A 72,089-nucleotide genomic window follows, 5' to 3' on the forward strand; every position below is an offset into this window, starting at 1 on the left:
CTTCAGCCTGGGCCCGGTGTAGGGGCTGCTAGCGGGCCGCCTGTCCCCCCCCCCCCCCCTTCGGTTGACGCCCCTCCTTCGGTTGGCGCACCTCCTTCGGCTGACGCACCTCTGTATGAGGACGCCTTGTCGCTGGTACAGACTCGTCGCCAGGTTTGGCTGGCCCAGTCACCACTAACGGAGGCATGTAGGGGAGTCCTCCGTAGCGTACCAGTCAAGCCAGGGGAGCTGTTTAGGTCAGCTGCCCTGGAGGCACTGGAGCGTGTTGCCCAAGCTAGGCAGACCAGGCAGCAGCACTCGGGTCTTCGCAGACCTGTGCCCACTCCCAGCAGGCCCAGGGGCCGCTCTAGCAGCCGCACTCAGCCGCCGGATTACAGGGGTGGTCTGCAGAGGTCTTAGCGGCCCACTCAACCGCCTCCGAATGACTTTCGTGCCCCAGGTCGCCCGCCTTCCAGGTGGCCTCGTGCCCCAGAGCCTTACCGGCGCCCCCCAAGAGGCTCCAGGGGCCGGGGGGCTGGGCCCTGAAATCCCGGGGGCGGTCGTCGGCTGCTTTCCCAGCAGCAGCTCAGTTACTGGGCGGTCTGTACTTCCGGCCCTTGGGTGGTTTTCACCTTAACCCAGGGGTACGGACCGCAGCTCCGGCCCCTAGCCTTCGGCTGGGTCTAATTGACAGTCGTCAGCGATCCGGCAGGGGCCCTAGCTCTGGCCCAAGAGTTGTCCGTCCTTCTGTCCAAGGACGCAATCAAGCCAGTAAGACCATCTGCTTAGCCCAGGGGGTTCTACTCGGCGTACTTTCTCGTGAGCAAGAAAGTCGGCGGATTTCGCCCGATCTTGGACCTCAGAGGAATCAACAGATTCCTGAAGGTGCTGCCATTCTATATGCTGACCACTGCATATGCACAGGTGGAGTGGTTCTCAACCGTGGACTTGAGGGATGCCTACTTCCACGTGGGCCGGGCAAGATGGTGCCTTATATTCAGTTCCTCCGGCCCTTGGGCAGACTGGCAGCTGCCTCGGCCGCTGGGCCCTTAGGCCCGCTGTCGTTGCGCCCCATGCAGATGTGGCTGAACAGCCTTCACTTGGACGCCAATCTCCTGGTGGGCGTGCCCATGGGCGCAATCCCATCCTGCCAGGAGACCATCACCATAGGTGCATGTCTCTCAGGGTGGGGTGCAGTGCGGCAGGGCAGGACCGTTCAGGGTCAGCGGTCTGCCCAGGAGAGTGCGCGCCAGGTCAACGTGCTAGAGCTTCGGGCTGTGCAGCTTGCACTCACGCACTTTCTACCCCAACTGGGGGGCAAGAATGTGCGTGTTCCATGGGGACAGCATGTACGTTGTTGCTTAGACAACAGTCCCTTCTAGATAGTGGACGTTCTCACTCCACTCTGAATTTATGTGGCTGCAATTTCTGCCCGACATGTTCGTGTAACATGTTCGTGTAAATGTAACAACATTTATAATTAAGTAAATGTAACACCCTTTTCACCCCGGTTACACGTTTCATTTGCCCTGTATGATGGGCGCTGTAAGTGATGAAAATGGGGGATGTTGGCTTATCTGGCACCCGCAGCTCACAGCCAAAGTGCGAGTGAGCGTGGGATCGAGGGAGGGTGCAACGGTTCCGGCGCTGTTGTTATTAGTATCTGGTGCTAGCTGCTCTAACGGATATAAGAAGAAGATGTTTCTACAATAATGTGGAGGGAGAGTCCTCTCCAGTCAGACTGAGAGGCTCAGTGAGGTAAAGGACTGTGGAGTGTTTAGATAGTTCACTTTAGTCTAAGTTGTCTCAGTGGGTCTCAAACGTTTTGATCACAATTTATGTAAACACATATTTTCAAGGCACTCCTTTATAATTATTGGGATAAACAGGTTTTAAATCATTCCAATGTATACTATAGGAGAGTAACCAAAAATATCCTTTAAAACTGGAAAGATTAAAAAAAATGCATAAATATATAAATGTTAAGGTAAAATAAGATATGAACAACAAAAATAAAATAAGTTACATTCATTTGTTATTGGCTATGGTAGGTTATTGGTTATGTTCACATACTTATTTGATTACATCCACTTGTCTAAGATGACAACAGAGACTTTCGACCCAAAACCAGCTGTTGACTTGTGGATGTAAGCAGCTAATCACAGACTCAACCAGAGAGAAAGTAGTAGGCCTACATCATCAGCTACCATGTCTGACAGAGAGGAAGACAGTGAGGAGAACAGTCAGGAGGGAGTGATGACAGCTTGTAGGATTACTGGTCGTGCTAATGTTGTCTTGTGTTCTGTGTTCACCTCTGCATGTGTGTTCTGTGTTCACCTCTGCATGTGTGTTCTGTGTTCACCTCTGCATGTGTGTTCTGTGTTCACCTCTGCATGTGTGTTCAGCGCCGTGTGTCTGGCAAATAAAGTCAAGACCCCCTCAAAAGTTACGGTTTATTTCATTTTAAGGATGAGCACCAAGCAACATCTCCAGGTGCTCCTTTGAGAACCAGGGCAAAAAAGTTATGTGCACCCCTGGTTATATATATATATATATATATATATATATATATATATATATATATATATATATATATACCTATATATATATATAGGTATATTTATATAAATATATACAATTTCATATATACACACACATATATATATATATATATATGTGTGTGTATATGTCCGCATCTGTAGCCTGTTATTGTCTCATTATACCGCACTGTCAATTCATTAAAAGTAAATATATAAGTCATCATGAACTATGAGGGGCCGTGTAGGCCAAAATTCAAACTCACCTCACACACACACTACTGAAAACATCTGGCCTTGCACACACACTACTGAAATACTCTCACATTCACTACTGAACACCTCACACACACACTACTGAACACATCTGGCCTTGCACACACATTACTGAAATACTCTCACATTCACTACTAAACACCTCACACACACACTACTGAAAATTAAGCCTCACACACACACTATTGAAATCCTCTCACATTCACTACTGAACACCTCACACACACTACTGAAAATTAAGGCTCACACACACACTACTGAAAACATCTGGCCTTGCACACACACTACTGAAATCCTCTCACATTCACTACTGAACACCTCACACACACACTACTGAAAACATCTGGCCTTGCACACACACTACTGAAATCCTCTCACATTCACTACTGAACACCTCACACACACTACTGAAAATTAAGCCTCACACGTACACACTACTGAAATCCTCTCACATTCACTACTGAACATCTCACACACACAATACTGAAAATTAACCTCACACACACACTCCTGAAAAACATTTTACTGAAAGGTTCTCAGTAGGGAATGTGCATGTGTTTCACCTATGTGTGTGTGAGGGGATTCTTGCTGTAACGGAAGTCATTCTTGCTGTAACGGAAGTCATTCTAATGTAACGGAAGTAATCTGCTAGTGGTCTCTTTGCTAGCCCCGTTAGCTTCATTAGCTCCAGGCTGCTACTCGGACGTGCTTGTTGTGTTGATGCCTGGTGGAGTATTCTTCATTGAAATATCGCACTTATCTTATGGCTCTGCGGTTCAAACAGACCGTCTATGAATGCAGTTTATTCGGTAAGTGAAATTCAAGCACTTTATTTCTTACTTGTCTTTTTATTCAGCTAACAAGCGAGACGAAGCTACATCTGTGCTAACGATGCTATCCGTAGCATACAAGTTAAAACATAATGGAGAAGTGTAAAACATTAAGAAGGATTATACTGTAAAACATAAGGCTTCTCGGTGAGGTTGGTAAAATAAGGTCATGCTTTAGTTAGTTTGCTAGTTAGGTAACTGTATGCATTGTTATTGTTAATTTAAAATAGCTATGCTCGACGATGCAGACAGCTAGCGTCACATTAGTGTTGAAGAGCAGAGTACTGTATGCGATTAACCCATAGATTAACCTCACTATAAGATCTGTGTATCTGAAAAATATGAATTTCACATTTCCAGTTGGTTCCAGAAATAACGTTGACGTAGATATTGCAATATGGTTTGTTGAGCTGGAGTTGATTGTTGAAGCTTACTGGTTAACGTTCATCATATTAAACGAACGAACCCAAACGTTGTTGTTTTAATAATATTATTACCAATACTTACTTAGCATTTTATTATCATTACACTGGAGAAACCGATTTATTGTGGCAGCAGAACGTGAACATGTAACTTAATGCCTGCATTTGAGGACGAAAAATAGCTCAGTCAATGCTTTAGGGACAAGGAAATGATTTGTTTAAATATTAGATATGACGTTATGTGTGCTTCTGTGACAATGAAGCTTATTCATTGCATTACATTTGTTGAAGTTGTTTGTCTTTTACCCTTACGTGTGTGTTACAAATGAATGTGAATATGGCATAGTACAAATATTTAAATTGACTGTCTCATGAAAAAACGATTCTAAAATAAAAAGGACCCCCAAAGTGAGTCAGCAAAACTTTCAATAATAATCTAAGGTATTGAGTTTTGGGATGTTACTTGCATACAAATCTATAAATGCCTTAAGGTTTCTAAAACATACAATATGTGGTAAATGCAACAGTGGACCCAGCAAAGATTCACATTTTTGCATGATTTGTTATTGGTTTGTTGCTGTTACTTAATTTTAATAAATTCAAGTCAAGCTTAGTTACATGTGATGGTAGCTATATGCTCTTACCTGTGTGCCTCCTCCGCAACCAGACTGTATTCAAACTCTTAAGTACCAGTTCTATCTACTTTAAACAATTAAAAAGACAAAATCAACTACATTTATTGATATACCAATCTTTATTTTTGGGGCCTCTTCTTCTTTTAAATTAAACTTTCAGACAGGAGATATTGAAATACAGTAATAGTTTTGTCTATTTAAAAAAGAATGAGCCATTCCTTACAGTTAACTTAATATTTCTTATTGTCTAAAGCGTTTATGACACACATTTCCCCCTCATATTCACAGTGTGGATCAATTGAGACAGCGTGCAGAGACTTTGGGAGAAACCTCAGCATGACGGATGTCCTGTCTGTGGGTTTGGCTGGAGAGGACTGAGGTGGAGAGGTCTTTCTCTGGGAGGAGAAAGGCCTGATGAAGAAACCCCCTAACTGCATCTGTGAGCACATACTGGGCTCAGCTGTCACAAACAAATGATGGTCCTGTTTGACTTTGTGTTCACAATAAAAGTGTAGTTTCTTAGTGAATGTCCTGTATTGGTCTTTAATCTGAAATCAGCTTTTCATTTTCTTCTTGCCCCTCTGAGAAAACGGTGAGGCAGTTGTGTCCTTCAGGTATGTCCTTTCCTAACAGAAATGACAAGAAACATATGACATTATTGCAGAGCAAGTGTGTTATTTATGAAAGGTTTGTTTATTTAGCGGCTGTAGAAATAATGTATTTTTTTAATTTTAATGTGTTTTTTTAATTCATCACTTTGTACTACAAAGATAATCAGATTATGAATGAACAGTCTGTAGTTAATCAACATTAAAATATCTTATTAAATAATATTCAACTGCTCGGTTGTCTCACTGCAAGAACCACTTTTACCACGTCTTTTACAGACAATATGTAGAGACAAATGGTAGCAATTCTCACAATGTAAAATAATAATTGCCTTAAATACATTGAAATGTGAAAGCTGATTATAGTTGTTACTTTATCTATTTAAACCAGAACGTTTCTCGATTCTTTGTACAGTATGAAAGGAGTCTTTGTACCTTTGAGTCCATGCTGAAGTTCACTGATGTTAGGAATAGGTCTGTCTCTCGTGGTCTGCATCCTCTGGTCTGTCTGCATCACCTGGAAACTTTAAACAAACAGATGTATATGTAAAGTAACAATGTGTTGGTCACAGACTTTTTTTTACATGCAAATGTCATGTGATAATCTTTTTGTTATCCTTAAAAAAAAGTGCTGGATATCAAAGCCCACACACACGTAAGGGTAAAAGACAAACAACTTCAACAAATGTAATGCAATGAATAAGCTTCATTGTCACAGAAGCACACATAACGTCATATCTAATATTTAAACAAATCATTTCCTTGTCCCTAAAGCATTGACTGAGCTATTTTTCGTCCTCAAATGCAGGCATTAAGTTACATGTTCACGTTCTGCTGCCACAATAAATCGGTTTCTCCAGTGTAATGATAATAAAATGCTAAGTAAGTATTGGTAATAATATTAATAAAAACAACAACGTTTGGGTTCGTTTAATATGATGAACGTTAACCAGTAAGCTTCAACAATCAACTCCAGCTCAACAAACCATATTGCAATATCTACGTCAACGTTATTTCTGGAACCAACTGGAAATGTGAGATTCATATTTTTCAGATACACATATCTTATAGTGAGGTTAATCTATGGGTTAATCTCATACCGTACTCTGCTCTTCAACACTAATGTGACGCTAGCTGTCTGCATCGTCGAGCATAGCTATTTTAAATTAACAATAACAATGCATACAGTTACCTAACTAGCAAACTAACTAATGTACAAGCATGACCTTATTTTACCAACCTCACCGAGAAGCCTTATGTTTTACAGTATAATCCTTAATGTTTTACACTTCTCCATTATGTTTTAACTTGTATGCTACGGATAGCATCGTTAGCACAGATGTAGCTTCGTCTCGCTTGTTAGCTGAATAAAAAGACAAGTAAGAAATAAAGTGCTTGAATTTCACTTACCGAATAAACTGCATTCATGGACGGTCTGTTTGAACCGCAGAGCCATAAGATAAGTGCGATATTTCAATGAAGAATACTCCACCAGGCATCAACACAACAAGCACGTCCGAGTAGCACCCTGGAGCTAATGAAGCTAACGTGGCTAGCAAAGAGACCACTAGCAGATGACTTCCGTTACATTAGAATGACTTCCGTTACATTAGAATGACTTCCGTTACAGCAAGAATCCCCTCACACACACATAGGTGAAACACATGCACATTCCCTACTGAGAACCTTTCAGTAAAATGTTTTTCAGGAGTGTGTGTGTGAGGTTAATTTTCAGTAGTGTGTGTGTGAGGTGTTCAGTAATGAATGTGAGAGGATTTCAATAGTGTGTGTATGACGTTAATTTTCAGTAGCGTGTGTGTGAGTTGTTCAGTAGTGTGTGTGTGTGAGGATTTCAGTAGTATGTGTGCAAGGCCAGATGTTTTCAGTAGCGTGTGTGTGAGGTGTTCAGTAGTGAATGTGAGAGGGATTTCAGTAGTGTGTGTGCAAGGCCAGATGTTTTCAGTAGTGTGTGTGTGAGGTGTTCAGTAGTGAATGTGAGAGTATTTCAGTAGTGTGTGTGCAAGGCCAGATGTTTTCAGTAGTGTGTGTGTGAGGTGTTCAGTAGTGAATGTGAGAGTATTTCAGTAGTGTGTGTGCAAGGCGAGATGTTTTCAGTAGTGTGTGTGCGAGGTGAGTTTGAATTCTGGCCTACACGGCCCTTCATAATGAACACATCTGTCCATCAGACAGAGGGCTGCTGTGCCGCCTGTCATCATTAATGGACGTCTCTTTAAAATGACCGCTCAGAGGAGAGGAGTTCTCATTTCTCTAACCGCCTGCTGCTTCCCCTCCTCTCTCCTCGGTTACCATCCTCGACTCCTCCGCTCACATCTCCTGTGGGCGGGACTAAGACACGAGGATAGGAGTCCGGGATAGGAGTCGAGGAGGGCAAATGAGTGAAATGAGAAAGGCCCAGAGAGTCAGGAGCCTGCTCCCCATGCGACTCTCAAATGGCAGAACGGAAACCTAACACAGAGGTTTTACTAGGAACACACTTGCCTGACCCTAGAGGCCACTGAGGATATAGCAGTCAAGCAGATAGATGTCAGTCATTAGAATTACAGAACACTTGTGAAGTTAAAAAGGATTAGAACAGAGTGGAACAATCATAGGATGTTAACAAGAAATTATTTTAATAATGAATTTTAAAAAACTAGATTTTAGTTGTGTGATTAATGAAGTCAAAATGAAATTCTCCTAAGCCACACCTTCAGCAGATATTTGAAGACTTACTGTGTGAGAATAAACATTTAACATTACATGCAACTACACATTTGTTTCTATTGTTTTCACTTTTTACAGCACAAGACTGGGGCTCATCACATACTGTATCTTTACACAGTTACCACAGTGGTATTGAACTCCAAAAATGAAAAGGTGAAGTACTTATTGTTATAATTTGTCTTGGTTGAAGCAAAACACACAATTTAAAACTATTTGTATGAAGAGCTGCGATGTGTAGTTCCAAGCCACCTGCTCAAAATAAATAGGGGGCAGTATTTCACCTCTATACTATACATACACTCTCGATTAACAGTCAGCAACATTATCCGTTTTATAAAAGCCTTCTACAGTATCTTAACCTTTGTTTATATTTTAGTTGTGATGGCATATTTATTGTATTCTGAGTATTTGTTTTATATTATTCTCTCTTCTTGAGTTGAGTTGATATTTACTCCGTATGTAATTCTACCAGGAAAAGAGCATGTCATGCCCATAGGTCAAACATGAGAAAATAACTGAATGTGGTGAAAGATTGTAAGCTCAGGGTTCTACGATTTATATTATGAAATGTATGATTTCATCCTGTAATGTCTCATGTTTTCTCTGTTTGACAAAACATTTAAATGAAAGCAAAATAAAATGTAAACTACTGGCTCTGCCATGCTATCACATTAAATGCATGGAGACAAACACAAACCTTTATTTTTTCCGAGGGCAGGGCCAAGGTAAAAATAAAATGTGGCAAGTCTGCTTATTGATCTTTCTGATTATGTATAAGCATATATCTCTCCATTTAAAGGTAAATTATGCATCTGGCATTTCACTGAACTGAAGGAAATGACATCACCCCAAACATGCATGTGTATTATTAACATGAATTGTGATGTACACATATTTACATTCAGCCATAACTCCTCTTCTTTCTTAGGTGATCAACACACACACACACACACACACACACACACACACACACACACACACACACACACACACACACACACACACACACACACACACACAATAGGGACTGTAAATGATGTACAGTAATGTACTGTACCTAGGTATAATTCAGTTTGAAGGCCTGTGTGTGTGTGTGTGTGTGTGAGTGTGTGTGTGTGTGTGTGTGTGTGTGTGTGTGTGTGTGTGTGTGTGTGTGTGTGTGTGTGTGTGTGTGTGTGTGTGGTGTGTGTGTGTGTGTGTGTGTGTGTGTGTGTGTGTGTGTGTGGTGTGTGTGTGTGTGTGTGTGTGTGTGTTCAACAGTTTTTGTTGTTATGGGTCATCAGGGTCTAAAATGTTTTGGCTTGATTAAAAAAAATGGCAAGTGAGAATAACTGATAACCTTTCACTGCTGAGAATAATCATGTATTTAATATTTATCAATATGTTTGGACTGTATTCAGATGTTCAACAAATAATACAAATAAAGACAAATAAATAAAGACAATAAAGCCTTAGAATAGATTTGTTTAATGTTGACATTTGTAAAGAAAAAGCACGAAAAATAGGGAATATTCCTTTTTGTTGGATCTCATTTGAACCGTTGTATGAGCACAGTGAACTGCACGGAAGCTGAGCGAGGGATAAAGTGTGGGAGAGTGATCACAGCACACACACACACACACACACACACACACACACACACACACACACACACACACACACACACACACACACACACACACACACACACACACACACACACACACACACACACACACACACACAGTGACACACTCCCTCTCTCTGTCAAACTCCCAGCTTTCAGCACCCTGGCTCAGACCCCCCCCCCCCCCCCCTCCCTCTCTCCTCCCATCCTCTGTCTCTCGGCCCTCCCACTCTCCCCCTCCCTCCTCCTCCTCCCTCCTCAGAGGAGCAGCTCTGTCTCTCTGCACTTGTCTCCTCAGTCAAGGAGAAACTAATTGGAGGAAAGAATAGAAGAAAGGAGCTGTTGGAAAACTAAACGAAGCAAAAACTCCACTTCTCTGCAGCATGCCACAGAAAGGTAAGCTCGCTCTTTCTTTCTTTTTCTTTCTCTCCCTCCCTCTTTCCCTCACTCCCTCCCTCCCTCTCATCTCACCCTCTCTCTCCATCAGTCCGGAGTTTAAACGTTTATTTAGCAGATAAGGACAAGATGAATTGAAGCAAAGACAACAATGTTTGGAGTAAGAACGAATCAAGAAAGATAGGGGAAAATACAGTTTAGAGATACAAAAAAATCAAGAACTGAACATCTTTTATAGAAGAACAGGAAAAAAGCAGCAAATGTGACACAAAACTGAGTGAAAGAGATAGAGGAAGTAATGAGGAGGAACAACGTTTTCTGATCGCTCCACGGCAGCAGACATGTTCCGTGAAACACCTGTTACAATACAAAATATGCAAATGTTGCATTTATTTGTAATCGGAAATATATAAATGACTAACAAAGTCTAACAGCTTTGCTTATTCACTCACAGTTGTGAATTGCCTGTCAAATCAACCAATGTGTGGGCATGTGCCAGAATATTAAATCACGCAGTTCCTGTGAATTAAAAAAACGTTATGCATTCATGATATCTGAATAAACTGCCCCGCGTGCTCTGTCAAATCGGTTTGTGTGACATATTGACAGCCAGAGTAAACATTATGTTGTTGTTACAATACGACAGAAAGTGTTCTGAATAGACATCAGAGACTGTTTATTTCTGCTCGTTCAGCGTTGAACAGAAATAATTGTAGGTAGACAAACAAAACAAAAAAACACACAACAACAACTCTAGCAGCGCTCGTGCCGCGTGGTGATGCCGCCGCTCATGCAACAGGGAATACACTCTGAGTATGTTCTCTCCTGGATTATGACGCCAAAGTAAAAGCAGAAAATATTACCTGAGATTCCCCCAACTCCACGTTACAGAGCGGAGGAAGCGTGTTTTACAAGGTAGGCATTTCAGCTCTTTCGAGTCTTCCTTTATGGAGAAAAGCAACGTCATGTTCTCCTAAATTCTCAAAGACAACGAGTGTTTTCCCGCTTCATGATTCTCTGAGACCGGAAAAGATTTTGAGCATTTAGAGATTTAAATTGATTCATTTCATTCCATCCACGATATGTAGTTGTGTTTTAACTTTATTTGATACTTGTCTCACTGAGCAGTTTCGTCATTTCATCTGACGTTATGTCACGCCTCTGAGCTCAGTTAGGCTACATGAACTCACTTTAACATATTGCTTCGACACATGTTCGATATTTGCAGTCTGAAACCTAAATAATGTTCACGCAGTTTCTTTAACTATTTTTAAACTAAATCGTTAAACTAACGATATGGTTAGGAGGTTTTAATAAAACATTGAAATAGGTTATATAGCCTACACTAATTTTGTTTGTGAGGAAAAGGCGTCATTGTTTATATTAAAGCCAACCACATTCTTTAATGTAAAGTAATACTTTGTAGCTTGTAAAGACTTTCATATCTTTAATATTTCTGCTAAATACATTTTGTATAATATGTATATCGTCTATTAACATCAGACTCAAGGTAAAGTCATTGAGCCAATCAGTTGTATTTAAAACTATAAAGTTAGAAAGCGAAGGCCTTGCACTTTTTATTTGTTCATCATGGAGGCCCAGAATATAGATTAGTGCTGGAAAGGCCCACGCGATGTTAACGTCTCACTCTCAGCCATCAAAAGATACAAATAACATTTACTTTTCGGCTAATCTTTTGAGTTTCAATTCAAAGGCCCTTCATCATGAAATATCTGGTTATGAATATGAAAAAGCGTATGCTCTGAGTGTAAAACAATACGTGCTGTTTGGAGTGGGGGCTTTTTAAAATCCCTAACTACAAGACGATAAAGTGCGTCTTAATTGATGATCTAATTAAATCCGCTGTTAATTAACGTCTTAATTAAATTGAATCCAATTAACTGCATGATTAATCAGGTCGGAAGTGAATTCACACCGCATGTGAATCTGGAACATTTGTGTGTGTCAGAGAGAGGCTCCATATGTTCTGACGGAGGCGCGAGGACGCCTCTCTCTGCCGCGCGCACCTGAGCCACCATTTATTTTGGAACATCCAACATTGCCAACACTCATTTATGCACGTTATGATACAGAAAGCAGAAGTGTTGCCTATCTATTTATTTTTCTTTAATTTTTCGATTTGTATCTTGTCAGATTGGCTCAACAAAATCAAAAAGTACTTCTCGGCAACATTTATTTTTCCACGCGCACTAAAATGCAATTCAATATTTGTCATGTATTGGCTGCTACATTGTATTATTATGTCACCAACATCTTAAACATATCCTTATCATCTAGAAGGCTTTCTTTCATCCTGGAAAAGTGTTCAACCTCTTGGTTTATATCTTGTGATCGCTTTCAAGAATGTAACCTGATGCCTTAATCTTGCAGGCTGTAAAAAAACAGATTTAAGAGAATAAACAGCATTTACAGATTGACCCATTTAGGTTGAATTCAGCGCGTTCGTGTGAAATCATTAGCTTAAGCACTGTTTTTGCCTCCCTTTTAATTAAACACAAGTGTTCATGAAATGTGTTTTGGTGAGCTCACTGGCAGCGCAAACTCAGCAGACAGGCTCATATATTATCATCATGAACACATGTATTATATTACAGTTAGAATCAGAATAGCTTTTCACTTAAGGGGTTTATATTGGTGTTAAGTGCATATAGAAATATCAAGAGGAAATATAAAATAACTAGAATAGTCAGAAACATACATTTAGAATAGAAAACAAAATGTATGACTAAGAAAACATTTTAAAAACGTCATAGACCTAGACCTACCTTGAAATGCCGGTTAGCGTTAAGGAGGAGAGCACGCGACTTCTTTTGAACGGCTCATAATGTTGGATAAAAAGAACTAAATGTGTGTTATGAAGTTTTAATTAGTTTGCTGTTAATATTGCCGTGTTTTCTGAATGCCCAGTAAAAAGTTGTTACTATGTATAATGTGTACTTTACTTTATAATATTTATACTTTTTTTAAACTACGAAGCAAAAGAGATAGTATTAACGACTGAGAACAGCAAACTAACATTTATAACAGCAAATGCAGCCCTAACTCAAAACTATGCATGTCTTCTTATTGATACAAATGTTAAATTAAATAAAACATAATTATTATAACTATTCTCTTGATGTTAGCCTATAGAGTGCAGTGGGCTCGGTCTCTGCAGTGCAGCAGGCTCTGATACAGCGGCTCAATGAAACTTTTATTTTGTCATCAGTGTGTTCAACAGAACTCCTTTATGTCACTTGTACTGGTCAAATTGGGCTCCCCGCCGCGGTTTTGTGTGGCAGCTTTTTTAACGAGCCGCAACTAACGAGGCAACGACACCAAAATCCCGCAGACACACAAAGCATGCCGGGTATTTACCGAGCAGAGCCGCGGCTCCGTCCCCGGCCCTTTGTCTCCTTTCACAGGCAGAGAGAGAGCCGAGAGAGAGCAGGGACAAGGTGTGTGTGTGTGTGTGTGTGTGTGTGTGTGTGTGTGTGTGTGTGTGTGTGTGTGTGTGTGTGTGTGTGTGTGTGTGTGTGTGTGTGTGTGTGCGTGTGTGTGTGCGCGTGTGTGCGTGCGTGTGTGTGTTCATTATGCAGGTTGTTAATGACAAGAGCTTCAGAGCGCTTTGAAGCCTTTATTGGTCCGTTTTTTTTAAGGCAGGATAAAAAAGGCTTTGGTTTGAGTATTGAGATGAAGAATAATGAATGTCACATGCTTGTACTTTCTTCATGCATTGATGACAACACACGTTTAACTGGTCATTCTGGTAGGCCATTATCCTCACACTGAGAGGCACTTTTTTCTAGGGATAATGGAGTTTCTAATAACTTGTAAGATACATTTAACAAATAACACGTACATGATGTTTTGTTTCTTCTTCTCTTTTTGTGATTTGTTTTGTTATTTGCTTTTCTTTACTCAATCATTTGAACCCTTCCCATTTTGTTATGTCTGCCTTAGTTGTAACCTCCATTTCTTAAAATGCAACTAATACAATAACTTTATTATCCGTTAATATTAAAGTATTTAGACATTGCACAAAGTCAATCTGCATATATGTTATAGTTAAAAATCAGATGATCTATTTTTTAATTTGTGCTTATTGAACTGCTCAGAAAATTCAGAATTAATATAATAAATAACACAGTTTTAAATAACTTTTAATATAAAACATACAGACAAAAATAAATACAAAATGTATTTTTTTCAGTTCTTTTTTTCTTCTTCAGTTTATATCAGGCCATTCTAACTTTTTTTTGTATTGAAAATGTTAATTCTTACAAAGTAAAGGTTTGAACCATCAACAAACATACAGTACACTACGAGAAACACAACAGGTTTCTGTTGATTTGGTCTAAATAAGAAACCCATATTTGGGGACCAGGGTTATAAGGTTTGTATTAATGATTATAATGTAGGCCCTGTTTTACTGCCTATAATTCTTCCTTGGCATTTACAGCAATGAGAGTATTTTTGTAAGCACATTATGAGCTCTAAGGTTTCATTAATAACTTTGAGAGAGATGGAAAAGGAGCATTTTTAACGTCAGTCCGATCGGCTCTGTTCTAAAGGAACATCTCCTGCTGACGTACGTCTTCTCCCGTAAGAAAACAGCCTCTTCTCGTCGTTATCATTTGATTATTAGTAAAAACATTGGATGTTTTCTTAGTTTTGGGCCCAGAGATAACTAGGATAGATGAAGTCACATTTCACTCCTAATTTCTATAGTTCATATTTTCATATACAAGTCATACTTATGTTCCTATAGTGTGCACCAGCTGTCCCCCTAATCCCACACTGTCTTTGAGCTCACTATTTCAGTTCATTGTCAGTATGCAAGGTTCCAGGAGACCCTTTCAAAAACCAGATATGTTCTAACACATTGTTGAAGAGCTTGTGAATATTTACAAGGGCGTCACTTTGCTTTGAAAAGTCTTGGGGACATAATGGCTCAAAATAAAACAGAAACATCTTTTCTAAACAGTCTTTGACATGCAATTAAGAATAGGTTCATCAAAAAGCCAAGGGTTCTACAGATTTCACAACACTGTTATTTGCAGAAGATATGGTCATGCATACATGCCTCAATAGAACAGCATAGTTGATGACATTGGCTCATTTAATAATCAGTGCGAGAGGTTTTTTTTCCTTTTTGAATTGATGCTATTTTTGTATTGTAGAAAGTCCACAAAAAACAGTTCCTTAATTGTGTTGAATCTGAATCTGCCTGATGGACTCCAGTGTAAAACTTTAGCGACATTACAATACGTTAAATGAATCACAATATGACTTGACATTCAGTCATTCTGTTTGAATTTCTATTTCACCTAAACATTTGATAAAGGTTGCAATATCTCCTGAAAAATATTGAAGAAAATATTTGTTCCTCTTTCTCAACAAAGTTGATGAGCTGATGATCTGTTCATTGTCTGTATGGCTCTGCACATGCTAACAGTATCATATGTCTTCTTTCTCTGTACAGATTTCAGAAGTCAAACCAGCTGGGAGACCGGTGTGGCCTCCATGATGCAAAACAGTGGGTTACATCTCCAAAATATGTGTTGTCTCTGTGATACTGTATCCATGGTTATACGTGTGGTTGATCATTGTATCTAACATCATTTTAAAAACAGTTACAATAGCACAATTAAATTCTGGCAGCTGCGTTTCTTTTTTGGTGCTCAAATATCTGTTAAAATATACAATGTTCTATCATGGGTCTTCAAGTTCCTATATCAAATTCATGTTATAATCCGTATTGTATGACTAAAAGGAATCAAACGAAAACAGACTTTGAAATATCTGTTGTAAGATATTAAGTGCAGGTCTTCTATCTATAACTTATTTTGTAGTCATGTGTGACTAAAATGTTTGTTTGATAAGATCTGAGTTGTATATTATTGTAAATGATGAATAGTGAAGTCAAAAAGCTGGCCTGTACAACTCTGTGACAATGACCTCCACCTGATCTCTTCTTTCTTACTGCGGGACAAGAGGTCCATGCTGTCTGCAGTGAAGGTGTGTGGATTTCTTCTTTCTGTGTGTCTGCTTGTTTCTTTGTGCTGCATCTTTCCTCTGCCCGCTGTCAATCCCACAATGCACTGCTTCTACACCTCGCATTAATGGATGCTGCTGCTTGACATAACATTTAGCGGGTTTCTGTTAGGCAGGCTGGGTGCTATTATCACACCGCCTCCACTTTAATCAATTCTAATTCCAAATTGTGAAAATGGAGCAGCTGGAGGTCATTGAGGAGTATCTGAAGGTGAACACCAATATTCATCTGCTAAGATTATTAGTGAGTGAAGCTCAGGTCACATAGTAATTGATCTGAATCAACGTGTGTTCAGTGGTCAGTGAGGTCCATGTTCAGCGTCTCATCTCACTCTCATTGATGTGTGTGTGTGTGTGTGTGTGTGTGTGTGTGTGTGTGTGTGTGTGTGTGTGTGTGTGTGTGTGTGTGTGTGTGTGTGTGTGTGTGTGTGTGTGTGTGTGTGTGTGTGTGCGCTGTAGAACAAATGAGTTTACATCTCAACTACACATGCACTCAGTGAGCAAGGATGTTGCAACTGCATTTGTTTCATTCAGGTGTTGTTGGATGGTTCACGAGTTCAGAAGACATTTTTTCGACTTCTGCGTGTTCATGATTAAAGGAGATGTGTTGTATTTCAGTGTTAACCCTTAGATGCACGAGTGACTGGACCCTACACTCTTCCATAAGTGGGTCAAAAAGGACCCGTATTAGAATAATATGTGTTTTATGCCATTTCTGTCAGAAAAGAAAAATCACTTGTATAATATTTAGTATTATATTTTGGTTCACACTAGAAATATTTTATATTTAAAAAAGTTTTCCCAGAGGATTCCATAGAAAATGCATGCGGGTCATTTTTGACCCACTTATGGAAGCTTGGGGTAGTAATACAAAAACTACAATTTCTTAAAATGTAAATACAAAAATGGAATGGCATGATATCCAAAACACGTTTTTTGAGGAATAGCTGGAATATGAAATGATACAAAAATGTAATTACAAAGATACTTCAAGAAAACCACCTCAACGGGTCAAAAAAGACCCACTTATGCATCTAAGGGTTAAATACAGTTGATACCGTTTTTTTTAATATCTTTCAAGTCAAGAACCCATTTGTGTTATTGTTCGGACATCAAATGAATGCCCTGTCCAGCATGTGTATCCACATTTTTATTTTGGTTCCGCTCCCTCGGCTGACAGACAAACAAATACTGTAAAACCAAACCTTGAACATTCCTTTCTTGGCAAAGGTTATCCATCTTAGAACAATTTCAACACTCAGAGATCACGTGAAGGTTCTTTCCCCAAAAACGTTTGCAACCAAGCAGCCCGGAAGCTGTTCAGTTATCACATGACATAACAATAAAGGCGGAGAGCGTAGACCTCACTAAAGCTGGTCTGACCCAGACACCAGCACAAGCCTGTCTTCTTAATCCCACAACTGCCCGCAGTGTGTGCATTTGATTTTCTCCCGCCATAGCTTTACTGATATTCCTGTTCTGGTGAAACGGCAGATGTCAGAAAGACACCACGTAGCTCTAGAAATCAATGTGTTGTGTTTGTGAAGAGCATGTCACGCTTTTCCTTTTTGTCTATTGATTGACTAAACAGAGTTGTCTACTGAGAAGAGGGCTGAATAACTGGATTAAATTACAATAATACGTGATCTTTGGGAGATTATGTTTCTGCCGAATTTCAGTAGATGCTTGGACAGACTAAGAAAAGAAGATGAATCAATTTGAATACATTACTTGTTACTTGTTAGACGCTTTTATCCAAAGCGACTTACATACTCAATACTGTGGGCAATCCCCACAGGAGCAATTTGGGGTGAAGTGTCTCAGGGACACAACGACATGCTGACTGCAGTGGGATTTGAACCTGTGCTCCCCTGATCTGAACACCAACGCCCCAACCACTGCGCCACACGCCTCCTTTGATCGTTACATTTGGTCAGTAAGAAGAGACGTTTGCTATTTTTATGTTCTTTGAATGGTGTCGAATACAGCCAGCAGTTAGAGCGGGTCTCTGTGTCACAAAGACCAGGAATAGACACTGGTTCTGGGATACCTGGCTATCCATTCATGCTGCCTGACCTTTCCTCATTTCAAGCCTCTATGTATGTGATGCCTGTATATCAAGAGTTCATTCAACCTTTTTTCAGCATCTATGTAACATTAGTTATCCAGTGAGCAAAAACATTGAAATGCAGTTACAGTAAAGCTTGAGTTTGTCGGGCCAAAACTGACAGAGCTAATCTGTAGCCCCAAATAACGAAGTGACAAACAGTCAAAGTGACTTGAACGCAGAGTCAAAGTCAGGGTCAGGGTTAGGACTTCCTTTGCAAATGCATACAAATGCCTCATAAGGTTAACCCTGCTAGTGACATGGGAACATAGGGGTCAGAGTACCCTAACATGGGAGTGTAGGTTTTACTATGTCCAAAATCTTTTCAGAACACTTACTGCATGTTTATTATTGTAACAATGACTAAGAAGCTTCGCTAAAATAATGAAGTTAAAATATTACCAAACCACCATTTCCTAAACCTAAGCAAATGTGTTTGGTGGCAAACCAAATAGACAAAGAAAACCGCAACAGGCATACACAAACAATGTGAGATCAGAAACAAGATCACATCATATGGTGTAGACCGAGGACAAACATCGTATTTTATCACTTCATTTGAAGAACCCATTGGAAATAACAGTACATGGTTTAAAGTGGAAGTTAATTGCAGTCAGGTTCAGTGTGAATGAGCTGATTTCAAGTGAAAGCTGCTGAGCTGGTCCCAGGGGCCCGCCTGTGTGTGTGTGTGTGTGTGTGTGCGTGTGTGTGTGTGTGTGTTTGTGTGTGTGCGTGCATGTGTGTGTGTGTGTGTGTGTGTGTGTGTGTGTGTGTGTGTGTCACAGAGGGACCACTGCCAAATTGCCTCCATATGTCTGTCTATTAATTGTGTGTCAGCGGAGGAAAGCCCCGTGTGTTCCTCTGGGAAATGACGCTGTGATTAACATTTCTACGGCGGAGCAAACGACCCCTGAACACAACATGAAGGGAGGCAGCGTGAGGGAGAGAAATAATCCACCATCTCAAAGACAACTGCTGTTTCTACAGGGGCGTGACTCTTTTTATAATTTCAATAAGTACTCAGAAGTAATACTTTATATAAAAACAGCCATTCTAAATGAAATACTATGTTCTATACAAAAAAATATTATGTTACAAGTAAAAGTCCTGTATGGAACATTGTAACTAAGTAAAAGTACACTTTGTATCACAATATACTAAAAGTACTTGTTAAGCGTAAGGGCCCAGTTCATAATCAAATATATGAAATAAGTCAATGACGATCATGGATGGATTCATGTGTTCATCACTTCTGATAAAGGTGAAGCTAATCTTTGTTTATTGCTGCTGGGTATCTTAACCTACAATTACAGTATACTTCCATGTGTCAGATACATGTACAGTAATGGACCATATTACTACCATATTGGATACAAATGTAGTGGGATACAAGTATAAAGTATCTTAAAATAATAATACTCAGACAAATCCCTCAATATTGTACTCGGGTTCAATATTTGAGAAATGTACTTTTGCTTGTTGAAATGTTCACACACACAGATGGTGTTCAGGTTAGCTGACTGTTTATATACTTTTATATACATTTCTCAAAATAATGGTAAATGGTAATGTTGTCAGAAAATGCTGTATGTTGACGATGTTTCTTAAATAGTTTGGCTCTTATTTATTTGCTTTTTAGATGCGCTCTATATGTTGTGAGAGCGGATGAGATGTTTCCTTTATTTGCTTCAAGTCACATTTGTACATAAGGAACACTATGATAGCCTTAAATCCTAATTACAGATGTACATGTAAGATCCTACAACAACTGTCTGAGAGACACACAATAGGCTTTACTTTGCAAATGCACAATAGCTACAGCATAGTTTGGCACAAAACAATATATTGAACATGTTGCATATCAGGGACCTATATTGTAGTTATTGGATCTGTGGTCTGAGTGTCTACAGTGAAACCCCTTTACTTCTTACACTGTGTGTGTGTGTGTGTGTGTGTGTGTGTGTGTGTGTGTGTGTGTGTGTGTGTGTGTGTGTGTGTGTGTGTGTGTGTGTGTGTGTGTGTGTGTGCGCGCGTGTGTGCGCGTGCGTGTGCGTGCGTGTGTGTTTCGGTATGTGTCCATGTGCCTGTGTTGGCACGTTGTATGATTTATTAATGTCCTGTTGAGAGGTTTATAAATCTGCAATATGCTTTGCCTCACAGAGCCATTAACAGACAATAGACAATTGATTCAGTGTAAATCCCTACTTAACCTGCACAGTGTCACAGCACGCATTGCTGCTGCTGTTCACTGCGTGTCAGACCGGCAACACGTGGAGCAGCAGACAGAGCATTGAAGCTCCACATGAACACATTCAGAAGTCTGCGGCTTCCTCCTTTACTCTGTCAACAGTGTTTGTCTCAATCCCTTTTAAAATGGACTTTTGATGCAGTGCTTACATTTATGATGACAATATGTTCATTTAAAGGGGCCCTTTATGCTTTTGGGGTTTTCCATTTCCTGTAGTGTGTTACGTATATATAGGTTTGTGTGCATGTCAATGGTCTGCAAGGCTCAAATCTGGAGTGTTCCCTCCAGAGGGAGTTTCTCTTCCACACACTCCCTGGTTTCAGACAGAGGGTGAACAGAGGAGCTGCAGCACAGGCAGTATGAGAACAATAAAAAGCTTTTTGAACATTAAAGCATGGAGACATGTCACAGGAGAGGGACAACATACAAACATGAGCCTGAAAATGAGGCGAATTGGGCCCTTTAAATCCACATGTGTTAGTCCTGAGGACCTTTGAGATACATCTGGTCTTTCAGGTGACTTTTCCTTCTCTAGAATGAAAGCAAAAGCAAAACAGAGCAGTGGTGTTAATATATGAATCTTTTGGATGTATTTGTTTGTTATAGGATGTAGGCTGTATTGTTACTTAACAGTAATACCTACTGTTCAGATCCTCTTTGTTTCTCATAGTATTTTGTATGTCAAATATATGTATGTTTTAGGGCTTACAAAGAAGGTGACGATTCACTTTTATAAAACCCCAAGGGTCAATTCAGTGTTCCACATTGTATACAGTACACAGTACAAAGACACACTGATGCACAGGACCCATACACATAAGCATGTGCACAAACACATGCATTTTTACATAAATACATAAGCAATAAGATCAGCATCGACATGGGTCAGTCCATCAAAGGGAGTGGGCAAATTGCATCAAAGCATCATTCAACATTGTTCTAATACCAATAACATGTTACGTATTAACATGCTCTTGTCTTTAGAAAAAACATGTGAAAATGGTTCAAGCTAACATTCAATGTAAAGACAAGGATCTTCCAAAAACAATTACGCTTCTCTTTATCTCGTCTTCCTCTTCTCTTGTATGTGTTTGATCAGTTGATGTAGTAAGACTTCAATTTCCATTACCACTCCATTCTGCTGCTTTCATCTTTATTAGAGTAAACTATCGAGCTCGGTAAAAAAATAGTTGAAAACCTTTGTTTTACTTTCTCTTTGTGTGTGTGTGTGTGTGTGTGTGTGTGTGTGTGTGTGTGTGTGTGTGTGTGTGTGTGTGCGTGTGCGTGTGCGTGTGCGTGTGTGTGTGTGTGTGTGTGCATGTGTGTGTGTGTGTGTGTGTGTGTGTGTGTGTGTGTAGGTCACAGTGGAGTAAACCAGCTGGGCGGGGTGTTTGTGAATGGGCGGCCTTTACCTGATACTACCAGGCAGAAGATAGTGGAGCTGGCACACAGTGGAGCTCGACCCTGTGACATATCCAGAATACTGCAGGTAACTTCATCTTTATTAGCGGTACTTACAGTGGTATCAGATAGTCCTGATGAAGCCCCTGATGCTGAGTTCAAAATATTCATTTATGGGACATGATACAGACAGTGGCGATTCTACACCGATTTCACTCGAGGGGGCACATTTAATGTGGGACAAAACACACAAGATTCTGTTCAAGGATTGTGTTTAATTCAGTATTAAGTCATAGCCTACAAAAAAAACATAAAATAACATTATTGGTGTTGGAAATGTAGTCAATGACTTAGTTACAATTGTATTTGATTATATTACTGAAGAAAAACAACCATTTCTGTTATTGTGGACCAAAGTTACAGCACAGTCTTTCCTGCATCACAATCAGAAATTCTATTATCATCATTTTTTCTTTTGGATGGGGGTCCAAGCTCAGTGTTACAGAGGTACATAGCTCTAACTGTAAGCTTTATCAGAAAGTATTTCATGGAAAAACTGACAAGCTCTAGTGGCCGTGTGAATTATGACAACCGTCATAGCAAACATTAACATTACATTACAAGTCACTTGTTAGACGCTTTCATCCAAAGCGACTTACATACTCAATACTGTGGGCAATCCCCACAGGAGCAATTTGGGGTTTGAACCTGTGCTCCCCTGATCCCAACACCAACGCACAACCCACTGCACCACACACCTCCCTCTAACAGAGAAGAAAGTGGTACGATGTTAAAATACCCAGCATGCCTTGTAGCGAGTCAGTCGGGCCTATGATTAGGTTGACAAAGCAGCTAACTTTTTGTTTTAATAGCTACTGAATTTATATATTTTCTTCCATCCTGCACTCTTTTGTTAAAACCTGGCACCTATTACCCATAATGCACGCAGACTACCAACAGTTTGGATTGAAGTGTGTTATGCTAATACAGCCTTGAGTGTTTATCCTGCAGCAAAGATGATCATCACCTCCCTTCTTTTTAACTGAACACCCCCAGAGCTACTTTCAAACACTGACACAAATCACTAGAGGCTATTCATCAGATTTGAACAGCTCTCTCTGGAGAAATTCAACGTTTTTACAGCTTGTTTTCAACATATGAAGTATCTTTCCCCAACACCTGAATGCACTGAGAAGATGGTGGAGGTCCACTTTACCAATCGCTGTGATTGTGCCTTAGATCATCTACAAAAAAAAGCTTTTAATTGGAAATATATTTTCACAACATCTGTAAATAACCCATATGATTTGTGTTGTTTTTGTGTGCAGGTATCTAACGGCTGCGTGAGTAAAATCCTGGGCAGATATTACGAGACAGGTTCCATCCGTCCTCGAGCCATAGGAGGGAGTAAACCCAGGGTGGCCACTCAGGAAGTGGTGGGGAAGATTGCTCACTACAAGAGAGAGTGTCCGTCCATCTTCGCCTGGGAGATCAGAGACCGGCTGCTGGCAGAGGGAGTCTGCACCAACGACAACATACCCAGTGTAAGACCCTTCTGTTCCTCTGCCACGTCGCTTACAGGGTGCAAGGAAGTCACAGAGAAGTCTGGACTCATACTGTAAAAACGTGTACAAACTGTAATAGATGATGTATTTGTTTCTGTACTCTGTGACAGCTGGCTTGGAGGTGAGTAAGTAGGGCATAGGTGGCACAGCTGGATCAAGCAGATGCCATCTCTACAAGAAATTCAATTGCAAAAAGTCAGACCAAACTGCTATACACTCAAATCTAAATAAAGCAGTTAAGGCAATAAAAAACATACTTTCTAAAATAGTTAGATATTGACTTAAAAAACTAAAGAAAAGGCAAAAATAGACCTGTAATCCTTTATCAAATACTGTTGGTTGCTACAAAAGTACAAATGTTATTTGCAGATTTATAATGTATCTTGGAAGCTTTCACAAATAAATAACAACAATCTTTGTAAGTATATTTGCACATCTAAAGCAGGAACGTAAGAAACCATGCTAGCTGGATGATTTTAGTAATGTTCCCATTACATTACATTGAAACAAAAAACCTTATTAAACATGTGTACAGTATAGATTGTGTTTTTGAGTGTATACTAGCCAGTTGAGAGGATTTTCTAATTAGAGCTTTCAGGAAGCTGCTATATTTCGCTATTTCCCATACCAATGAAGTTTGGTGGCAAAATATTTTCAGTCAATAATCATTTTAAACCAAACCTCAGTAGAATACAGGGGCACTTTAGATTTACCTTGTCCGTTTGTTGGCCAATCTTTTAACCCTACTGGTTAATATTATAATGTAAAACTGATTATATGACTTTCACTCAATGTAAATAATATCCTACACTCTAAAAACGAATTCAGGCGACCTTTCACCTCCACTTAATTAAATGCATGATTGCAAGATAAAAATGTGAGTTAATTGATTTAGATAAACATTTTAAGTTGCAAACATTAATTTATAAGTTGTGTTGACGTAATAATGTTGGTAATTACATCAACTTAATATTGTGTGTAATTTGAACTCTGATTTCTGCGTTAATTGACTTAAAACTAAATTCAAGTTGTAGTAAGTAATGCAATTGGCTTGATAACTTAATTGTTCTACACCTTGAGTTAAGAATTTCAAGTCCACTCCCACTTAACATGCCTGGACAAGTTCCCACAGTTAAGACAAATAGAAATACTATACAAAGGACATTTTAAGGTGAGTGTCATCTTTTGTCATTCAAATACAGCCTTGTAGTTGCACTGTATAGGCAAATTGCTGTTTGACCAAAATTAGCAGCCTTTGAACTGTGAATAGTTCTGTGAGAGGATACAAAGTATAGAGGCTACTGTGAGAGTAACTGTCACGATTATCATGTTATGTCACGTTTGTAGTTTTGTATGTTTGGGTGTTTGCTGTCATGTTTTCCTCCTGGGTTATTGTCTGGTCCTTTTCCCTGTGTTTTTCCTCCCGTCCTTAGTTTCCCTGGTGTGTCTAGTTGTCTGATTGTGTTCACCTGTTGTCCTTGTGTTTCTCCTCCCCTGCCCGGCTGTTTCTCGTCTCGTGATTACCCCTCCCTGTATTTAGTCTTGTCTCTTCCTGTGTTCAGTGTTGGTTCGTCTTTTGTTGGTGACTGAGTTCACCGGTGAGTGTTCTGTTTTGTCTATGTTAGTTTCATTATCCTTGAGATAAAGGTTTATCAGAGTTATCTGCATTTGGGTCCTGCTTCCTTCACTCAACCGTGACAGTACGAACCAACCAGAAATGGACCCAGCAGATGATCCTTTTGAGGTGGAACTACAACATTTTTCCTTTTATTTGGCTTGCTGCTATGATTGGTGGAAGGGAGCGTCCAGTGTTCTGCAGAAGGAGGCCGCTCTGATAGAGGCGCACCGGTTGGCTATGGAGAAACCAGACTTGGTGAAATTCTTACCTGGCTGGATTTTGAACTTCCTCTGGGTGTGTGATTTCCAGCCTGCTGACTGCAGACGTCTCGGTGTGTTCCGTCTGGAGTCAACCCATGCTTCTGCCCCAGTTCCTGCTCCTGTCCAGGAGTCGTATTCTGGAACTCGTCTGGCTTATGGAGGTCCACGGAGTATTCAGGCGGCTGCTAGGAGAAGTAGTCGCAAGGCCAAGCTAGCAGCCCGAGCCCCAAGAGCCATGGTTCCAGCCCCAGTCCCAGCCCAGCAACCGTGGTTCCAGCCCCAGAAGCCATGGTTCCGGCAACAGAACCGGCCGACACAGCCATGATTCCGGCCTCAGTTCCGGCCCCAGCAGCCATGGTTCCGGCTTCAGTACCGGCCCCAGAAGCCATGGGCCCGACTCCAGTTTCGGCTACAGGGCTGGCTCCCCAGCCGACGCCAGCTCCCCGAGTCTTGTCGGCGTACCGGCCGACTCCAGCACCTCATCTCCTGCTGGCTCCCCAGCCGACACCACCTCCCGAGTTCCCTCTCGAGTCCCCTCTCAAGTCTCTTCTCCAGTCCCCTCTCAAGTCTCCTCTCGAGTCCCCTCTCCAGTCCCCTCTCCAGTCCCCTCTCCAGTCTCTTCTCCAGTCCCCTCTCAAGTCTCCTCTCGAGTCTCCTCTCAAGTCTCCTCTCAAGTTCCTACTCGAGTCCCCTCTCGAGTCCCCTCTCGAGTCCCCTCTCGAGTTCCCTCTCGAGTTCCCTCTCAAGTCATCTCTCCAGTTCCCTCTCAAGTCCCCTCTCGAGTTCCCTCTCAAGTCTCCTCTCGAGTCATCTCTCAAGTATCCTCTCGAGTCCCCTTTCAAGACAATTCTCAAGTCACCTCTCAAGTCACCTCCCGAGTTCCCTCTCAAGTCACCTCCCGAGTTCCCTCTTGAGTCACCTCCCGAGTTCCCTCTCGAGTCTCCTCTCCAGTCCCCTCTCAAGTCCCCTCTCGAGTCCCCTCTCGAGTCTCCTCTCGAGTCCCCTCTCAAGTCTCCTCTCAGGTTCCTACTCGAGTCCCCTCTCGAGTCCCCTCTCGAGTTCCCTCTCAAGTCTCCTCTCGAGTCATCTCTCGAGTCCCCTCTCGAGTCCCCTCTCGAGTCCCCTCTCGAGTCCTCTCTCGAGTCCCCTCTTGAGTCCCCTCTCAAGTCTCCTCTCGAGTCATCTCTCAAGTATCCTCTCAAGTCCCCTTTCAAGACAATTCTCAAGTCCCCACTCGAGTCACCTCTCGAGTTCCCATTCAAGACACTTCTCAAGTCACCTCTTGAGTTCCCTCTCAAGTCACCTCTCGAGTCCCCTCTTGAGTTCCCTCTCAAGTCCCCTCTCGAATCACCTCTCGAGTTCCCTCTCAAGTCTCCTCTCGAGTTCCCTATCGAGTCCCCTCTCAAGTCTCCGTTCAAGTTCCCGCTCAAGATCCCTCTCAAGTCATCTCTCAAGTCAACTCTCAAGTTTCCTCTCGAGTCTCCACTCAAGTCCCTACTTGTGTGCCGTGGGAGTTTCCACTGGGGGTCCTGCCAACCTTGTGTCTTGTGCCGTTGGAGGTTCCGCTGGGGGTCCTGCCAACTCGATGTCCTGTTCCGTTGGAGGTCCCGCCGTTACCTGTCTCGCCGGGGGTCCTGCCAACTCCTGGTCCTCTTCCGTGGGGGATCCTGCCGAAGCCTGTCCCACCGGCTCTGGTTCCTGTCCGGCCGACACCGGGTCCTGCCCGGCCTCCGGAGCTGTCCCGTCAGCGCCTTCCTGCCCGGCCTCCGAAGCTGTCCCGTCAGCGCCTTCCTGCCCGGCCTCCGGAGCTGTCTGGTCTTCGCCCTCGAGCTCGGCCCTCTGAGAGCCGCGGTCTTCGCCTTTGAGCCCGGCCCCCTGAGAGCCGCGGTCTTCGCCTTCGAGCCCGGCCCCCCTCGAGCCGCGGTCTTCGCCCTCGAGCCGCGGTCTTCGCCCTCGAGCCCGGCCCCCTGAGAGCCGTGGTCTTCGGCCTCGAGCCCGGGCCCCTGAGAGCCGCGGTCTTCGCCCTCGAGCCCGGCCCCCCTGAGTGCCACGGTCTTCGCCCTCATGCTCGGCCCCCTGACTCTTCCTTCGCTCTCATGCTCGGCCCCCTGAGTTTGCCCGCTGTGGTCTTCGCCCCTCCATGGACTCTACCTTGCCCCCGGGCCGTCCGCCCGAGACCCCCATCTTGGACTTTGCCTTGCCCCCGGGCCGTCCGCCCGAGATCCCTTCCGGGCCCTCCACTGTGCTCCTGGGCTGTCAGCCCAAAACCCGTCCTCCAGACCCCCTCCACCCACCCTGGTGGCCCTAGTGTTGTGTCCCTCCTCCGGACCCCCTCCACCCACCCTGCTTGAGGTTTTGGACTTTTGTGGGGGTTTTTTTTAGGGACGTCTGGAATCCGTCCCTTGAGGGGGGGGTTCTGTCACGATTCTCATGTTATGTCACGTTTGTAGTTTTGTATGTTTGGGTGTTTGCTGTCATGTTTTCCTCCTGGGTTATTGTCTGGTCCTTTTCCCTGTGTTTTTCCTCCCTGTCGTTAGTTTCCCTGGTGTGTCTAGTTGTCTGATTGTGTTCACCTGTTGTCCTTGTGTTTCTCCTCCCTGCCCGGCTGTTTCTCGTCTCGTGATTACCCCTCCCTGTATTTAGTCTTGTCTCTTCCTGTGTTCAGTGTTGGTTCATCTTTTGTTGGTGACTGAGTTCACCCGTGAGTCTTCTGTTTTGTCTATGTTAGTTTCATTATCCTTGAAATAAAGGTTTATCAGAGTTATCTGCATTTGGGTCCTGCTTCCTTCACTCAACCGTGACAGTAACAATACTTTGGTTACTATTGTGATATCGCTTTTTATTCAAAATTAATCTCGGTGAAGCAGATCAAGGACATGCTTCTTGAGGTAGGATCGTTATTTAGAGTTGTCATTGAAATGCAAGTTGTTGGCAGTCACCCATTCAGAATATATTCATTTAGGTCATTTCTCTTTTTTTCCTTTTTCAAAAATAGCACAATTTTCATTTCATTTCAAACCTTTATTTAACCAGATTGGTCCCATTGAGATCATAGATCTCTTTTTCAAGGGAGACCTGCAGCATATAGGTTCCACATGAAACATAAAACAATAAAGGACATTATACATTATATTTACAGGATACATTTACATAGTTATAGACATTTACAAGTGGCCATAGTATCAACGAGCATTTCATTTAGCCTAGCTTTAAAAACATGCAGAGGAATGAGATTGCTCAATACAATTGAAGTATGCAGAGAACTATAGCCATCCGCTGGCTAGTCGTGTACCTTGGAGAAAAGGAGTTTAGCGACGTAATTAAAAATCTTGAAATCAAATCAAATCCATGGGCACAGTGGACACAGGACAAAAGCACTGCTCTCTGTCAGTTACATTTTGAAGCATATTGCACTTTTGGCCACACCCCAATCAATAATATCTTAGCTACGTTCAGCATGGATAGGTGTTGACAGCAATGGCATGGGAAAAGGATTGTGTAACATTTGAAAAGTGGCTTCTGCTCTTCACTTAACCAGTTCAAGTATTGTATGGAACCTGCAAAAAAGATGAGAAGGTACACTAAAACGTGCACGGTTGGGATTGACAAAATCTGTCCACATGCATTTAAACACTAGGCAAAGTACTCAAAAGCACCTCTGTGTGTCTTCAGGACCACATTGCCATGACGACACACACATGCAGACTCAATAGGTGAAAACAATACCAGCGTTGCTTTAGCAGCTGGTAATAATGGCTCTGAATTCGCTAAGAGTGACAGTTTAAAAAGTATGCAATTACCTAATTCATTATCTCTTATGCGCTAACCTATTATTTAATGTGCTTCAAAAGGACATGAATATCGCCTTCATCAGTGACCGGTCCACCCCAGGATCTGACCATACGATGGCAACCATCGTGGTCCAGGGAAACAAATGAATGAGCAAGCATTCTGCGTTAAATGTGTTCATACTGTTTGAAATAATGACTGTCGGCAGTGTAAACATCTTTGTTACATCTTTGGTCAAATTGATGTCTGTAATCTGCAGATTGGTGGCCATTGAGAGTTTGTTTCTGTAGTTTTACAAAAACTTTACAGATGTTACATATTTGGCACTGGTTTTAAATATGCAAAGGCCTCTAACTTCGATGTGATGGCAGCATGTATTTGCTGTGTCCCCATTTCCCATGGTAATATGGCTAATGTGTTTATTTATTATTTGTGGGGCAATTTACATTTGTGTTATTTATCTTTTTTTTCAAGATTGAAATGAAGCTCAGCGCAAGTTCTTTCAGGAAGACTGGGTGTATATACATTCACTCCGCAGCTGCATATAATCAGCTCATCACAGGCGTTCTCTTTAACCTATTACATTTCACCTCATTCTCCAGCAGCCAATCAACGAGCTGCAGCCAAACTATAAAATGGTTCTCCTCTCTCATGCAGTCAGCTGTGATTCCAGGTGTTCATGCACCTTATCATACTGTATGGCATGTGTCAATAAATGTTCAAACAAAATGAATTCTCTCCTGATTGAAACATCATGTGTTGAAATAAACACATCATAAACACATTTATATAAAAAATAAAAAGTGAATTGCCTAATATTCTTGTTGTGGAATCAATTAATTTCTTTCTTTAAAGGCAAAAACATGAAAAAGCTAAGAAAAAAAAAACTATTGAATACAATATATTTGGAGCAACTTCATTTATAAATGGTTGTCAACTTAAAAACGTGTGTTCACAATGAGGGTAATTAAGTACATACATTTAAATCATGTGGTAAAACTAGCCGGAACAACTTAATCTTTTGAGTAATCAACTTCAAAACTTGTGTTTATGCTACCAATTATTAAGTAAGTGGTAATTAAAAACACCTCTGATTGTAGCGGAAAAGCCTTCTCCCCTAACTCAAATAACTTTGTTGCTTTAAGACAATTTCATTAGAAGTTGTCTTAACTCAATAAACATCGATGCAAACTCTTGCGTTGATTTTCTTTGTTGAGCCAAGGCATTTGTTTTTAGAGTGTGCTTTTATATTGTGTTCTCTGTCATTTGACCCTTCAATAGTGTTTTGTTTTTCAGATAGTTTACAGATTTGTATCTTCATGGTCAACTGTATTTTCTACTTGTTGTGTTTCTATTTGGAGATGTTCATATTTTATAATTGTTTATTTTTGACTCTTTTTCATTTATTTTTAATTATGTGCAATACCTCGTTTAACAAGTATATCTTATCTTATTATCTGTTAGGGGTCATTAATGCCTTGGTTCTTAAGTTTCTATCCAACAATGCTTTACAATTGTTGTTCTCGTTTATTAACATATCTGTGTTTATCTGCAGGTTTCATCAATAAATCGAGTCCTCAGGAACCTCACCAGTGATAAGCCGCAGATGGGCACAGTGGGAGCTGAGGGGATGTTTGACAAACTCAAGATGCTCAATGGACAAACCTCCTGGGCGGGGCGCTCAGGGTGGTACGCTGGGACTACACTCACTACTCCTGGTAAGACACTAAGTCACCTACTACTTCTACGACTAGCAATACTACTACAGTATTGGAACTACACTCACTGCCACCAGACACCCCCTCTTTCCATTGAGGCGTTTCCAGGGCAGCTGCGCCAACTGCCCCAAAGATTGGTTTCAGTCCAGCACCAACTATTAGCTCAGCCAGAACTGTGAACAGAGAGCAGCATAAGTCAGATGCTGGGGCGGAACAAAAACAGCACATGGCGAGAGTAGAAAGTCGTTGCGGAAGCCGTAGCGCCAAGATCTCTGAGTCGTTAAAGTGCAATCACACATCATTCATGTTTCATTACATGTTATTTAGCTGAGGCTTTCATTCAAAGCGAATTACATACACTTTAATACCAGGAAATGTGGGCTTGTAGCCTCATACTTTGAATTACAACCTGTTTGCTGTCATTGTGGTGAATTATTGTTTTTTAATGTTGATTATTTAGACTGGCTTCTGTGGCTAGGTTAACGTACTCCATGTAATATGAGAGAAAATATACATTATACAAATCTTTTTATTTAAAGCGCCATGTTGCCAAACATTGTCAATTAAAACTAAAAAGAGAAATATTAAGAAGAGTATCAATCTAGTTGTTAATAGCAACATGAGCACAGCTCCAACATGGTTGTATTTGTGAAGGATATTCACACTGGTGTCATAAACAGTGACATCAGGACTCCTCTCAGGCTCTGGTCAGTGGAAAGCAAACTGGTTTCTAAATGATTTACAGGTTGAACCAACTATGAACAAAACTAGACTCAGCACACAACTCAAACGGAACTCATTCCAGTGGAAAAGGGGGATCAGAGGACCTTTCTGACTGAATATGTGGGTCATGTTTAGCCCTCATGACTGAGTTAGACCTAATATTTTCTGTTCAATTTCCCAAATTAAGATTCTAAGTTATGTTAGACTTTTTTTTTGTAGGTCATGCATTAAATGATATAAATACAGTGTCCCCCACTTTATGTATCAGTGTCACTGTTACTAATTGTTCCTGCTTGTATAGACTTGACATTGAAAGGACATAATAGAGAGACAACAAAATACAACTTTGAGATTTTAATTTAGATTTTTGATTAAATAGTACATTTTCAAAATTCTATGAATTCTTTATTTAAAGTATAAACATTAATCATGTTTCTGTTGTTACAAAATCTGGCTCTAGTATTAACATTCAAATACTTTGTTGTTGACTTGATCTCAGGTCACATTCATCCTATTGAGCCATGCTTTTAATTATTTCTTCATAAAAAGAATGCAGCAGCCGCAGTAAATTGCCCACTTGCAAATTGATTCAAAATTCCCATTATACGGGACAGAGGACACATTGTGTGGAGCTGACATGAGCAGCTTCCCTCTCCCTCAGTGTGTGTGGCTGAGGCCCCATTTGCTGCGTGGAGGACAGGCTCATATGCTGCTGCTCCTCCTCCAGCACCCTGGGATTACAACAGAGAAACAAAGTCAGGCTATACTACCACGGCTGCTGCCTCCACATCAGTGTGTGTGTGTGTGTGTGTGTGTGTGTGTGTGTGTGTGTGTGTGTGTGTGTGTGTGTGTGTGTGTGTGTGTGTGTGTGTGTGTGTGTGTGTGTGTGTGTGTGTGTGTGTGTGTGTGTGTGTGTGTGTGTGTGTGTGTGTGTGTGTGTGTGTGTGTGTGAGTGAGCAGGGGAGGGAGAAGGGGGCGTCTGCTCTCATTTGTGTCTCTTTCTGCCTGACTGACTGTGACACTGAGCAATGGCTTCATTCTGTTTTGCAGTCTCTGTCTGCTGGGGATAATGAATAATTAGGCTAGCACCACAAATAACACGAGTTCCACAGGGAGGGACTGGAGCGCTTGTCTGCTCAGGGATCACATGTTGGAGATCTCCTCTCTGAAGTGCCTGTACCTTCACTTTACCTCACATGAATTGGAATATAACGCATTGTATCGTCTACTGATCAAGGGTGTGTTTTAGAGAAGCCACTCATTTAGTTGGAAATACCTGGATAGTGCTTACGCCTATATGGGATGACTTGTGTTTATTGCACTTATATTATTTTGTATGTATTATTCAAAACAATATAGCTTATTTTGCAGATACGAAGAATGAAAACATTATGAAGGTGTAATGCTTACAAGAACCTATATTAATATTGTACACATATTATTGTTAAATAGTATACAAAGCAATATCATTTATTATTATTTTGTGCATGTAGCACACAGATTAAAAAAAACGTTATCAAAGTATAATATATCAAAAAGTAAATACAAATAGTTAAATAAAACAGTCTTTGTTTTTAATCATTTATCTTAATGTTGTACTCATATTATTTGTATGTATTATACAAAGCAATATATTTAAAAGAAAATTAAATTATAAAAAGTATACATAGCTTATTTTAATGCAGGTAACATACAGATTAGCATAACATACCTGATAAGTATTGAGCATAAAGAACATTATTCCCTACTAATATGAGCATTTTACACCAATATGCGGACACATGACAGTATGATGCTCAGAGCGGGGATGTGTTAGGAAATTGTTTTTCTTGAAAAACATAAATGTTAATATCATAAATCTGTGAAACAAACTCACCTGAAGTAACATGAAAAACTCATTTCCTTGTCATTAATCAGCCTTAATAAAGCTGTTTGAGTGCTATGGTTAGTTCCAAAAACAGACTAGATTTTTTCTAAAACATTGTGATTTATATACATGTTTATGTTGTTGGTCAAAACTATATTTACTCCCATACTATACTTAAGATACATTTTCTCCATTTTCAACAATACCTTGTACCTTCCTTCCTGTGTGCAGAGTGTCCGCAGGCGGAGGGGGGGGGAGAACACCATATCAGGAAGTTCCAATGGTGACGACTCAGAGGAGACTCAGATGAGGCTCCAGCTGAAGAGGAAGCTGCAGAGAAACAGAACGTCTTTCACTCAGGAGCAGATAGAAGCACTGGAGAAAGGTACATGGAAGTTGTTTATCAGAACATCGTACAGCTCCACACACATTAAAACAGTATACGTCTTTTCTCTATATGTCTGAAGTGAGGAGCACCTCCACTTTGACTGAACTGAGGCCAGTCAGATTCCAAATGTTCCCATATGACAACTATAGGGATGTTCACACGATGACATCACTATGACATCACCTGTTCAAACTGTTTCAACTACCGTAAAGGCAATTAGGATATCAAATGAATCACCAACTGAATCACTTCTTCCTCATTCAAAAACCTGATTTTGGTGCTTAAACTGACAGTTTGGCTAATAAGGGATGGTTGTTGTTTAAGTCTCAATAGACACAATTGCACGTTGCACGTGTTGTGTTACTGTGTTCTACTGCCTAATTAATGTTCATGAAGATTGAATGTATCAAACTACAAGACATGCCTGGTGTTCTGGAAATGGCAAATGTCTCTTAAATCCTCCAGTTAAGTTAACCATGTTCTGAAATCTTGAGAGCATTCGGTCAATTTGTCTCATATACCTTCCCTGATTGGACTGGGTGGAGTTGGGTCTATGCCCTGAAACAAATGCAGGCATCAGTCATCTGCATAAAGCAAAATGAACCAATTTGAATACTTTTTAACTATTTGATCTTTTTAATCAAGTATTCTTGACATGGAGCGCATACTGTATATAACATACAGTACAACATTTCATTTGACAAGGTGTTACAGATTTTGGAAAACAATGCTTCATTATAAATACATTACTTTAAATTAGAAACAACATACTGTGACACAATGACACAATGTGTTGTTCTTCCAGAGTTTGAAAGGACTCACTATCCAGATGTGTTTGCCCGAGAACGCCTTGCCAACAAAATAGACCTTCCAGAGGCCAGAATACAGGTAAGCTCCATGTAATATGATTTATTTAGGCTTACAAGTCAGTACAGTCAGAATGTCTTAGTGCTTGTCTTAGTGCAAACCCTTTAATTGACCTAACCCCAATCCTTAATAAGATGAATATAACCGGTTTGCATATGGCCACATTAGTGTTGTTTAAAAGGTGAAGACATTAAAAGGAAGACATGTGAAGCCCTCTCTTAACCTCATTTATATCATGGCATGTGCAGGTTTGGTTTTCCAATAGACGAGCGAAGTGGAGAAGAGAGGAGAAACTGAGAAACCAACGTCGCCAGGTGTCCAGCTCCTCCAACCATATCCCCATCAGCAGCAGCTTCAACACCAGTGTTTACCAGCCTATACCACAACCTGCTACACCAGGTACTGTAATACTACTATACAATTGCATACTCTACCACACAACATGTATTTTAAAGCATGTTTCAACAGGCCTTTTTTCACAGAAGACATGTTGTTTGTTTGTTGGATGGAGCTTTCTTGACCAGAGTAATACAATATTTCCTCAAGTTTCAAATAAATAACAAATATGTGTAGAAACTTCTCAGACCACTCCCATGGCATCATCTATGTATCTTGTGTCCTAACAGAAACACAAAATTCAAGCAACTGATGGCAAAATACAAAACATGGATAGCTGTTTTTCTAAAATGTCTCTGTTGCAACAGCTGGCTCACTTTGAGTGCTGTTAGCTGTGTGTTTTGCCATATAAGTTTATTTGTGATTTCCAAACAATGACCAATGATCTCTACTGCGTCCACCAATGTCATAAAGACATTATAATAGCTTGTATGTACGGTTACATTGCCTGGATTTTAACAAATCTCATTGTTCTGTTCATTTCTCCATCCTCTCTAGTGTCCTTCTCTTCAGGATCCATGTTGGGAAGGTCGGATTCAGTTCTGTCCAACAGCTACGGCCTACCCACAATGCCCAGCTTCAGTATGGCTGCCAGTCTGCCTATGCAAGTAAGATTACTCGACTAAACAGCAGAACACACAACTAACCAATCACTGCAACACCCATCTGGCTTCAACTGGGATTAGGGTTAGGGTTAGGGTTGTGCTGATATACATGTGATGGTCAATGTGTTGACACAGTTGCTTTAAACATCTTTGTGGGAATGTTTGTCTTGCATGAACTTGGCTTATCATGATCCTGGTGGTGTTGGGGGGCCTGAGTTCATTTCTACCCATTAATCGGATTTACTAATTGACCTATCACAACCTATTGAGTCTACAGTATGTGAGTTTACCGCCAAACCTGGATCCACCTGGATCGGCAAGGTCTTACTTCTACTCACTTGAGGGAACCTTGTAGGATTCCAGTGTTTATAAATAAGGTGTGGCCCTAACCAAGTGTGAGTCTGGCAGCTGTGAAATCTTACCTTATAGCAGCAGAGGAGTTGTGTTCTGATTGGTTCTCCCAATCCAAATGGTTGGGATGTTTTCATTTTGAGATATGGTTCACAGTTTATACAGGCTTTTATGATTTGGTCGTTACAATGTGACAATTGTTTCTACCGACCCAATGTCCAAGGAAACATTGGGTCGGTAGAACTGAACTTTGGGGCTTTAACATTATTTTTGACAACCTCAAAAACCTCCATTTCAAAATTAGTTTCTGGACTCAGAGCCTCCAGCAAAACAAACACTGATATATTTAGCAAAGAAGTTGAGGCTCATTTAATTGTTGCTATGTCACATGGTTTGGTTACACATTGTATTAGCTAATCAAATACGCAGGAACACACATTTCTGAGAGACTACTTTCTGAATGTTGCACCAAAGCCCCCCATACATGTTTATAAGGTTGTTGATTTTTGGTCTGAACACTCACTTGATGGATCCAGACAATGTTTGATCATGGATTACGGAAGGGTCTCAGACCACCAACATGAATAAAGACACATAATACTGGGGGGAGCTGAACCTTGTGGGACCAAAAAGTATTCACATACATTTTGGAACTTATCGAACATATACAGGATCTGCAGATTTAAGCTTGGGTGTATTGGTTTCACCCATCAGTGGGGGGGGGGGCTCTTCACACTTATATGGCTTGTTTAAAGTAGCCTTTCCTGTGGGAAAATAAAGTATTACTTAAGCAATTTGAAAGGGAATTGCATGCAATGTAAAATTAACAGCTTGGTTAATTTTTTTACGATAGTTACAAGACTTTAACAACATTACATTACATTACATTACATTTAGCTGACGCTTTTATCCAAAGCGACTTACAATAAGTACATTCGACCAGGAAGACACAACCTTGAAGAAAACAGAATCATATAAGTACTTCAGGTTTCATAGAGCCAAACATTTCAAGTGCTACTCAACTGGCTTTAGGTAAGCCAGTCCTTTATTAGTATAAAAGTGCTTCGTTAATAGTTCTAACGCTCGAAGTGGAGTCGAAAGAGATGAGTTTTCAGTCTGCGCCGGAAGATGTGCAAGCTATCTGCCGTCCTGATGTCAATGGGGAGCTCATTCCACCATCTTGGAGCCAGGACAGCAAACCCACGTGTTTTTGCCGATGGGAACTTGGGTCCCCCTCGCAGCGAGGGCGCAACGAGTCGTTTGGCTGATGCAGAGCGTAGTGCACGCGCTGGGGTGTACGGTTTAACCATGTCCTGGATGTACGAAGGGCCAGATCCATTCGCAGCATGGTATGCAAGTACCAGTGTCTTGAAGTGGATTCTAGCAGTTATCGGAAGCCAGTGAAGGGAGCGGAGGAGCGGCGTGGTGTGGGAAAATGTAGGAAGGTTGAAGACCAGACGAGCCGCTGCATTCTGGATGAGCTGCAGAGGTCGGATGGCACATGCAGGTAGACCAGCCAGGAGGGAGTTGCAGTAGTCTAGGCGTGAGATGACGAGAGCCTGGACCAGAACCTGAGTCGCTTTCTGAGTCAGCTGGGGACGTATCTTCCTGATGTTGTAAAGCGTGTATCTGCAGCAACGGGTTGTAGCAGCGATGTTTGCAGTGAAGGACAGGTTGTTATCTAGGGTCACACCCAGATTCCTTGCAGTCTGAGTCGGGGAAACAACTGAGGTGCCGATGTTGATTGTTAGGTCAAGAGTGGGACAATCTTTTCCCGGGAGGAAGAGCAGCTCAGTCTTGTCAAGGTTGAGCTTGAGGTGGTGAGCAGACATCCACTGAGAGATGTCAGCTAGACAAGCAGAGATGCGTGCGACGACCTGGGTCTCTGAGCGGGGAAAGGACAGAATTAATTGGGTGTCATCAGCGTAGCAGTGGTAAGAAAAACCATGCGGGCTAATGACTGATCCGAGCGAGTTTGTGTACAGGGAGAAGAGGAGGGGACCAAGAACAGAGCCCTGAGGGACCCCCGTAGTTAATTGACAAGGGTCGGACTCAGACCCTCTCCAAGTCACCCTGTAGGTACGATCTTTCAGGTATGAGGTGAGGAGGGAAAGTGCAGAGCCTGAAACTCCAAGTTTTTGGAGAGTGCGAAGGAGGATCTGATGATTCACCGTGTCGAATGCAGCAACACTACTAATGTTGCATATGACCAACCCAATGGAGGATGGCTCATCAGTTACATTCTGGTTTTAATGTTCAAAATGTTTTGATGTTTCCAGGCATCCAGCCAGAGCTCTTATTCCTGCATGCTGCCCACCAGCCCAACTTTAAATGGAAGAAGTTATGAGACCTATACTCCTCCACACATGCAGCCACACATCAACAGCCAGTCAATGACGTCCTCCGCAACATCGTCAACAGGTAGGAAGTAAACTGATACAGTTGATTCTCCTCAACCATCCCCTCCTCTATAATACCTTTGATTGATCTCAGTGTCTTCGCAAATGCGATAATAGAATTGTTTAAATGTAAATGCAACATTTGGGGGAAGCTTTGAGAACATTAAAGCGTTATCCGTTAGACTCTTAACATCAACACGTCACCAAATGCACATTAATAACAAAACGGAAAACTGAGAGACCAACCCAATTGAACAACACAACAGCAATCATGTTGTGCAGCATTCCATCAAATGGAAATATTGTTCATTTTCTACAAATTACACAAAACTTGATGATTTTTGGTATTTTCAGAATTTCCCCTAGTATTTCAAATAGAGTTCTGTCGGTTTGCACAATGCTTAGCTGTACAATTTTCATTAATGAAGATAGAAGGTCCAGGGAGAGCTTTTCAGACGAAAACTAAAACATACTTAGATAAAATGTATTTAAATGCCTTGTGTGAATTCTATACATTATGGGTTTGCCTACAGGACAAACACACCATTAGACTTTGTTTTGGTATGTCTGTCAACTCTAATGATCTCTTTGCTCCCTCTCACCAGGTCTGATTTCCCCCGGGGTCTCAGTTCCATTGCAAGTTCCAGGAAATGAAGTGGACATGTCACAGTACTGGCCACGCCTGTAGTGATGTCATGTCTGACAGCAACAGGACTTCTGCAACAGGACTGTATGGGACCTCAAAGCATCCCCTATTCCTATTTTATAGCCTGAATGTGAATGCACCAGTCATTGACAAAAAGAAACTGCACCGCAGGAATGACTCTGATTAGTGTTTGTGCAACAATTCCGGTGACAAGCAGGACAGAAGAATGATCAATCTTCCAACTGAAGGATTTCAATATCATCACAAACCAGAGCAAGAGGATAAAAGGTCTTTGAGAGTTCTGCCCTTGAAGCCCAGAACAGAAAGCTCTGTCCCGAGCTGTTCTCTGGAAGCTCAGGAAGCTGGCCCATCCTCTGGCAACACTAAACTCTAGATAGGAATAAACTGCTGAGTGTCCATGTGGAAAATCTTTGGGAAGACACATTACCTCGACTTTCAGTTCCTGATGTATATCACGTTGGTGTATGTAGCAAAAAAGACTTTGACTGAAACATAAAGGGAACAACGTAATGAAACTTGAAATGAACTCTGCTGTGAATTTGTTTCATCAGCTGATTCCAAAAGCTCCGGCCGGGAATATGTATAGAATTTCAGAATGTGGATTCTGGTGATATGTGTTTGGTATTGTAAAAACTTGACCTGGATGTGATTTGCTAACTAGCATGGACTGACAAACTGATAAAAGGTTTAAGGGCAAAAATATCAGTTTGTTTGAATTACAAAGTTTGTATGTCCAGAAATGCAACAGTTAACAAACCATTGAACGACTGGAGGCCTCAATGCTTGTTTATGAAAAGTGAACATAAGACTGTGTCTGGGATGTAAATCTGTTTCTAATTTGAAAGTGTAAAGTATTTGTCTTCTCCAGTGATCTGGGAAGGTTTCCATAATAAAGTTATTTCAATTATAATCCTTGTTATGTTATATGTATATTGTTTTGGTTATATAAATAGAATGTTTTGTTGAACCATACTTGGTGAATCTATGATAGGAAACATTGGAGCTATTCTAGAGGATTGTGGTAAATCTTTTTACTGGGTTCTACTGGCTCATTTAAAGAAGATGTTGGTGTTAGATAAATATGTTTGCAACAGAAGTGGTAAGACAAATGATTCTGTAAGTGGTGCTGGAACTATGAAGCAGTAGTGACTACCTGCAGGCCAGGGAGCCGAAGTGTGTGTCAAGCTAATCAGTATTTAGAGCAAGTTAGCCACAATAACTCCCACTAGATAGCTCGTTTGCTAGCTAGCTAGATTGGGGTACCCTGTTACTGCAGTGTTTTAGGAAACACTATTGTTCCTCCTGAACCTGCACAGGATAGAGCAGGGTTCCCAGTATGCAGACAACAGAAGGATACAAAAACAAGCACATAAAGTTAATTTAAGCTTACTCGTATGGCACTACTGCACAACACAAGAAAAGCCAGTTAGAGTTAGAGGCCATACACATGCAGCGTGTGGACACTCAAAGACACGGGGCACTCGCACTGCCAACTTTTTGGTGGCACTCAGGCAGGTTAAGTCTAACTGGATTGCTCTTATGGCATCGTTAATGCGTTGTAGGCTGCCTTCTGTGCGGCTACATTGAAAACAATCAAAGGAAGCATACAACACTGTTCCTGTTCACCCACCACCTAAGTAGCAACGACCATAGGACCATTTTGAGAACGTCCTAGCTTCAATTTACTTTTGGGATTAGCACCTTCCCATTGGCTCAAAAGTGATGGGTCGAAGTCCATGAAGTTGCACAGTTCTCAGATGGCAGCCACAGAGGACATTCTTGCTTTTGGTTGTCTTCAAGTTCAAAGTTGGCAGCACTGCACCAACACATAAACAATGGTGATATTATGATGCCATGGTGGGCCGAGTCAACGAACGGTGAATTCTTTGTTTCCCCTCAGTATCACAAAGATCAGTGGTTTGATGGTGCATTCAGGGAGCCAGCATAAACATCGGCATCCTTGGTCATGTTCAGTTAGCCATTACTGAGGTAGTGTGGTTGTCTAACAATCGGAAGGTTGGGGATTTGATCACAGTTCCCTGCAGTCAACATGTCGATGTATCTTTGGACAAGATAATGAACCTTTAGTTGCTCCTGATGGCATGGCCCACATTGTGTGAATTAAAAAATAGTATCCCTTGAGCAGGTGGCACCTTGCATGGTAGCCTCTCTGCCTCTGTTTGAGTGGGTAAGTGCTGACTTGTATGTTAAAGCACTTTATAAATGCATTCCATTTACTATTCACCGTTATTGAGCAAAAAATAGCTTATCGCGCATGCCATTCTGCCTCGATACACCTCCAGTGGAAAATGCAGTTTTATTCAATCAAAAACTATTTTCCTAAAAGAAAATATAGCTAGTGACTTCCACTTTTGTAATATATCAATTATGTTGGAACAACACCTTTTGCTGTTTTGTTCTCCATTTGTAGCCAATGTGTATTTACTACCATCATTTGGGTTTGGTTTCATGAATCAAGAAATGACAGGGATTGTGTGAAGTTAGGGTTGGTCTTTATGAAGCTGGGGATTTCAACTGGTAACGAAGTAGCAAATGGCATTCAGAACACTGCAAAATTAGCACACAAAACACACACACACACACTCAGACACACACACACACACACACACACTCAGACACACACACACACTCAGACTCAGACACACACACAGACACACACACACACACACACACACTCAGACACACACACACACACACACACACACAGACACACACACAGACACACACACACACACACACACAACACACACACTCAGACACACACACACACACACACATACTCAGACACACACACACAATGATTTCTCAACAAATAATCATGCAGGTGCTTTTCTGCCCAAGATAAAGGACATAATGGATGTTTCTAAAGAAATCCTACCTATAATCTGAACATATTTTTTATTATATAAATATAATCTTATTAATATCTATATCACATTTCCATCGGGGCAGCAACAACTATTCCTGGAAACATGCTTCTTCAGGCACTGGGTTACAATCAAACTTCAATTACCTGGAATATTTATTTGAATATTTCTTTATCTGTATCAAATTATGTTTACATTTTATATTCTATAGCTGTGACCATATAAATAATAAATAAATCAAATGTTGCATCAAATAGGGTATATCGAACTCCAAAGCAAGCAGAAATCGAAAAGGTGTGGTGTAGTAAGACACACACACACACACACACACACACACACACACACACACACAGGTACACGCCAAATTCATACACTGCGAATTCAGAATAGACACACTTGAATAGGAAAAAGCTATTCATTGGCTCTCTCCTTCTGTTTCATTCACTCAGCCTGTCATTTCTTTGTGTCTTCCTGCGGCCAGCGGGTGGCTGCAAAATGAGAATGGGGTCAACCTCTCCTCATTTACCTAACAAAAGCCTGGAAGAAAGAGAGAGAAAGAGGAGCTGACGGCTGTCACAGAGAGAAAGAGAGAGGGGATCCGAAACAGATGACCTGCAGCTCCACTCTGAAAAGTTTCATTCCATTACATCTCCCACAATCCTCATCATGTCAGCACCTATCAATTACTGTCTGCATCAAACAGCACAATAGGAACTCTAATCATCAAAGAGCATTTAGAGAGTGATCAATGAGGGCTTCCAGCACTGTAACAAGAGGGACGACAAGATCATTAGATCACTCCGGTCATAACAGTGTGTGTGTGTGTGTGTGTGTGTGTGTGTGTGTGTGTGTGTGTGTGTGTGTGTGTGTGTGTGTGTGTGTGTGTGTGTGTGTGTGACCGTATTGATAATAATTGTGAGGAATCATTATCAGTGCACATGTGTCCTAATATATTTAGCCTATTACATTTGCAGCTTATCATAAATCAAGGCCTGAATAAACAATATTGGTCAATATCCCCCACATGCAGACTGACTGCTGCAGCACATATTGACATGTACATATAACATTCATCAGTGCCGTTGTTTCAGAACCATGGACAGCGCCGTTGCTTGTGATGGTAGCTGTTTCTACAGGCCTCAAACAGCTAAACTAACTACCTATCTGTTCTTCTACGCACACAATTCTTTATTATTCCGCCTGTTATTTTGGCCCTCTTCTTCTCCCACATTCCACATCGCAGAAACTCCGTTCAAACATCAAAACGTTCAGCTCTCATTCATAACTTTAATAATTCCAGAGATACATCCCATAATTCATCACATTTTTAACATTTTAACTTTAACATAGCGCAGCTCGTTAAGGCAGAGTGCGTGATGTCACAGCTAGAGGGTAGGAAATCTTCAAATTTGCCTTCATATATTTTTTTTAACTGCCATAATTCCCAAACCCTACATTCCTGAGACCTACTTTTTCATGACAAACGTAGAGAAACATCTCGTAGCTTGAAAAATTACAAATAATTAAGCAAAACAATTCAACAAAATGCCTCTTGAGGGCATGAAGTGACAAAAACTTTCAACATGTCTCCATTAAAGCCCATTGTAATTTCAGGCTGATATATCCTCACAGCAGCAGCCGCACAGCTTTAGTTAATCTGCCAAAAATACCACATTATTGACCCGAAAGTACACAAAAAGCACACTTCAGATACTCAAGGTCCTTGAAATGCTTCACGCTTTGAAATTTCATCGATATCTGTTACGGTTCTCCCACAAAACGTTCACATGTAAGAGGTTTATCTCTCATTCAGAACAATGGAAACCTTTGATCTCTGGACACGTCGTTAGCTCAAATATAAACACCTGTGTAATGGAACACGATGATGTCATCACTCCAACTGACATGCTCAGAGCAGCAGACTTCAGATAATGGTTAATGGTCCTGCCCTCAACAGCTCTACGTCAATTATGGGGTGTCATCATATGCCGTTTCCATGGAAACGCATCCCTCGCCATAAAAGACGATGTCGCTTTACATTAACTCCTATGAAAATGTTCAAAAAGTGCTCAAACTTCACATGTGTGCTAACAGTCCAGCCGTGAAGACATCTACGGGACAGTTTTGAGATTTCTTCAAATGTCGTTGCCATGGTAACACAAGGCTCGCCATGAAACACGGTTTTCTCATAACTTCAGTGAAAATACTCCAAACACCCCAAAACTTCACAGGTCTGGTAACGATCCAGCCATCAACGCATCTAAGCGTATTATGGGGTGTCATCAAATGCCGTTGCCATGGCGATAGATAATTCTCCATCAAGTTAGTTCAAAGGTTTGCAGTTCAAATATTCTGCAGCTTTTCCAAGGCTTTTTACTTTCTTTTCATCACACATTCAAGCCCCCAGTGTTCATGTATCATTTCAACCTACATTCTTCACTTTCTTCTTACACATTACATTTCAGCATAGCAGTTAAGTGTCAGCTTTTCAGCATAAAGCATTCCCACCAACAATTTATTCAGGAATTGTATTCATAAATGTTGCGCTCTGATAATAGTACGTATATGTGATGATTTTATAAAAAAATCCTATTCTTTGATTTTCAAAACTTTGTGTTGTCATTTAGTCTTACTCAGTCCATGGGTAATTCAATTTGATTTATTATATTATCATAATTTGTACCACTTCACACTGGTGTATAAGAAAGATGGACGTCTGTTACCATGCATATTCCCCTCACCCCCATGTGCCTTTCATTTAAGGCCCCCTATGTTGGTCAGGTGTAAAGGTTCAATGAGTCTTCACTCTTGGTCACTACTCTTAGTTAGTCCATCCATTACTGTAACAAGATTCTTTACGTAACAATGTGCAATAATAATATTTACTAATGTCATATACCAATGTTACACTTACCGAATTATCCGGACTATAAATCTGGCTGGTTGCGACATATACTCCGAAGCGACTTATATATTGAATTGTGTCTGACTGCGCCAATAGATGGCACTGTATACAATCGTGACAACTGAAAGTGCTGTACCACCGAAGAAGAAAAAAGTCCCGGCAACTGGGAGGATGCGTCACGTAACTTTCCAGGATGTTGTGGGATGGACCGACACCATCCTGTCGGGATTCAGAAAGGTCTAATCGGAGCTGATTCTGATTCTTCACAGCGACACAGAGGATGAAGACTTCAGTGGATAAATGCGAGTTATACACCGAATCAACTTATATATGTTTTCTTTCTCTTAACGACACGTTTTTTGACAAGAGCGACTTATACTCAGGTGTGACTTGTAGTCCGGAAAATACGATAGTTTATAAATACTGCTGCTACTAACCTATCTACCTGAATGAGTACTTCTGTAAATTATAATAATTTTTATTTTAGATACTATGTACATACCTTTTATGTGTAATAGTGTTCTATTTTTTTTGTCTCAAATTTGCTGTAACAATGTGAATTTCCTTTTTGTGGGACGGATAAAGGATTCTGATTCTCACAGAATATATTTGGACTCAGACTCAAGACCCAAAGCTTTTATCTAGGTTTGAGAATGAGGCTGTTCACCATAAACAAAATACTAATCCTCAGACCTATAAATCCTTAGAAAAAAGTAAGTTATTCAATGGACAGACAGACAGACACACACACACACACACACACACAGAGAGAGAGAAAGCATCTTGCTGTCACAGTCCTCTCCCAGCTGCTGATGTCTTCATACAAATAATCATCATTTACATTCTAATTAAAAATCATCATTATGTTGATCATTTACATCCTAATGAAATACATTTGCATGGTAATCACAGCGGGGTTGTATTGTGACAGGGAAGCATTCTGCCTTTCCACAGATAAATAAAGAGACAGGCAGAGAGATAATGGAGAAGTGAAATGAAACCCAGTGAGCAGATGGGAATCAGCTCATTGTCTCAGTCACTCTGACATCTTCATTTCAATCAGAGACACTGTACACAGCCTCCACACAACACACTGCTATTGGGGGGGGGGGGGGGGGCTGTCCTGCAGACTCTGATAATACCGGAATAAAGACCTGCTGTAGGATCACAATGGGAGCTTGTCAACTGAATTATTTTTTTTATCAATGGGGGATTCCTATCAAAACACTCATTCAATCCCCCCCCTACCACCCCCACCCCCCACTTAGCATCACTGTGAAATAAATACAATCCCTTCTAATGGCAGATACCATTGAAGGCTGATCATTCTTTCAGCTACACAAAAACCTTTTCATCACACATATGGCACGAATAAGCTACATATTATGCACATATGAAACATCTCGTATTTTCATATAATGTTCAGGTTATGTGTGGAGATCAATTGACAAGGAATCAGAAATATTGGAAGGACTTAGGAATCATTGCACAACTGGATACATTCTGACTTGAATTATTCTGCATTAAAAACGTTTCATATAATGTTGCCATTGTTTAAGGCAGAACCTATTCACTTTAATTCATCAATACTTTGTTATTCTTTGTGCGCTGTGAAGAATGTTTTCTTCGGGAATAATTGAAATATTGAAAACATTTGTTTTGATGAATTTGTGTAGTGCCTTCTAACAATGTTGCTGTGACAAAACAATGTCCCGGAGAGGGATCAATACAGTATCCATCTATCCTTCCTTACTTCCTGCCTATAGGAACCATATGGGGTGAAGTATCTCTCCCAAGAACACTTCCACATGTTGACAGCAGGAGTTGGGTATCAAACCACTAACACTGAGCTCAGTAGAGGCCACACTCCCCCCTGTACCTAAGCCACCATGCCACTGTAGAGTTGATAAATAAATGAAATCTGGGGTGGGACTACAGTGGGCTTCCTTCCTAGTGTAGTGTTTTAATTACAGTAGTAATTGCTTTACCTTCATTGCTGTACAATCATTGGACAAAAGGCAGTTGGGGGGGTTTCATGAGGACTACATCTTTGTTTGAAAGTGGTGTTAACAAATAAACAGTTCACTGACAGTGGTAGAAAAAAGCCAAAGTCTTAAGTACGTGAGTGTTGTTGTGGCAGAGTAATTTTTTGGCGGGGGCTCTAAGGCCCCCCCCTGCCTCCACGCGTCCTTTTGTGAATGGGTCAGATTAACAGAGGAAGAATTCACAGCAACCATTGGTAAGGTTATAACAAATATGCTGATTTAATGGCAACAGACACAATAACACAACATCACGAAGTAATCCGGATTACCCCGGCCCTGGTTCCTCCCGCTGGGAACTCTTACTTACTCGTCTTGGCAGCAGGAGAAAAGAGAACGAACTTAATACAACACAAGCTTATATATCAGAAAACACGGGAGGAGCTGAGTCAGGTTATTCTCATTGGGAGATGTAAAAAGATGGCGTCTCTTAGCGAATCAGCGCGAGCCAGGCAGATAATAAACAAGTGTCTCGGAGGTTGTGGGAAAATACATCTGGTGTCCGTTATCACACATTCTTGCATAGCTTCCCTCTTGGCTCCCCTCCCCCATAGTCTCCTGTCCTGCAAACCTGCACCCCACAATGCTTGGAGCAATTTTAGTCCTCACATTTATGAAAGAATAAAACAGAGAAATCAATATCAAACACAAACACCAGTATAATTGAGCAGTTATTATACAGCCTTATGGCTCCTGTAATGCATACACACATGAATATATAAAAACACACTTCTTATATATCAGGGGACATTAAGATGAATATACCAAAAATACGCTGTATCAAACTTTCACTTCAAACTTTCAAGTTACTTCAATTTTCCCTCAATTCCTCAGTGTCCACTTGCTAGCGCTTTATGCAGCTTTAGCTGCTTCTTGGTCTTTATGGAGCAACAGTGGATGGAGCTCACTCAGTTGTCATGGAGATAGACCTACAGACATGCAAGTCCTGTGGCTGCTGATTTCAAAGGTAAGACTTTAAGGACTGATGGGAACAGAGTGGTGCAGTAATGAGTCTAACAATTGGTATATGAGTCAGCATTTTATCACTTCTAGTTCCCGCATTTTTTGTGTTAGACACCGGAAATGGGGTCTGTGCTTAACACAAGCGGGAGAGATATTCACGTTTTTCTCTAGAACATAAAATACGTCACTAAATACCCCACTGGTAAACGACTAATGCTTCTATGTGTCGTAAAAACAGCAGTTGCTAATAAGTGGCTAAATGAGACTACTAAACGCTATGACTACTATAAAAGAGCTAGTAATTGCATGTTACATTGTGTCGACAAAATACTGTTCCTAAACTCAAGAATGAACTTTTTTAATAGTTTTTTGTCAGTATGTTCTGTTGCTGTTAAATATTTCAAATGCCAGACTGATTGAAATGTAAGACAGCCTAACGGAGTGATGACCAAATGGCCATTCAGTGGAGCATCAGGCAGAGTGTGGGTGTGTCACACTAACTCCTGAGCCAGCCTTGTAAAGGTCTTTGCTCTCAGTATTAGTGGCTTTTCTTCTGGACAAAGGAAGGGTTAGGCTGCTCTGCACATCAAATGTGGAGGTCAAACTGATCCACGTATTAAATGGAGAGGCTGGCCGGGGCCACACATCACACAGCGAGGCTGGACTGGGCCACACACTGGACACATTTAATCTGAGCCCGGCTCTGCCATGGGGACACAGACCTCAGACAGACAACACACAGCCGAGCAGACTTACATCACCTCTGGCAGCTTGAGTGCTACTTCTCTTCATGGCTTTTCTCCTTTTCTCACTCTCTACTGTGGACAATCTCCTTACACCACAATAGCATGAAGGATCCCTTTAGACCATAATACCTTGCTGCTGCAGCATGGACAATCCCGTCCAGCTACAAAGCACAACATTCTCTGCTGCTCAGCTTCAATTAGCTGTGCTCTGATACATCTCAATACAGCTTCAATACGGCTTCAGTCAAATTTAAATATGGCTCAAAACATCTCAATTCAACCTCAGTGCTTCTCAATGCAGCTTCAATACTCCGTCCCTACGTCTTAATACGGCTCAGTACATCTCAATACAGCTGCAGCACATCTAAATACGTCCTCAGAGCTGCTCTGTAAGTGCTTTCAGCGCTCACAGTCTCCACCTGAAGCACTCAGCATGCTGGCTCACTTTGTTGCTGCCGGGGGAGAATGAGTGACAGAATGGTGAGAATTCCAGTCGGGATGCTCAGTCAAGAGTTCAGCTTGACTCATGACGACGGGAGCTTAACGCTGACTTAACAAACTGAATGGTTGTCAGCGCCGCTAACTGAAGTAAGTTGGCCGGCTCTGGACGTCCTAAGAATGACTAACGCCGCCTTGGATCAACATTTACCCCAAATAATGTGCGCTTGTGTTTACTGTCCTCTCCTGAGCTCTGAATAGAAGAATAAACACTTTAACTAAGCCAGGAACTATCAGGTGGAACTCAATTAAGGGAAAAGTGTTTGCTTATAACCTTGTTATTGTAGCAATGCCTAAATGCCACACTTTCAAGACTTTTAGAGTAAAAAATTAATTTTGGGGGGGGGGGGGGGGGGGGGGGGTTATGGATAAACTAACATCAAATATCCAAACCATTGAAAGCAATGGTATACAGTGGATAAGGAATACATTAACATATGCATGATTGACAGAAATAGTCTTATATCTATGTAGGCCGACGGGTGCAAACATTTCCATTAGAAAAACGCTGCAGTTTCAAAAACAATGCAAATAAAAAAACACAAACATGCCAAAACACATGTTAATAAAGATACAACTACTTACTGTACACCAACTTGACAACATATGCAGCATTCACAAACTTGATTAAACAGGAGCGGTGTTTACTAAAAGCGCTGCACCAACGAAGAAGCTCAAAACTCAACGGAAACCAGTGGACACTAAAAAGTGACGCACACTGCTGGGACAGGAGCACTTGTTAACGTTCTGGGATTATAAAACTGTCTATGTTGTTGGAAAGCTTCCCAACATATAAGTTTCATCGTATTATTTTATGAATGTTATCACATGATTCATCTGACATTATTTCAGATCTGCTGTAAACTAGCTAGTTAACGTAGCTAACCTAGTCATTTCAGATATACTGACAAACACTTATTTATGAGACGGCAAACACTTACAGAGACATTTGAACAACTTTATAATCCAGAACGTCAGCAGGTGTTTGCATCGTTTCTGAAGCTGAAGTGCGTTTCTCCTTATGGAAGTTTTGCGGGCCGTTGTAGCACAGTTTGCACCTGTCGGCCACCGTATCAATCTTGATCTTAATCCGTCTTGATAATTGTAAATGTGATAGACAATAAATAATGGTTTTGGGTCTGTGTACCTGTATCGGGATTGCAGACGGAAATCAGCTATTAGCTCAAAACTGGCATTCAAAAATCTCTTCTCTTTTTTAGATTAACTTATTTGTATGCATGTCCCTTGTTCAATAAAGACATTTAAAAATATCAATAATCAATTTATAATGTGGAGTTGTTCATGAACGCATGAGTTCAACTATTTCTGTGCAGAGTTGAAATTTAGAACACAACTTTGTACCACTGCCAAAAGTCTGTATAGTGCTGACCCTAACCAGGGATTCCTAAATGGAGGAGGCTTTCTTCAACGTCCAGTCTCTTGAAAGATAAAGGGCGCGATCACCCCAAAAGGCCCATCAGTCAAAAGGGTGTCTTTTTGTTAAATGTGTAACTTTTTTATTATAATTTCTTTTTTTATCTTTAGTACTTTTTTTATGCATGCTTAGATAACGTTAAGCTGTCTTTGGCTCTTTTCTGCTGCAACAATGTAAATATCCCCTCTGTGGGACTAATAAAGGTACTCTGATTCTGATCTGATTCTGTCATCTGATTTTCTTATCGCAGAAAAACAGTACCACATTTCCAAGGAGGTTACTAGTTCTGTACCAGCCACCAAAACCGAAAACTAAATGTGTTTTACACCAATGAAATGACACCTTAATGATGCACCTCTTGTGATTGGTTGAAATTGTTTAACCACAGTGTGCGGTTTAAGGTTCAAAGGTTTTAATGTCATATACATAGCCATAGGGTAGTTGTGCAACAAAAGACTTGGGTCACAGGTTCCTCAAATAATGCAATGTAAATATATAGAAGACATAAAACAAATAAAAAAAGAACAATAACAATAGTGCAAGCTCAGGAGTTTAGCAGTTTTTTGGCCCGTGGGAAAAAACTGTCTCTGAGTCTGGTGGATTTAGACCTGATGCTGCGGTACCGCCTGCCAGATATGTCAGTCGTGCTACCTGTTTATGGATTCATGGTTTTGTTTTGTTTTTTCATTGTCAACAGCTTTTTGTAATTAAAGCTCGCTTTTTGTTACACTTTGAAACCCGCTTCTCCTCAATCTGCATTTGGGTCCTGCCTTACCCCAAAACCCTGACAACGGTGAAACCCGGCCCACCTTACCAGTGAGTCTCTGCCGATCACTGCTACCATTGCTGGGCCCAACACACATTGGAAAGGATCGATCTTCCTCTAAACCAGGCATGGAAAAAGGTCATTTGCTCTACAGGCAGTGTGCCCAAAAAATACAATTAACGACGGCACATGGACTCCAAACACGTTTCCACTGTCCAGTGGCGGCGTGCTTTAGAACACTCCATCCGACGAGTCAGCAGAGCTTTGGCAAGTTTTACGCACAACGTGCCTCAACACTCGGCTATGTAACTTTACGTGGTCTAAGTTGCTGCATCAAATATTTGTAATAATTTGTATAAAAAATATTGATGAAACTATGTGTTCATCCAATGTCAATCAATGACCTACACACACAATCAAATCATGAAATTCTTGTTCCTTCTCAGGAGTAATGGCGAGATGAAGCTTCACAAAGCTTTGAAGATTTCCAGCCAATTGGTTTGCGAAATGGTTCATTTCTCGAGGCTTCATTTGCACACCTCCCACCTGTTGTTCAAATAGTGTAAAACAGGAAGATATGACATCTTAACAGTGTGATCTTTCTGTGTGAGTTCCCAATGAGTAAAGCCTTAATAATAACTCAAACAATTAACATTAAATCCTATTTTCAGGTAATCAAATTGTACCAATATAGGTTATAGTTTCCAGTTGAATTAATGTGATTGAAAAGCCTAAGGAGGCTGGTAAACATTGCTAAGAGGGATTTTCATTCATAAATAATATTCCTAAACTTAACCATGTTATTGCATCAGAAAGGCTAAACAACAACAAAGTATACATTTATTAGCTACATTATTACATTGAGCTGACGCTTTTATAAATAAAAAAAGCTAACAGACGTACTGACCGGCCATTGAACCAGTGACCCTATGGCTGAGAGTCATACCTACCAGCTGAGCCATAGCCCACATGCTGAATTTACCTGAAAGCATTAAAGTACTTCAAACTTAAAGGGATAGTGGAAATCCGCAAATTTTGGGTTTAACTTATGTATTTTTGTTAAAAAGAAGCATAATAAACCATTTTTTTTTATTTCATGCGCCTAGTTTCATTTTATTTTCAATTTTACTGCCCCCTCTCAATGAAACGAAATACTTCGGGAATCGTCGGGAATCTTCGGGTGATGACGAGAGCATAGGAAGACGGGCACAAACAATGGCGGACATTCAATAGCATTTGCATGTGAATAGCCGACCTTTATTATGGTGAATAGATGTGTTTTGTATGGCTGTAGTGCGACAGAAAAATTCTACGTGACACAACGACATTGGATTAACCTTGAGATGCGTTTTTATTCCGTTGAACACAACTTTTGATCACAAATCAAAAAAGGTAAGACGTAATTATTGTAATCTTTTTGGAACCGGATGTTGTTTACTTTCTCTTTTCTGGCTGATAGCTCCAGGAATTCGAGGTCTTACAGTGATGACATTACATGTGTGGAGTCTCAGCTTTAAATCGTATATCTTGTTTGTGCAGTTAAGATAGTAATAAGGGCATTTCTACCGTGTGTTGTGTGTAAAAAAGCGTTAGCATTAGTTAGCATTGTTTCGCTCAATGCTAATTCAAAGGCTTGGTATTACTCTTGTGTTTTTTCTAGCTAACAATTGTTCTTATTGTCAGTTAGCGGAGTTTCTTACCTTTAAAAGGGTATGAAACATTAATAGTTTCATGAATGTTAAGAAGCCGTGAGACATGGGAGAGAAACAAAACTGTGGGAGGGGTCCACTGGGGGGACCTTCGGCCTTAACTGGTTAACAATGATTAATATTTGTAAAGGCTACAGGTGATCTTAAGATGCGTGAGCTATGCTTAGGGACCTACCAGTCAAGATTATTTGTGCGTAGGGGTGCATCATCTGGCGCCTGGTCCTGGTCATCCTCGCCATTGCCCATGCCGTGAACCATCACCTCGGGCTCGGGCTCGAACAAATAAGGACGTAATGGTCCATCGTCTGGCTCAATATTGTCACCATCGTCGCTTACTGAACCGGATTCAGATTCAGTTCCTAAAACGACATTTTCGTAGGAAAGCCGAGAGGATGTTTCTGACTCGCTATCATCACTGGATACCTCGTACAATCCTTCTTCTTTGTCTGGTATATTTGCCCTTCCACGTTCATTCTGCATAGACGCCATGGTTTGTTATCGTATCGTCTTCCTAAGTTTTCGTCACTTCCGGTTTGGCTGAGTCGAACATTTCGTTTCTAAAAAACTTCGGGGAAGCTGCAATAAAGTGCTTCTAACATGCGTAAGGCAATTATTATATTTTTTTAATCAGGTGTGATTGTTTTGGTACGTAATTATGCTTGTATATAAGTTAAAACGAAACTATTTGAGGTTCCATTTCCACTATCCCTTTAACACCGATGCGCTTTGCCTTACAACAGTAACTGCACACACACCCTGAGCCCGACAGAGCACAAGCATCATCAAGTGATACAAACACAAACAATCTTCAGGTGGTGACCAGAGCGGGGCGACACTTCATTGTTATATAAACACAGGCGGAGCCCTCTACTCAGGGGCCCTGTCTGTCCTATGCTGCTTGCTGAAGAGAAGTAAAGGATGAAAGTAAGGAGGCGAGGCCTCCTTTTATGCGGTGAGATGTGCGCGCATTCAGGTAGGCCCGCCCAGGGGCCGGCTACATCTAGAAAGTCTCAGTGGATGAATGCTTGCATGATAGGATCGAGGGGAATACCCATAGAGTCCAGTAGAGGGCTCAGCCTGTGTTTATATAACAAGGGTTACCATACATAACCCCTCGTTATGCAGATGATACTCAACTATATTTATCAATCAAGCCTGATGAAACAAATAATCTAAATACAATTCAAGACTGGAGACCTGGATTACTCCATCCAACACATCCACCCCAGCAGCTCTCTCCACTGCATATTCCTTCTCCCATACACCCAGACCCACTGGCAGAGGAGGTGGCACTGGTCTCCTGCTCTCTCCCAAATGGAGCTTTTCCCTCTTCAAGCTACCTAACTTTACTCCTTCCACCTTTGAATTCCATGCCGTCACAGTAACCCATCCTATACAGTTAACCATTGTTGTTCTCTACCGTCCACCAGGCGCCTTGGGGGACTTCTTGGAGGAATTAGATCATCTCCTCTCACACATCCCTGAAACTGGCCCTCCCGCTGTACTTCTCGGAGACTTCAACCTCCAGATGGGGAAGATAGACGAACTAACATCTCTGTTAACCGCCTTTGCTTTCTCACTCTCTCCGTCCCCACCGACTCATAAAGCTGGCAATGTCCTTGATCTCATATTCTCAAGGAACTGCGCTACTTCTAACCTCTCTGTAAACCCGCTCCACACATCCGATCACTTCTTCATTTCATTCTCTCTATCCCTTTCCAAACATAACAAACTAATCTCTTCCCATCCTACACTTGTCCGCCGTAACCCTTCGCTCCCTCTCTCCCTCTACCTTTGCCTCGTCGGTGCTCTCAGCCCTCCCTTCCTCTGATTCGTTCCAACTACTGCCTCCAAACTCTGCTGCAGAAACTCTCCTCTCTACTCTCTCATCCACTCTGGACTCGCTCTGTCCTCTGACATCTCGGCAGGCTCGTCAGTCCCCTCCGGCTCCCTGGCTAAATGATGCACTGCGTGCTAATAGAACCGTCCTTAGGGCAGCAGAGCGGAAATGGTGGAAATCCAAACACCGTGACGACCTCCTAACCTATCAAGCTCTCCTCTCCTCTTTCTCTGCTTCGATCTCTCAGGCAAAAAGCACTTTCTTTCAAGATAAGATCCAATCTTCCTATTCCAATCCTAAAAAACTATTTTCCATCTTCTCCACCCTCTTGGACCCTCCAAAAGCTCCTCCCCCCTCCTCACTTCTGTCAAGCGACTTTGTTACCCACTTTGAAAAAAAGGTTAATGATATTCGCTCTTCTTTTTCTGACTCACCTTTACTCACCGCTGGCTCACCAGACCTTCCTTCCACCAACACACTAACCTCCTTTTCCCCTCTCTCTCCAAGTGAGGTTCTTACCCTCATTACCTCTGCCCGCCCTACCACCTGTCCTCTGGACCCTATCCCTTCAAACCTCCTTCAGACTATCGCTCCTGATATTCTACCGTTTCTCACCCATTTCATCAACACTTCTCTAACTTCTGGTCACTTTCCAAACAGTCTCAAGGAGGCAAGAGTAAACCCTCTCCTAAAGAAACCCACTCTCAACCCGTCTGATGTTATAAACTACAGGCCTGTCTCTCTCCTCCCGTTCCTGTCTAAATCACTTGAACGCGCTGTCTTTAAACAACTCTCCTGTTATCTCAATCAGAACAACCTTCTGGATCCGCACCAGTCTGGTTTCAAGGCAGGTCACTCCACAGAAACTGCTCTCATTGCTGTCACGGAGGAACTGCACACTGCCAAAACTGCATCCCTCTCCTCTGTCATCATCCTGTTGGACCTGTCTGCTGCATTCGACACGGTGAATCATCAGATCCTCCTTCGCACTCTCCAAAAACTTGGAGTTTCTGGCTCTGCACTTTCCCTCCTCACCTCATACCTGAAAGACCGTACCTACAGGGTGACTTGGAGAGGGTCTGAGTCCGACCCTTGTCAATTAACTACGGGGGTCCCTCAGGGCTCTGTTCTTGGTCCCCTCCTCTTCTCCTTGTACACAAACTCGCTCGGATCAGTCATTAGCCCGCATGGTTTTTCTTACCACTGCTACGCTGACGACACCCAATTAATTCTGTCCTTTCCCCGCTCAGAGACCCAGGTCGTCGCACGCATCTCTGCTTGTCTAGCTGACATCTCTCAGTGGATGTCTGCTCACCACCTCAAGCTCAACCTTGACAAGACTGAGCTGCTCTTCCTCCCGGGAAAAGATTGTCCAACTCTTGACCTGACAATCAACATCGGCACCTCAGTTGTTTCCCCGACTCAGACTGCAAGGAATCTGGGTGTGACCCTAGATAACAACCTGTCCTTCACTGCAAACATCGCTGCTACAACCCGCTGCTGCAGATACACGCTTTACAACATCAGGAAGATACGTCCCCAGCTGACTCAGAAAGCGACTCAGGTTCTGGTCCAGGCTCTCGTCATCTCACGCCTAGACTACTGCAACTCCCTCCTGGCTGGTCTACCTGCATGTGCCATCCGACCTCTGCAGCTCATCCAGAATGCAGCGGCTCGTCTGGTTTTCAACCTTCCTAAATTCTCCCACACCACTCCGCTCCTCCGCTCCCTTCACTGGCTTCCGGTAACTGCTAGAATCCACTTCAAGACACTGGTACTTGCTTACCGTGCTGCGAATGGATCTGGCCCTTCCTACATCCAGGACATGGTTAAACCGTACACCCCAGCGCGTGCACTACGCTCTGCATCAGCCAAACGACTCGTTGCGCCCTCGCTGCGAGGGGGACCCAAGTTCCCATCGGCGAAAACACGTGGGTTTGCTATCCTGGCTCCAAGATGGTGGAATGAGCTCCCCATTGACATCAGGACGGCAGATAGCTTGCACATCTTCCGGTGCAAACTGAAAACTCATCTCTTTCGACTCCACTTCGAGCGTTAGAACGATTAACGAAGCACTTTTATACCAATAAAGGACTGGATTACCTAAAGCCAGTTGAGTAGCACTTGAAATGTTTGGCTCTATGAAACCTGATATACTTATATGATTCTGTTTTCTTCAAGGTTGTGTCTTCCTGGTCGAATGTACTTATTGTAAGTCGCTTTGGACAAAAGCGTCAGCTAAATGCAATGTAATGTAATGTAATGTAAAAGACTGCCTCAAGGACTTAAAAACGTGGATGACCTTACATTTTTTTTTGAAGTTATTGTACTCGGCCCATATAATCTAAGAAATTAATTTATTAATTTGGCCTCCAGTGAAACTGTAAGGGCCCTGGATCCTGAGTCGTAGCTGTGCCTGTTGCTATGGTCCTGGATCCTGAGTCCTGGATTTCGAGTCGTGGCTGAACCTGTCTCTGCGGTTCTGCCTGACTCTCACACTCTTTTTTGGACTTTGAATAATGTACTTCATCTACTATAAGTATGTAATAATTATGTTGTTTGTTATTTGTGGAAGCGCATTTATTGAAAAATTAATCTGAACTTTTCGATCTGTTACGATTATAAACTGAAACAATATAAAAATGAGCCCCATTAAGTGAGTTTTAAACATCAGCATATCCGGTCATAGTCCGGTAATTACCTGCTAACGGAAACTCTGCTACACAATTCTTATTATTGAAACATGACCGGTAAGTTTCAAATGTATCCGGTAAAATGAATTCAACAACGCCAGTGACCACAGGTTGAGATTCTCACTGCTGATTGGCTAGCGCGAAACGGAATCAAGCAAATGTATCGCTCTTGTTCAAAAAATTAGGAACCGAACCTTTGCACAGGAGGCGAATTTGCATCAATCCTCTTGTTCCACCATTTTGGTGCCAGGATAGCAAACAGGTGGTTTCTGTGGAGTGGTCCCTGGGTCCCACTCGCAGTGAAGGAGTAGTGTAGGGTTGTTTAGCTCTGAGCCCAGGATTAGCTGAAAAGAGTCCAGGAAGCCTATTTAACAAGTTAACAGTATTTAATAAAACAATGATACAGTGAAATTGCAAAAATGGTGAATAGCTGTGCTCCCTCCGTTCACTATCCTTGATGGACAGCGGCGAAAGAGACCGACTTCCTGCTGGCTTCTCATTTTATCAACTGTAGTCTTCTCCTATTGGCTTAGCGTTGACGGGGGCGGGGGTCCAAGGCACGTCCTGTCGTTTTCTGATGTTAGTTTTGCAATATTCTAATATCTGTTGGTCATTTAAACATTCCCTAATAATAGTATTGCAGCGTCAATAAGTGAGGGTTAAAGACAGTGTGTTTAGTGTGCAACACCACGTGTCATTTCTCCTTAAATTAATGTACACAAAACATAATATTAGCTACATGCTAATGCTAACACCGTCTGAGCATACAGGAAGTCTTGTGTTGACAATGTCGTGAACATCCGGTTACAGAATAAAACAGTGTTATTCATTTTAAGTTACGCCATATAAATATTGATTTTATTCCTTACAGTAGCAAGACGATTGGCTGATTCTGAGCAAAGTGCACAAGCTGGAGTGTATGGTTAACCATGTTCTGGATGTAGGAATGACCTGATCCATTGACAGCACGGTAGGTCAGTACCAGTGTCTTGTTTTATCAACTTTGGTACTTAAAACAGATAAAGTAATTATGGTAGGTGACTTTAATATTCATGTTGACGATGATAAAAATAGCCTTACTGTTGCATTTAACTCTATATTAGATTCTGTTGGTTTCTGTCAGAGTGTAAATAAACCAACCCACTGCTATAATCACACTCTCGACCTTGTTCTGACTAACGGCCCGTCTACACTACAGGCGTCAAAAAATGCTTTCAACGCTTCGCCCATTCATTTGAATGGGGTGACGTAGGATATTTCCAAACTTCGCCGAACTGCATTGTGGGTAGCATGGCAAGGCGTTGCAAGCATCGCGAGCGTCTATCGGCGTCAAAAGTTGAACAATGTTCAACTTTTGAGGCTCGATGCTTGCTCAAAGCTGGCGTCAGCCAATCAAATCCCGTTTTTGCAATTCCCGCCAGTACAAGCGCTAGCCAATCAAACCGCGTGCAAACTGGGAGAGCCAGACCGCAGTTCATTTCCTCATATTCCAAATGAGAAATTACGGTAGCAAATCACCCGGTTCTTTCCGACCAGAACTATTTACCGGGATACAACCGGAGGAACCAGGCATGGAGGGAGGTGGCAGAGACAGTGGGTGAAACTGGTAGGTTTTCGCCTGTTTGGGGATTTTATATCCAGTTTACTTCATTTTAACATTGCTATTGCTTTGTATGTCGGGGGCGGGAGATTCATGTGATTGGTTGTTGGTCGCGTTGCTCGCAAAAAATCGCCAAGCTTCAGACACGCCCAGCTTCAAGATTTTTTGATGCCTGTAGTGTAGACGGGCCGTTATGGTATTGAAATTGAGCAACTATTAGTCGAACCGCATCATCCTGCTTTATCCGACCATTTCTTAGTGACTTTTGAAGTACTGTTACTAGACTACAAAGCATTAGTCAAAAGCTCCTGCAGCAGAAACCTATCTGTTAGTGCTATAGCCAAATTTAAGGAAGAGATTCCACCATTACTTAACTCGATAGCATGTCTGCATGTAAGGGAGGAAACTTATACAAAATGTACACCACCCCAAATGTATCATGTTGTTGATAGTGCTACAGATGCGCTGCGAATAAAATTAGACTCTTTTGCTCTTTTGAAAAAGAAGAAAATAAAACAACATAGATTAGCTCCATGGCATAATGCCGAAACCCGCAAAATAAAGCAAAAGTCGAGACAACTTGAAAGGATATGGCGTTCCACTAAACTTGAAGAATCTCGTTTAATTTGGCATATTACTCTCAATGAATATAAGAAAGCACTGCGTAAAGCGAGAGCAGCCTACTACTCTTCATTAATAGATGAGAATAAGAATAATGCAAGATTTCTTTTCAGCACTGTAGCCAGGCTGACAGAGAGCCATAGCTCGATTGAACCTTCTATTCCCATAGCACTCAGTAGTAATGATTTTATGTGCTTTTTTAACGATAAAATTGTTACTCTTAGAAAAAAAAATTAATGACCTCTTGCCTTTGACCAGTATAGTGTTATCAACAGCTCCCGGAAACGTAAGTTCTAATATTACACTAGATAGTAAACTAGAATGCTTTTCAGCCATTAACCTTGAACAATTAAATTCAATGATTCTATCTTCTAAACCATCAACGTGTATGTTAGACCCAATTCCAACTAAGCTGTTGAAGGAAGTTTTTCCATTAATTAGCACTTCTTTATTAAATATTATGAATATGTCTTTATTATCAGGCTATGTTCCACAATCATTCAAAGTAGCAGTGATAAAACCTCTTCTTAAAAAGCACAACCTCGATCCAGAGGTTTTAGCCAACTATAGACCTATTTCTAATCTTCCGTTCCTCTCAAACATTCTTGAGAAAGCGTTCGCAAAACAGCTGTGTGATTACTTAAAAAACAATGATTTATTTGAAGATTTTCAGTCTGGCTTTAGAACACATCATAGCACAGAGACAGCTCTGGTTAAAGTCACAAATGACATTCTAATAGCCTCAGACACGGGACTTGTCTCTATTCTTGTTTTGCTCGATCTCAGTGCTGCATTTGATACTATCGACCATGATATCCTATTGCAAAGACTAGAGCACTTAGTTGGCATACAGGGAACTGCTTTAGGCTGGTTTAGGTCCTATCTATCTGAACGCTCTCAGTTTGTACGTGTTAACGATGAATCTTCCACGCGAACCAAAGTTAGCCATGGAGTGCCACAGGGTTCAGTGCTCGGACCTATTTTGTTCACATTATATATGCTTCCATATATGCTTCCGTTAGGCAATATTATAAGGAATCATTCTGTAAACTTTCATTGTTATGCGGATGATACTCAACTATATTTATCAATCAAGCCTGATGAAATTAATCATCTAAATAAAATTCAAGACTGCCTTAAGGACTTAAAAACATGGATGACCTTACATTTTTTGATGTTAAACACGACCATAACTGAAGTTATTGTACTTGGCCCGAAGAATCTACGAAACAAATTATCTAAAGATATGCTAACTATGGATGGCATTAATTTGGCCTCCAGTGAGACTGTAAGGAATCTAGGTGTTATATTTGATCAGGATTTATCCTTTAACGCCCACATAAAATCAATTTCAAGGACCGCCTACTTCCATCTACGTAACATTGCAAAAATCAGGCATATCTTGCCTCAAAACGATGCAGAGAAACTAGTCCATGCATTTGTTACTTCAAGGCTGGATTATTGTAACTCCTTATTATCAGGGTGTACCAAGAAGTCAGTCAAGTCGCTTCAACTGATTCAAAATGTTGCAGCTCGTGTACTAACCAGAGTTAGGAAAAGGGACCACATTACTCCTGTTCTGGCTGCCTTACACTGGCTCCCTATAGAACACAGGATAGCATTTAAAATTCTTCTTCTCGCCTACAAAGCCCTTAATGGGCAGGCGCCATCTTACCTTAAAGAACTCATTATACCCTACTGTCCTACTAGGGCATTGCGTTCCAAGAATGCAGGGTTGTTGGTTGTTCCTAGAGTCTCTAAAAGTACAATGGGAGCCAGAGCCTTTTCTTATCAAGCTCCATATTTGTGGAATCAGCTTCCAGTTTGTGTTCGGGCGGCAGACACCCTATCCATTTTTAAGAGTGCGCTTAAGACCTTCCTTTTTGATAAAGCTTATAGTTAGGGCTGATTAGATTCAGCCCCTAGTTTTGCTGATATAGGCTTAGTTTGTCGGGGGACATCTTACATCTTACTTCTTCCTTCTCTCTGTCTATACCTGTGTACTCTCATGTTCCGATTAACCCAGCTTCCCCAAATGTCTTTCTTTTTGGTGTCTATATACGCCGGGATCCGGAGTCATGGATGATCCTGCGCTCCTCTGTCCTGGATCGCGAGCCCTGGATCTTGAGTCGTGGCTGTGGTCCTGGATCATAGGTCCTGGATGGATATCCTCGTGGATTCATCTTCCTATTATACACACATGCATTTCCAAACATTTGGACTACCTATGTTGCAAATGTATTATCTTTTCAATTTACACACGGCATCTATTGCATGTCTGTCCGTCCTGGGAGAGGGATCCCTCCTCTGTTGCTCTCCCTGAGGTTTCTCCCATTGTTCCCTTTAAACTGTGGGTTTTCTCCGGAAGTTTTTCCTTGTACGATGTGAGGGTCTAAGGACAGAGGGTGTCGTATTGTCATACTGATATTCTGTATACACTGTGAAGACCACTGAGACAAATGTAACATTTGTGATATTGGGCTATATAAATAAACATTGATTGATTGATTGATTGATTGATTGATTGATTGATTGATTGATTGATTGAAGTGGATTCAGTGTGTAGGAGACCTGTCAGGCTGCTGCTTTCTGAATTAGATCCAGAGGTCGGATGGCACGTGCAGGTAGACCAGCCAGGAGGATTGCAGTAGTCAAGGCTTGAGATGACTAGAGCCTGGACCAGAACCTGCCTCTCCTTCTGGGTCAGTAGGGGAGTGTGTTCAGATGAGCCAATGGGTAAATTGATCCACCCCCTTAATCTAGGGAACTGTGCATGTTTGTCGTCATGTGACCATACATTCAGGAAGCACCCATCATTCATATTGATTGGTCTGTGATGGAGAGAAGCACATGTTAAAGTGGCAAACAAGTTGTTTTCACAATAAACCATGTATTGCTTGTCAAAGCACATATGCCACATGTCAGGTATAATTACTGTTATGTCAAAGCACATTTCCCAGGTCTAAAAATGTGTATCAAACATGTTGGTTATTAAGCATGATGTAAAACAATGTGAATCATTTAGCTAAAGATTAGCACGAATGACCAAACTAGAGCATTTTTTCCCAAAAAGTGGCTGTTGGGCAAAGAGAGCTGAATGCTGTGGGGTAAATTGAGCCAGTGGTTAACTAAACCCCCCATGAAGCACTGGAGTTAATTTAAGTCGCTGTAGTATAAATTGTATTTCAATGCAATTTTACACAACTGATTTGTTTTTTATGTTTTAAACATTGTAGAAAAACCATCATGCCAAGAAAGTCCAAGAGAAAGACTGAGGAGATGGAGAGAGCCACTGATGACAAGGTTGGAAAATTCATCAGAGCAGTGGCAAAATACAGAAATATTGACAGATCAACCCATGTAGATACTTAAAAAGGAAGGAGGAAAGGAAGTGAAAACAGGACGTACAGTGGAACAGCAGAGGAAAGAGGGTCTTCACACAGGAGAGAGAAAGGGCTTCACACCAGATCAAAAAACTGGCTGACAGTTCAAAAAGAAGGCATATAAAAATGGTTACTAATATATTTACAATCACAAGCAAATGCAGAGAAGTTAACACTTCTAAATAAAGTACATAAAGCGGTAAATAATCAAAGGGGGAATTATTTACCATGTCACATAAAGTCCCACCAGGACAGACATACAGATCTACATCCCGTCCAAACACACACAAACACACACACACCATGTTTCCATCACTTCAGGGGACATTACATTGACTTACATTCATTTCCTGGAGACTTATCCTAACCTTAACCATAACCAACACATGCCTAACCCTAACCAAGTCTTCACCCTAAAATTAATGATTCCCCTTATGGGGACCTCCCCTATGTCCCCATAAGGGAGGCGAGTCCCCACACATGACTGTGTAAACAGATTTAGTTCCCCACACGGATAGTAATGCTAGGTCACACACACACTAACACACATACACACACAGTAGGAAGTGTCACAATTACACTTAAGGCTTCATTATTGTGATGGAGGTTTCATCAACAAAATGGAGGGGATTGATTGAGCCAGAGAGGAGGGGAAAAATAGATAAAAAATCCCCAAATATTTGGAATTATTGTAACTACATACACACACAGGAAAGGCCCAAAATGACAGATATAGACAAATAAAGAATCTTCTCCGATCATAAGATATTTGCTTTAATGAAATTAACTGTCCTTATACCACAGTGAAATATACACCACCATGCAAAGAAAGCATTTAGCTTAAATGGAGGATTTAAATGCATTTAAAAAAAATTGCAATTACTCATCATACATATTTTTATCTGTTACATTGAAATCAGTAATTTGATCGTATTGTTAACTAATAATTAACTAATAAAAGTGAACCTCAAATAACGCGTTTTATTCAGGACTTTCGACTGTTAATCATTCTGTATTATTGATTCTCGATTATTCATTGTGATGAATACTGTGTAACTTCACTGTCCCTCTTTTAGCCATGGGTCTTCATTTCTATCTCTTCTATTTCTATAGCATTTTTGTTATTGTTATTCTCAACAAAATGTGCATATGCAAACTAATGGAATCAATCAATCAATGTTTATTTATATAGCCCAATATCACAAATGTTACATTTGTCTCAGTGGACTTCACAGTTTGTACAGAATATCAGTATGACAATACGACACCCTCTGTCCTTAGACCCTCACACCGTACAAGGAAAAACTTCCAGAGAAAACCCACAGTTTAAAGGGGAACATGGGAGAAACGTCAGGGAGAGCAACAGAGGAGGGATCCCTCTCCCAGGACGGACAGACGTGCAATAGATGCCGTGTGTAAATCGAAGAGATAATACATTTTACAGCATAGGTAGACCAAATGTTTGGAAATGCATGTGTCTGTAATAAGAAGATGAATCCACGAGGATGTCAACAATCCTGTGGGAGCCATCAGGGAAGTAGTATGATGAGAGTCAGGCAGGACCGCAGAGGCAGGTTCAGCCACGACTCGAAGTCCACGACTCAAATCCAGAACTCAGGATAGAGGATCCAGGACTCAGTACTAAGGATCCAGGACTCAGGATCCGGGGGCCCTTCTCACTTCTCTTATTTTTCATTTCCTCGCTCCTCGGTCTCGGTCTCACCGGAAGTTGATTTGTCTGCGCCATCTTGAGTAGCGTCCCAATGGCCTTATTTTTGCCCGAGGAGCGATAATGGAGGAGCTATAACCGAGGAACCACCAGACCATCCTTGGATGAAATCCTCAGACACTCGCCCCGCCCCCTTACTGTGTATCGCTCACTGATTGGACAATGCAGCGCATGCACTGATCTGATGCTTCTTGACATGAGAGCAGTTTCCCAGCGGAGTGAAGAAAACACATGAACCTCACGGGAGTCACTCCTCAGTTTATACTGTGTTTTGTTTCAATTCATGTATCATTTAGTTACAAATATGTGATATATCTGAACAACAAAGTGGTCAAAAATCATTTTTATTCATTTATTGGAAACATTTTCATGATCACTTTTTTCGTTTTACATTTTCATTTATTGTCATTTCCATTCAGTCAGTCATTAAGTGCTATTAAAATGTTAATGTGCTACATATCCACACAAACAAACAAAGTGTTCAATCCAATTACATTGCATTTAGCTGACGCTTTTATCCAAAGCGACTTACAATGAATGTTAATCTAACTGGGTTTTGATAGATAACATATCTCTTTTTCTTCTCTCAATTATTTTATTTCTATTGTGCACTCTAATCAATATTAATCAAACTATTGTTCGTTTATACATTTTAAGAATGGCGTTTATCTCTTTTGAGAATTAGTTCTTATTTGATTTTATTTATTGGGGTCTACAACAGATGATACAAATGTTTGTGTCAGTATATGTGTACTAACAGAGGCGGGGGGGGGTGTGTGGAAATAACGGGGACAGAGCTGCTGTCAGACGATCAGCTGTGCAGCGTCATCACAAACGGACGTCGCTTCACGTGACGCTCCGGAGGAAAGGACGTCCCATTGCTCTTAAAACTCATTTCCCTGCTTCTCGTGGTTTCCTTGCGTCTCTCCATGCTTCCCTGGTGGGAGGGACTAGACGCAGGGAAACGACGCAAGTGAGGGACGCAAGGAATCCATTTAACCGAAGTGAGAAGGGCCCCAGGACTCCGGATCCAGGACTCAGGATGCAGGATCCAGGACACATGATTCAGGATCCAGGACACAGGACTGCAGCAACAGGATCAGCCACGACTCAGGATACAGGCGTAGATAGACACCAAAAATAAATTTGGGAGGAGCTGAGTTATTCGGAACATGAGAGTACACAGGTACAGACAGACAGAAGGAAGAAGTAAGGTGTCCCCCGACAGTCTAAGCCTATAGCAGCAAAACTAACGTGTCTACGTACATGGACTCCCTTAGGATAGATTGAGGGAAAGGGGTAGCAAGTAAAAAGTAAGGAACAGAGGTGGAGAGGCACAACGTGTCTACGTACATGCACTCCCTTAGGATAGGGTGAGGGAAAAGAGTAGGTACTATGATGTATGCGCCACATCTATACCATGAGCGAGAAGAATCATTTTAAATTATATCCTGTGTTCTATAGGGAGCCAGAGTAAGGCAGCCAAAACTGGAGTAATGTAGTCCCTTTTCCGAACTCTGGTTAGTACACGTGCTGCAGCATTTTGAATTAGCAGCATTTTGAATTAACTGACTTTTTGGTAGACCCTGATAATACAGAGTTACAATAATCCAGCCTTGAAGTAACAAATGCATGGACTAGTTTCTCTGCATCGTTTTGAGGCAAGATATGCCTGATTTTTGCAATGTTACGTAGATGAAAGAAGGCGGTCCTTGAGATTGATTTGATGTGGGCATTAACCTGTTCTACACCGCCCCCCCCCCCCCCCGATACCGGGGAAAAAACGCGTCATCTGCAGGAAACAGCGTCTGAGGGCATCTTAATATTCAATAAACTATGAATGTTTTATATCCATGTAACGTGAAGAAACTCAACTGATCATTTTTTTTCTTTTTTCAAAAAACCCCACAAAGAGCCTATGAATTAGGCTGAGCCTATGAATTAGCCACGAGCGAAAAAATGCTAACACATTACTGCACAGAAACTCACTCATAACACCCTTATTACTTATCGTAGCTGCACGTCCAACCCATCGATTTGCATCGTGAGAGTAAACAAAGAGTATTTTAATTTTTATATACTTTATTAATCCCCGTGGGGAAATTGTTTCTCTGCATTTGACCCAGCCCAGTGTGCTGCCATTTTGAACGGCACCCGGGGAGCAGTGTGGGAACGGTGCCTTGCTCAGGGACACCTCGTAGCACTTGGTCTTGCCGGGACTTGAACTGGCGACCTTCCAGTTGCCATGCCAAGTTGACCCTATTGACTTCGCCACCACCGCCTTGGGATATGAGAGTGAGAGTGCGTTAATCAATATATTTGGCAGTTTGGAGTAAGTCTGTAGATTTGTTTGTGTCTGTGTGTTTCACGATAATTAATTTTGTTGGATACATTTTCCCGGAAATTATTGCAATAAACGATAATATCGTCGGCACCGTTGTATGACCATTTTAGACCACTGACATAATGATAATATATAATAATAATTCAAGTACATCCTTTCAAACTGCTAGTCACATCCTCATGTAAATGGTAATTTATCGAGGTCAGAAAAGTTATCGAGTTCATTTTTATTTATCGTACGATAAGTCAATTAATTGCTTATCGCGACAGGCACACAATAAAACAGTGGAAACAAACATGTGTTTTACTTTCATTAGTGAATGAAACTTTGTGCCCTTTATAGTCTGTGTCCAATATTGTGTATTTGTATATATATATATATATATATCATATATATATGCTAAGGTCCCGCTACTGACACGATAGCAGTCATTTAGTGCGCATATGTGTAATTAAACCCATGATATCAAAATCTCACTCCAGCCAGGTACCCAAAGTTGGCAACCAGAGATGGGGTCGTTACTAAAAAATTGTAATATATTAGATATTACATATTACTTTAAAAAAAAGTAATATATTACACTACTTCGTTACTCGCTACATAAAGTAACTCGTTACTTTACTCGTTACTTTACTCGTTACTTTACTCGCCGAGCACGTACGAACTGCGCATGCGTGAGTGGCAATAACGCTCCTTACCAGCAGGCGGCGGTAGTGTGTATTCGTCATTCAAAACAGGCAACAACCGGAAGACAGAGAAGAAGAACAGACTACGTGATATAAACAAACAACAAATAGCGTGTGTGTTAGCTTCACCTTAGCATGTGTTCTTTGCAGGTGTTTGTTGAGGTTTGACGTGGTGTTTACAGCTTCTGGCCTGGACACAGTTTGCACCTCACCGTCACATTCCTGTCTATTCTTCGGACGAACTCAAAATAATGGGCATACCTCCACCCCTCGAAAGTTATCACTGACTCAGCCATGTTTATGCAGCACTGCACGTGGAGATGTGGACGCGCAAGTCGCGCAGATTACGTACATATAAACCTGCGGCGGAAACCCCTCTTGTCTGTCAGTGTGATTATGACTGATTTTTAGTAAGTAACGAAGTAACGCGTGTCGGGGCAATGTTAGTAACTGTAGTGTGATTACTGAATTATAAAAGTAGCGCGTTACACTACGCCGTTACCGACAAAAGTAATATTATTACAGTATAACGCGTTACACCCAACTCTGTTGGCAACCCTGACATACATCATCACTCCATGATAAGAACTTGCGAAGATATTAACAATAACAGAAATCAAAACATGTGGTGCCAGGTAGCTAAAAACGGCAAAATGGCTCACCTTTGTCGTTGTCTGGTCAAAAGTGGTCTTCAATGGCATTAAAACGATAAAAACGCTGCTGAAGTTAATCCATAGGTTAATCCAATGTGTCTGTGTCCCTTTGAATTATTTCTGATAATCCATAAGCAATAAACCTGCTTTTCCGTTTCCAGATGTCAGAGCGAGAGATAGGTTCGCTCTCATAAAAAACTGTGTCCGCATAGCTCTCATTTCTCAATGGTAAGGTGTGTGTGTATGTTGAAATTCCCCTTCGATTCTATTGGCTCTAACGGTCAAAAAGAGATGTCAATCACCAAAATCGACCAATGGGTTCCAGAGAAACGGTAAAAACTGCCATTTTCACCCAAATCACCTCAGAGGTTTGCTAAACCTCTCTAAAAAGTTCAAATGTCACTTGTTTTGCATCAATCTTGATACAGGGTACTTATTATATGTTGTACTTTGGATTCCTAAAGCTTTTAGTCTACATCATCCAAGGATAGTTTTCGGGGTGCATGTGGCGCAGTGGATAGACCCTTGGTGTTGGGGTCAGGGGGTCACAGGTTCAAACCCCACTGCAGTCAGCATGTCGTTGTGTCCCTGGGCAAGACACTTCACCCCAAATTGCTCCTGTGGGGATTGCCCACAGAATTGAGTATGTAAGTCGCTTTGGATACAAGCGTCTAACAAGTCGGGGGGTGGTTTTGGCGCAGTGGTTAGAGCGTTGATCATCAGATCAAGGGGCGTTGGTGAACTCCAGTTTGAAACCCGCCTCGGCCGCTACTGCGTCAGGCCGTTGTGTCCTTGGGCAAGACACTCTACACATTTGCTCCTGTGGGTAATGTCGACAGTATTGACATTTACATGTCTAATATGTGTAATATGTAATTGTAAAGCGCTTTGAGCACCTGTAAAAGCGCTCTAATTAAAAAATATTATTATTATTAAGTAACATGTAATGTTTTCACTATAAGTAAAAAATAATTTTTGGACGGACACTAAAATGTACAGTATTTTACTATGTTCAATCTGAATTTTCTTTAAAATAAAAAACATCTATATTGATTCTGACTCTTCTACATCCAACTCACAGGTTTATCATTACTTTGAGAAAAAAGATTATTAATTTTCCCCTTTTAGAAGTGTAGTTATGGTCATTTGTTCTGGAAATGTCATTTTCGAGCCTGAGACCTGAAAAACAGGCTCAGTGCTTAACAGGTTAAAAGATAAATCCTGATCACCAAGATTCCTTACAGTCTCACTGGAGGCCAAATTAATGCCATCCATAGTTAATATATCTTTAGATAGTTTGTTTCGTAGAGTCTTTGGGCCGAGTACAATAACTTCAGTTTTGGCCGTGTTTAACATAAAAAAATGTAAGGTCATCCACGTGTTTAAGTCCTTGAGGCAGTCTTCAATTTTATTTAGATGATTGGATTCATCAGGCTTGATGGATAAATATAGTTGAGTATCATCCGCATAAAAATGGAAATGTACACAATGATTCCTTATAATATTGCCTAACGGAAGCATATATAATATGAACAAAATAGGTCCAAGCACTGAGCCCTGTGGCACTCCATGGCTCACTTTGGTTTGCATGGAAGATTCATCATTGACACACACAAACTGAGAGCGTTCAGATAGATAGGATCTAAACCAGCCTAAAGCAGTTCCCTTTATGCCAACTAAGTGCTCTAGTCTTTGCAATATAGGATATCATCAGACCCGGCGCCAGAACAAATCTAAAGGGAGGGCATATGATTTTCATGGGAGGGCACACAAAACCGTCATGTGCTGCGGGCCTGCGGCACAATATATATCAAACAGCAAGGCCAATGGCTTTGCGCAAAGACGCACACTTATCGCAAATACATACACAAATAAAGGGCAACATAGAAACCACTTTTGAAACATTGTGTGCGTGGCAGCACAAACACTGGTAAATCACGAGCAAGGCACACTGGTTACGGATGGCAGCTTCCTCATCGTTGCACTCGGAGACAAATAGGAGAGACGGAGACGATGAACTGCTGTTAGTTCTATTATGGCATTGTGCATGTCGTGAGAGGTGTATGTTGCTGTGTCGGGAATGCTTTCCATTATTTAGGCCAACTCTGCATCTTTGTGCAGCGTATACTCAAACAGCGATAGGAAGAGCCCACTGCCTGACTGACATGCTGTGGAGTGAATCGTGGTCACCTCTGAGAGGGAGTTGGTTGACAGCTAAAAAAGCTATAATATCAGCGACAGCTGATACGTAATAACGGTTCCGTGCCAGCTGATCTGCACCAAAGTACTCATTTCCTTATTTGTTTCCTCGCGTATCTGTCTCTCTCTCCACAAACTCTCACATGAAATGTGTTCTTTTGATGCGGCATGCCTTAGCAGTCCTTTATCAGTCTGTAATGCGTGTTTCCAGTCGCAAAAAGCTTTGACAGTAAAAGCTGCATCAGACGAAGACGTATTTACTTTAAACTGTCTACAGGGGAAACAAAAGGCTGTGTCTGCTTTTAACGAATATGTAAGCCATGGTCTGTTGTTGTACCATGCAGCGGCAAAAGTGTGCTTCTTTCCTGAAAACAATCTCCCTGGATAACGATCCAGTTTCACCTGGTTGGGTTTATTAACCCCAAGATCATCTGGGGCTGTTGGTCTTTGAGCGGTTGCTGGCCCAATAGTACCTGTTGATATGCTGCAAGGTAGCGTCTGTAGTGGAGGCACCGGCGCGGAGGAGGAGGAGGATGGTGGCGGGTGTGGTACAGGGTGTGGCAACGCAGGTGCTGATAGTAGGGGCACAAGGAGCTGTGCCTCGGAGGACAGCGTTGGTGGCGGCCGCCTTGATGAGTCAAGGCTTGGGCTCGCTAACTCAGCCCCGGGGTTTGCCGAGGTCAAGCTTGTGACATTAAGGCGTGCTGCTGCAATGGCAGGTGCAGGGTCGCGAGCAGCACCTTAGGCTGCAGTTCTTTCATCGCTATTTCGTTTTAATAAATCCTTAGACCTTTTAAGCCAATTTCTGATGTCCATTTTGTAATTTAAACAGAAATGGGAGTCTACAGAATGCACAATAAACAATAAACAAATCCAGAATAGGCAGAGTGTGATGCTGTGATTGGTCTAAATGTGGACGAATCCTGGGCCTGGCCCTCCCAAGGCGCCGGGCATGGATATCATGGTCGATAGTATCAAATGCAGCACTGAGATCGAGCAAAACAAGAATAGAGACAAGTCCCTTGTCTGAGGATATGAGAAGGTCATTTGTGACTTTAACCAGAGCTGTCTCTGTGCTATGATGTGTTCTAAAGCCAGACGGAAAATCTTCAAATAAATCATTGTTTTTTAAGTAATCACACAACTGTTTTGCGACTGCTTTCTCAAGAATGTTTGAGAGGAACGGAAGATTAGAAATAGGTCTATAGTTGGCTAAAACCTCTGGATCGAGGTTGTGCTTTTTAAGAAGCGGTTTTATCACTGCTACTTTGAATGATTGTGGAACATAGCCTGATAATAAAGACATATTCATAATATTTAATAAATAAGTGCTAATTAATGGACAAACTT

General features: G+C 41.5%; 1 protein-coding gene across 1 annotated transcript; it reads left to right on the top strand.

The window, feature by feature from the left end:
• The first annotated feature begins 9,892 nt into the window (after window positions 1-9,892).
• On the top strand, window positions 9,893-39,949 carry LOC117562575 (paired box protein Pax-6-like). Its single transcript, XM_034240433.1, is given in 12 exon segments — window positions 9,893-10,013; window positions 15,499-15,552; window positions 21,784-21,914; window positions 23,155-23,370; window positions 30,614-30,776; window positions 33,598-33,614; window positions 33,616-33,751; window positions 34,560-34,642; window positions 34,870-35,020; window positions 35,516-35,625; window positions 38,253-38,394; window positions 38,978-39,949. Coding segments are annotated over 12 exon segments (1,299 nt in total). The 5' UTR covers window positions 9,893-10,000; the 3' UTR covers window positions 39,061-39,949.
• Window positions 39,950-72,089: the final 32,140 nt, after the last annotated feature.

This window comes from Gymnodraco acuticeps, unplaced genomic scaffold (genome assembly GCF_902827175.1).
Source record: "Gymnodraco acuticeps unplaced genomic scaffold, fGymAcu1.1, whole genome shotgun sequence".
Lineage (NCBI taxonomy): Eukaryota > Metazoa > Chordata > Actinopteri > Perciformes > Bathydraconidae > Gymnodraco > Gymnodraco acuticeps.